Source organism: Arachis hypogaea, chromosome 17 (genome assembly GCF_003086295.3).
Source record: "Arachis hypogaea cultivar Tifrunner chromosome 17, arahy.Tifrunner.gnm2.J5K5, whole genome shotgun sequence".
NCBI classification, from domain to species: domain Eukaryota; kingdom Viridiplantae; phylum Streptophyta; class Magnoliopsida; order Fabales; family Fabaceae; genus Arachis; species Arachis hypogaea.
Window position 1 is genome coordinate 120,831,350 of NC_092052.1, and position 72,089 is coordinate 120,903,438.

At 36.5% G+C, this 72,089-nt stretch overlaps 3 protein-coding genes and 1 pseudogene across 6 annotated transcripts; all 4 read left to right on the forward strand.

Moving 5' to 3' along the window:
* Positions 1–15,753: 15,753 nt before the first annotated feature.
* Positions 15,754–20,542, forward strand: LOC112764111 (CLP protease regulatory subunit CLPX1, mitochondrial). 2 transcript variants are annotated; one of them, XM_025809641.3, is made up of 15 exons: positions 15,754–16,614; positions 16,709–16,770; positions 16,905–17,008; positions 17,346–17,425; positions 17,530–17,580; positions 18,028–18,102; positions 18,196–18,273; positions 18,426–18,482; positions 18,592–18,662; positions 18,756–18,855; positions 18,956–19,060; positions 19,397–19,459; positions 19,630–19,752; positions 20,039–20,191; positions 20,275–20,542. In XM_025809641.3, exons 1-15 carry the CDS (start codon positions 16,096–16,098, stop codon positions 20,341–20,343), a joined length of 1,710 nt encoding a protein of 569 aa, XP_025665426.1. In that variant the 5' UTR covers positions 15,754–16,095; the 3' UTR covers positions 20,344–20,542. The 2 variants fall into 2 exon arrangements, with proteins under 2 accessions (XP_025665426.1, XP_025665427.1); XM_025809642.3 differs by having other exon boundaries at positions 16,913–17,008.
* Positions 20,543–24,185: 3,643 nt separating this feature from the next.
* On the forward strand, positions 24,186–30,006 carry LOC112764112 (CLP protease regulatory subunit CLPX1, mitochondrial). The gene is made up of 7 exons (XM_025809643.3): positions 24,186–24,821; positions 26,891–26,968; positions 27,944–28,125; positions 28,740–28,802; positions 28,970–29,092; positions 29,381–29,533; positions 29,617–30,006. The coding sequence occupies exons 4-7, from the start codon at positions 28,785–28,787 to the stop codon at positions 29,683–29,685; spliced, it is 363 nt and encodes a 120-aa protein (XP_025665428.1). The 5' UTR covers positions 24,186–24,821; positions 26,891–26,968; positions 27,944–28,125; positions 28,740–28,784; the 3' UTR covers positions 29,686–30,006.
* A 94-nt stretch (positions 30,007–30,100) lies between these two features.
* LOC112764533 (pentatricopeptide repeat-containing protein At4g17616) lies at positions 30,101–37,813 on the forward strand. Of its 3 annotated transcripts, none has more exons than XM_025810193.3 (6): positions 30,652–31,007; positions 33,384–33,499; positions 33,584–33,674; positions 34,939–35,246; positions 35,453–35,759; positions 35,847–37,813. In XM_025810193.3, exons 5-6 carry the CDS (start codon positions 35,493–35,495, stop codon positions 37,542–37,544), a joined length of 1,965 nt encoding a protein of 654 aa, XP_025665978.1. In that variant the 5' UTR covers positions 30,652–31,007; positions 33,384–33,499; positions 33,584–33,674; positions 34,939–35,246; positions 35,453–35,492; the 3' UTR covers positions 37,545–37,813. The 3 variants fall into 3 exon arrangements, with proteins under 3 accessions (XP_025665974.1, XP_025665978.1, XP_025665975.1); XM_025810190.3 differs by adding an exon at positions 32,281–32,424 and having other exon boundaries at positions 30,691–31,007; positions 35,453–37,813; XM_025810189.3 differs by having other exon boundaries at positions 30,101–31,007; positions 35,453–37,813.
* Positions 37,814–39,144: 1,331 nt separating this feature from the next.
* On the forward strand, positions 39,145–41,372 carry LOC112766195 (uncharacterized; annotated as a pseudogene).
* Positions 41,373–72,089: the final 30,717 nt, after the last annotated feature.

The following is a 72,089-nucleotide window of genomic DNA, read 5'->3' on the forward strand; positions in this document are numbered from 1 at the left end:
GAAGCACAAAGGATCTTATGGCATTGCCATGGGTCACAATATGGAGGTCATTTCGGAGGTGAGCGAACAACCACCAAGGTCCTCCAATGTGGCTTCTACTGGCCTACACTCTACAGAGATTTCCGAGAGTTCGTACGTAACTGTGACAGTTGCCAGAGAGCTGGTAATTTGCCTCACAGTTACGCCATGCCTCAACAAGGAATCTTGGAGATTGAGTTGTTTGATGTATGGGGTATTGATTTCATGTGGCCCTTCCCACCATCATACTCAAACACTTATATTCTGGTAGCAGTTGACTATGTATCAAAATGGGTTGAGGCCATTGCCACACCCACCAATGATACTAAAACAGTGCTGAAATTTCTCCAGAAACATATATTCAGTAGGTTTGGTGTCCCCAGGGTACTAATCAGTGATGGGGGCACTCACTTCTGCAACAAATAGCTTTACTCTGCCATGGTCCGGTATGAGATTCACCACAAGGTGGCGACTCCATATCATCCACAGACAAATGGGCAAGCTGAAGTCTCTAACAGAGAACTAAAAAGAATCCTGGAACGGACTGTAAGTACTCGTAGAAAGGATTGGGCACGAAGCTTGGATGATGCTCTGTGGGCTTACAGAACAGCATTCAAGACTCCTATAGGGACCTCTCCATACCAACTTGTGTATGGTAAGGCATGCCACCTGCCCGTGGAACTGGAACATAAAGCCTACTGGGCAACCAGATTCCTAAACTTTGATGCCAAATTAGCTGGAGAAAAAAGATTGCTCCAGCTAAATGAGCTAGAGGAATTCAGATTCACTGCTTTCGAAAATGTCAAGCTTTATAAAGAAAAATAAAAAAAGTGGCATGACAGAAAGCTGTCATCTAGAATCTTTGAACCAGGACAAAAGGTTCTGTTGTTTAACTCTAGGCTCAGACTATTCCCCGGGAAACTGAAGTCCCGGTGGAGGGGACCATATGTGATTACAAGTGTATCACCATATGGTTATGTGGAGCTTCAAGATATTGATTCTGACAAGAAGTTCATTGTTAATGGACAGAGAATCAAGCACTATCTTGAAGGCAATGTTGAGCAAGAGTGCTCAAGGCTGAAGCTAGATTAAAAGCTCAGCAAGGTCCAGCTAAAGACAATAAAGAAGCGCTTGCTGGGAGGCAACCCAGCCATGGGGCATCACTTCCTCTAAGCATTTTGCCCTATTCTTGATTTTATTTGTTTATATAAAGTTCACTAATACTAAGGTAAAGAGTCAATTGTATAAGTTCATAGGGTTACAGAAGGATTCTGCACACAAAACAGAGAAAAAGAGCTCACTGGCAAGAAAACGCCAGTAAAAGTCTGTTTTGGGCATTCAACGCCCAAAAGAAGCATCCATTGGGCGTTAAACGCCAGTAAGGATAGCCATCTGGGCGTTAAACGCCAGAAAGAAGCTCCTTCTGGGCGTTTAATGCCAAATTTACAGCGTCCTGGGCGTTCAGAAAAACGCCCAGTGACAAAGGAGTTCCTGGCGTTCAACACCAGAAAGAAGCAACAGCTGGGCGTTGAACGCCCAGGAGAAGCAGCAGTTGGGCGTTGAACGCCCAAAACATGCAGCGTTTGGGCGTTCAAACGCCAGGATGGTGGGGAGGAGGTAAATTCGTTTTTTTCTTCATATTTTTCTTTTTAATCTTAATTTTCATGCTTCAATTCATGATTTCTTGCATAAACATGTTACAAACCCTGATTTCCAAAATCCCTAATTTCTAAAAACCCTTCTTTAAAAATATTAAATGTATCTTAATACATAAGCACAAATCCTTTTTTTCCAATCCAATTCAACTCTTTTTCAAAATTTTCAAAACAAATCTATCTCTTTTTATTCAAAAATCTTTTCAACTAATCAATATCTTTTTCAAATCTCCATATTATCTTTTTCAAAAAAAAAATCCAATTTTATCTTTTTCAAATATCTTTCATATCTTTTCAATTTTAAATAATATCTTTTCTTATCATACTTATTTTATTTTAAATCATATCTTCTATCTTATCTTTCTCCCTATTTTCGAAAACCCCCCTCCCTTTTAAAAACCCATTCGGCCTCATTCCTCTCATCCACCATCCTACACTAGCTCTCCTTTTATCCCTCTCCTTTCTTTTCTTTTGCTTGAGGACAAGCAAACCTCTAAGTTTGGTATGTTTATTCGTGATCACTAAACCATACCCACTAAGATCATGGCTCCTAAAGAAAAACAACCTACTCCAAGAGGCAAGAAAGAGAGTATTCCAAAACCACTTTGGAATCAAGGGAAGTTCTTAACTAAAGAACATTCAGACCATTATTACAAAATAATGGGTCTAAGATCAGTGATCCCGGAAGTTAGATTCGATCTGAAAGAAGACGAATATTCGGAGATCCAAGAGCAAATTCAAATCAGGAACTGGGAGATCCTAGCTAATCCTGAAACGAAAGTGGGAAGGAATATGGTCCAGGAGTTCTATGCTAATATGTGGCAAACAGACAAGCAAAGACTATCTGGATCTGCTCTCTATGACTATCGGACCTTGGTCAGAGGAAAGATTGTTCATACCCACCCTGACAAGATCAGGGAGATCTTAAAGCTACCTCAGCTGAAAGATGATACAGACTCCTTCAATAGGAGAATGATGAGAACAGACAAGGGCCTGGATAAGATTCTAGAGGATATATGTATCCTTGGAGCCAGGTGGACCACCAGCACGAAGGGTGTCCCAAATCAACTCAAAAGAGAAGATCTCAAACCAGTCGCCAGAGGATGACTGGACTTCATTGGGCATTCTCTGTTGCCCACTAGCAACCGTTCTGAAGTCACTATTAGAAGAGCAGTGATGATCCATTGCGTCATTATGGGAAAAGAAGTGGAAGTTCATCAACTGATTTCAACTGAATTTTACAAAATTACAAACAAAAATTCCAAAGATGCCAAGTTGGCTTATCCAAGCTTGATTTCTATGCTCTGCAAGGACGCTGGAGTAAGGATGGGAATAACTGAGTATATCTCAGTTGAGCGGCCAATCACCAAAGCATCAATGGAAAAACAACAAGCACAGGATGACCCCATCAAGAAGAGAACACAGGAAATTCTCCCAGAAATCCCTCAATCTGAATACTGGGAGTATCTTGAAACATCTATTACCAAGATGCAAGAAGCTATGGAACAAATAAAGAAAGAACAGAAGGAACAAAGTAGCATTCTTTGCTATTTGCTTAAAGAACACGAGGAGCAAGGGCGTGATTTAAGGGAATTGAAGCGCTAGAAATTATCTCTTGAAGGACCAAGCACCCCGCAGATTCGAGGAACATCCACTTCCCAGAACACAGGTTGTTAAATTTCAATCTTTGCTTTAACTCTGTGATAACTGTTCCTATTTTAGTTTTACCTTAGGAGTCATATAGTAGTAATTAGTATCTATATTTTTGATTTTATCTCCAATTAAGCTATAATTTAATTTTATCATCATCATTAAACATGAATAAAATAGAAGAATTTCTTTAGAATAAGAGGCAATATTTTTCGAGCTTTTAATAAGATAAATTCTAATTATTTACATGTGGTGGCAATGCTTTCTGTCTTCTGAATGAATGCTTGAACAGTGCATATGTCTTTTGAATTTGATGTTTAAGACTGTTAAATATGTTGGCTCTTGAAAGAATGATGAACATGAGACATGTTATTGATAATCTGAAAAATCATAAAAATGATTCTTGAAGCAAGAAAAAGTAGTGAATACAAAAGCTTGCAGAAAAAAAATAGAGAAAGAAAAAGAAAAAGCAAGCAGAAAAAGCTAATAGCCCTTAAAACCAAAAGGCAAGGGTAATAAAAAGGACCCCAAGGCTTTGAGCATCAGTGGATAGGAGGGCCTAAAGGAATAAAATCCTGGCCTAAGCGACTAAACCAAGCTGTCCCTAACCATGTGCTTGTGGCGTGAAGGTGTCAAGTGAAAACTTGAGACTGAGCGGTTAAAGTCAAGGTCCAAAGCAAAAAGAAGAGTGTGCTTAAGAACCCTGGACACCTCTAATTGGGGACTTTAGCAAAGCTGAGTCACAATCTGAAAAGGTTCACCCAATTATGTGTCTGTGGCATTTATGTATCCGGTGGTAATATTGGAAAATAAAGTGCTTAGGGCCACGGCCAAGACTCATAAAGTAGCTGTGTTCAAGAATCAACATACTGAACTAGGAGAATCAATATCACTATCTGAATTCTGAGTTCCTATAGATGCCAATCACTCTGAGTTTCAATGGATAAAGTGAGATGCCAAAACTGTTCAGAAGCAAAAAGCTACTAGTCCCGCTCATCTAATTAGAATCTGAGCTTCACTCAAAAACTCTGAGATATTATTGCTTCTTAAATTATTTGTATTTTATTTTATTTATCTAGTTGCTTGAGGACAAGCAACAATTTAAGTTTGGTGTTGTGATGAGCGGATATTTTATACGCTTTTTGGGGTTAATTTCATATAGTTTTTAGTGTGTTTTAGTTAGTTTTTAGTTTATTTTTAGTAGTTTCTAGGCAAAATTCATATTTTTGGACTTTACTATGAGTTTGTGTGTTTTTCTGTAATTTCAGATATTTTTTGGCTGAAATTGAGGGAGCTAAGCAGAAATCTGATTCAGGCTAAAAAAGGACTGCTGATGTTGTTGGATTCTGACCTCCCTGCACTCGGAATGGATTTTCTGGAGCTACATAACTCCAAATGGCGCACTTCCAATTGCGTTGGAAAGTAGACATCCAGGGCTTTCCAGCAATATATAATAGTCCATACTTTTCTCAAGGATAGATGACGTAAACTGGCGTTCAATGCCAGTTCCATGTTGCAGTCTGGCGTCCAGCGCCAGAAACAAGTTACAAGTTGGAGTTCAACGCCAGAAAAGGATCCAAAGCTGGCATTGAACGCCCAAAACAGCCCTATGCACGTGATTAGCTTAAGTCTCAGCCCCAGCACACACCAAGTGGGCCCCAGAAGTGGATTTCTGCACCATCCATCTTAGTTTACTCATTTTCTGTAAACCTAGTTTACTAGTCTAGTATTTAAACAACTTTTAGAGACTTGTCTTGTATCTCTGATGACATTTTTAGATCTGAACTTTGTACCTTTTGACGGCATGAGTCTCTAAACTCCATTGTTGGGGGTGAGGAGCTCTGCTGTGTCTCAATGAATTAATGCAAGTATTTCTGTTTTTCATTCAAACATGCGTGTTCCTATCTAAGATATCCATTCGCACTTCAATATGAATGTGATGAACGTGACAATCATCATCATTCCTCCACGAACGCGTGCCTGACAACCACTTACGTTCCACCGTAGAATAAATGAATATCTCTTAGATCTCTTAATCAGAATCTTCGTGGTATAAGCTAGATTGATGGCAGCATTCAAGAGAATCCGGAAAGTCTAAACCTTGTCTGTGGTATTCCGAGTAGGATTCAGGGATTGAATGACTGTGACGAGCTTCAAACTCGCGAGTGCTGGGCGTAGTGACAGACGCAAAAGGATAGTAAATCCTATTCCGGTATGATTGAGAACCTACAGATGATTAGCCGTGCGGTGACAGCGCATCTGGACCCTTTTCACTGGAAGGATGGATGGTAGCCATTGACAACGGTGATCCACCAACACACAGCTTGCCATAGGAGGACGTGCGTGCGTGAATCAGAAAACAGAAGAAAGCAGAATTTCAGAAGACAAAGCATCTCCAAAACTCTAACATATTCTCCATCATTGCATACAAGTATAATTTGTGTTCTGCCCTTTTATTCCTTGCAATCAAATTTGATAAGTGAATTATTTTATTATTTACCTGACTAAGAGTTACAAGATAACCATAGATTGCTTCAAGCCAACAATCTCTGTGGGATCGACCCTTACTCACGTAAGGTATTACTTGGACGACCCAGTGCACTTGCTGGTTAGTGGTACGAGTTGTAAAAAGTGTGATTTACAATTCGTGCACCAGACATGTTTTGCAACAAATTTAGATATGCAAAGTTTATCAAATGAGAAGGAGGATCGTCAGTAGTTATAATCAGTAGATTATTTGAAATTTCAACTTCTAACTCATACCAATAGAAGAACCAATATTTTTATTTTCAATATCAAGTATTCAATTAGTAAATCTCTTTATTTCACCATCATGTTAACCCCAAGAAGACATTAGAAGCCTCATGTTCGTATGTAGCTTAAAAACTTTACAGAACAACTACAAATAGGATGAGTTAATTGTAACACCCTACCACACAGAGCTTTACACCTAGGATGTAAAGCAGAGATGGTGAGGCGCTATGACTTCTAAAAATAAAAACTTATATATATATATATATATATATATATATATATATATATATATATATATATATATATAGTTGAAGAAGATTTATTCTAGGAGTCTTTGAAGAAAATTTAAAATCGAAAACGGTAAAACGAAAAGTGCAATACCCATGACACATAAACGATAAACGGAAAGAGATAAGAGAAGCTAACATTGATATAACCGAAAGAGAGTTCCAAGGTACAAATATCAAAGCTCAAGTCTCGGCTCGCAAAGATAAACCGGCCTATATATATATATATATATATATAAGAAAACCCAAAATAAGCCCAAAATACAGAGTTACAGAACCTATTTCTCCAAAATAACCTCTAAGAGGAAGTTAATACATCAAATACATAAGAAATGGAGATAAAAGTATCTACATATATACATATATCCAAAATAAATTTCTAAAGACAAAGATCTCCACTATTAGAAGCTTCCAGCATGCCTCAGCGAGGTGCCTCACGTCCTGCATCTAAAAACCACAAAATATGTGTGGGATAAGAATCGGAGGTTCTCAGCATGGTAACGGTGCCCACATAACTAACATATAAGGTCCCGAAAAAGCCGAAGGCGATCCTAGAACTTCTGACAATATATTCAAACTTAAAACTAACATTTTAAACCATAAACAAGGTGAGGTATCTAAAGCTTCTTGGTTCTATCTCAATTCCAAACTTAACCCGTAAGCTCATCACCTTTTCTCAAGGTTTTGAAAATTAGACCGGACCGACTGGTTCGACCGGGTTAATAAAAAACCGGTCAATAAGCCGGTCTGGTTAACGTCTAAAATCGACCTACAAAAAACCAGCGAAAAAATCGGCCAAACCGGTGGTTAACCGGTAAACCTGCTGAATTGGTCGGGTTTTTTGAAGGCCATTTTGGTTAAAAAAAAAAAGAGAAACGCGTAGAAGACCCCAATCCCCTCTCCCTCCTATCTCACTCTCAGTATTCACCAAAATGGCGAAATTTCTATCCCTATCAGAGCAAACAGCTGCCGCTACTCTGTGCTCACCGTGAAGCCAGCCTCTGTCCACGCCGTCGTCGGCCGCCTCTTTCTCATCATCGAAATGCCTCTGTCTCCGAGCCATCTCTCTCTCTCTGTGTGTGTGTGTGTGTGTGCGCACCACTCTCAATGCGTAGTGCGAACATACCCGTGCCGCCGTGGACTCTTTGCTGTCGCCGTGAGTACTTCAATCTTTACTATTCTTCAACATCTTCTTCGTGCTCTTTTTTATTTTCACTGATTTCCTCCCTTTTCACTTTAGTTTTTATTTGTTTCCTCTGTTGTGGGTGAAACAAGTTATTGATTTTTCATTTTTTGTTAATTTTATTTATTCTGATTTCCTCCCTTTTTCACTACATTGTTTATGTTGAAGATGGCCAATCTGTCACTCACTTAAAAATCCCAGATCTTATCGCCGTCACTTCCTTTCTCCCTCGATGTAGGTACGTCAATTTATTTTTGCTTGTTTTCAATTATTTTTAATAATACTGTTTCAGGGATTCTGAGTTGTTGGGTTTACTATTTTGAATTACTGAGTTAGTATAATATTGATTTTGTGATTCTGGGTGCGTGAGATTAATATTCTAAATTGCTGCTGCTTGTTTGAGTTAATTTTGTTGATGGTTAATTTTGTTAGTTTCTGGTTTTCTAATTTGGAAGATGCAATCACAAAATGATTTTTCGAGTTAAATTCGTTTCATACAATAAAAATATATGTTAATGTTATTTTTTGTTGTAGAACATTATGTTATTTTTATGTATTTTGATTTTGTTTATTGATAAATGTTGTTAATATATGTTTGTTATTTTCTGAGACTAATTGATTATGGAGGTTGATTTGTTTGAATTTGTGTAAATTGTGTTGTTTTGTTTTGTTTTGTTTGGATGGTGTAGGATGAAATTGAAGGAGCATATGCAATACTGCATTGATCACCCTGACGAGATAAGTAAGCTTGCCAAGGTTCAGAAAAAGGTCTCTGAAACTAAGGGTGTCATGATCAAGAATATTGAAAAGGCTGTAGAAACGTGAAAACTTTGTTTCAGTTAGATATGCAGTTTTATTTTTCCCATAGTATCTGTTGATTTGGTTTTGAAACTTTAATCAAAATAAAACAGGAAACTTTAGTTTTGCATGTAGCTTAGCCAACTAATTTAGTAAAAAGGAAGCCTTTGGAGGAATAGGGCTAGGTGGAGCAAGGAAAATTTGGTATATTTAAAATTATATATTGAATTTTATATAATTTTAGTGTATATTTAATTAAACCGGCTTGACCACGGTTCGACTCCGGTTGAACTATTAAACCATTGAACCAGTTGCTTGACCGGTTCAATAATCGGTCCGGTTTTTACAACCTTGCCTTTTCTCCAATCCTCCGAAATACCGATGTACAGACAAACAAAGCAGACAAGGCAAACACAAGTGGATATTTTAATATAGCAAATATAGCAAATAAGCATAGATATTTAAGTAAGCAAACCCAAGTAATGCAAAACCAAACAAGTCATATAAATGCATATGATGCATGTCTTTCCTACTGGCCGTGAGCTCACGCATCGGTTACTTTGCCAGAACCCGACACATCCGATAGCTAACTTGGATATCGCCCTCTTGAAAACCGGTGGGAGGTACACCACCATGAACCCCACCTGGCGGGCGGTACACCACCACGAACCCCACCATTGCGAGTGGTACACCACCCCAAACCTCGCAAGATCTTCAATTGGAAAATAACACACACATGTGGTCGTTAAACCACCACGAACCCCACATAACATTTTCTTTAAAAACATGTGGGCGGTACACCACCACGAATCTCACAAAGCATTCTCATTTAAAAACATGTGGGCAGTGCACTACCACGAACCCCACATACGTCTCGACACTGGGCAAGCGGTAAACCACCACGAACCTTGCCAGGTCAAGCTTAAAACAATTTCATTTTCAAATTCATTTTAAATCATTCATTCATATCCATTCATAATCATTCACTAAGGCCAGATTCATCATATACATAACACATTTACACATTTCTCATTCATAATTTACCATCGCTCAAATTTTTTTCATCTCCAAGTTACTACTCCTCCCTACCTTCTTCTCACTACTCAACATACAACTAAGGTTTAAGGGCTAAAAGAATGAAAATAGAGGTTTAGAGGTTCAAAATTACATTTTAAAACACAAAACATACTTTGCTAATTTCAGGGGTCACGCGTACGCGTGGGAGTGCAATTTATCAATCACGCGTATGCATTATCTCGTCCGTGTACACATGCATGCCAAACAGAAAATGCCCATCCGCATATGGAGGGGTTTGCGTACACATGCATTGCAGATTAGTAAAAAATGGTTAAGTCTGCAGAATTTCAATTTTACACACCAAACTTCCAACGCGCATAACTTTCTCGTTTTAAATCATTTTTCATCTGTTCTTCAAACGGCGTAAACTTCACGGTCCCAATTTTAATATGGAACAAGTTTAAAAAAGATTGGGAGTCCGAAAGCCGAGTTATGGTTTGCCAAAATTCGGCCAAAAATCTGATTTTCACAAAGTTTATCAAACCTCTATTCTCACCAATCTCATATCTCAATACCAAAACTCTAAGCCTTTTTTGCCAACATCTAAACACACTAATTCACATATCAATGCTCAATTCATTTCATAATACCCCAATACACAACTCAAATAAACTTACCATCTCCAACACACAATTAACCAACTCAACTTCATAGTTCATACAAGATTCACAATCATACATTCACTATCATCATCATGGTTCATCATTATTAACAATTCACAAATTTTCAACACTATCAACCCATTCTCAACTATTCCACATTCAATTCAACACAATAATTACAACAATAGAGATAATCATCATTCAATTATATCTATAAAAAACAATACCAACACCACAACTAGGGATGGCAACGGGGCGGGTTTTTGCTCTACCCGACCCCGTCCCGCCCTACAAAAAACCCGCATGAAACCCGCCCCGCCCTACCCGCGGGTAGTAAAATGTTAAACCCTAACCTGCCCTGCCCCTACCCGCCCCTATAATTATTAAATCCAACAATAAAATAAAATTTTAAAAATTATATAACCACCATTTACATACATAACATAAATTAAAGTAAAAATTTATATATGATATAATATTATTAATTATTTTACTAATTATTTTATATATGTTATATATATTATATATTAAAAATATATATATTTATATATATATTATATATACCGGGGCGGGTAGGGGCGGGGTGGGTACCCGCAGGTTCGGGTAGTGTTGCCACCCCTAACCACAACCAATATGGCACCACCAACAACCTCAAACTCACAAATCCTTATGCATATCAATCCATCACAATCACAGCAACAACAACATTTCAATCATATCTTACGATTAACTAGCCTAAGTTTTCACGACACATTATATTTTAGTTACGAGAAACTAAAACCATACCTTGGTTGATTCCCCGATAAACCCGGAACACCACGATTAGCACCGTTCCGTAAAGGCCCAAGCTTTTAAAGTCACACCAGACGGATCATCAGCTCCCCAAAGTCCAACATCAAGTCTCCAACACCACCAATGACCACTAACATGCCCCAAAACAACTCACAACTAACTCTAATACAAATAATCATCACTAAATCAATATAGATTCCACTTAATCACATATTTTACAAGGGTTTGGAGGTCCTTATCTTTTTCAATGGAGCAAAACCCAATTTTCTCGAGTTAGTTCAAGCATATAACATCAAAGAATAAAAAATCTCAACACCCACACATTGAATTTTTGAAATTGGAGGGAGAAAATTCAAAATTAAAAATGAAATATTCTTACCAAATTGATTATTAAGCTTAGTAGAGCTCGTCACTGTGGATGCGTGGCCGCAAACGGCTCATCAATCGGAGTTCCGAATCGAAAGTTACGATGAATTGAAAATTGAAAAGGAGTTAAGTTTTGGTGACTTCTTCAATCTCTCTTCTCATTGCTGGAAAGGGAACAATGAATGAAAAATTTGGTGGAAGTGAAGTTATATATATTGGGTCTTAGGCCTGATTTGGGTCTGGTCCAACCAATTTTTCTCGTTCGGTCTAATTTTAGGCCAAATTCTTTAAAATTAGTGTTAAAATTCTTATTTTAATTAACTCTATCTCATTAAACTGTAAACTTTTATTTTCTAATTTCTTCCATTAATAATTAATTTATTGACTAATTATTCACTAATTTTGCGAGTTTTACATTAATAGCTGATGACAATATATCGTGTCTACTCTTTTTTGGAATCACCAGAAGTATCTGTCTGAAATCACCTCCTAGAACCACAACCTTACCACCAAATAGTTGATGTGTCTTATGTTGATCAGTAATTAACATAAGATCTCTGAGCGTCCGATCAAGTGCTTCAAAGCACATTTTATTGAGCATTGGAACTTCATCCTAAATTATTAAACTACTTTGGATGAGCAGCTCAGCCTTCAAACTATCATGCTTGGTATTGCAAGTAGATTCATCAGTAATTGTAATGGGTATTGAAAATTTAGAATGAGCCATTCTGCCACCAAGTAAGAATAAAACAATCTTTTCTCTAGACCGAATAGCAGAAGAAAATTCATTCTAAATAAATGTCTTACCACACTCACCATGCTTATAAACGAAGTAAAAAACCACCAAAGTATGCAATAACAACATTAAGTATCTCATCAAATACTAATATTTTTTTACTCATGAGTCATCTTTTGTTTCGTATATAAGTTTGTGTGAATCAACTCATTTGTGTCATTTGCTAACTCTTTCTCTATCAGCTTATTCTAAAAAAATCAAACATCAGACATCTTAAGATATAATATTGATTGATAGTCTCTTAAAAATCATGTATTGCTATTGAGTATCTTCTCAATCTCAATAAGGCAGAAATTTTTTTCATTCGTCATCAGTCATGTCCTAATAAAAGCACATGATGGTTTTGTGATATTTAATAAGTAATTTCAAAATAAAATTTATTAATATTATTAATAAAAATAAAAGTAATAACAAAATACAATCTTGATATAAAAAAAGACATAGTGAAATATCTTGATTTTTTAATGCTTTTCTCTTCTCATATAGTATCCTGTCAACTAATAATGTCCAAATTGCATTCTAAATATGATCTAATTTGCTAACGCTATTAGATATCAGTAGCATCACAAATAGTTTTTTTAATTGATGACCAAATGCAGGTTTAGCTACCTCATTAATAGCTGCAATAAATTTTCTATCATCACACAGTAGTTCCATAGAATAGTAAACATCTTGAAAGTTAGAATATGTAATCTCATTAATTGTCATAATAGACTCATATGTTGTGCAACCTCTCTGAACAGTTAACAAAATTCTCATATAGTAGATATCACATGTACTATTAACTGTCCTAATACACGATATATCCGATCAGTCTTCAACCTTTAAGTTTATTGGATTGTTAATTCTGCCAATCTCTTGCCAACTCGAGTTACATGTTATTGTGATGAAGAGGTCTGGATATCCATATTTCTTACAAATTGTCATAGCATATTGACAATTATTAAACATGTATCTCATGCCACCAGTGAAAGACTCGGATAGCATCTTAAATTCCCTTGTATATATCACTCTTCACCTTATCTTGGTTATTTTGATAATAGTTCAGCCTTTGTGCTTCATTCATGGAAAAGCAATCAACCAAAAACTGCTGAAATAGTCTTCCACCATTGACAATAATTGCATACTCGACCCTTCTTTCTTGTATTCTTTGGTCTGCTCCAGATATTAAATTTTGTAAGAGTTGAGGTGGACGTTGCAAAAACGGCAGTTGTACCTTTCCTCACATACAACATATTAAGAACTCAATATTGGATTCAGTTTTGGACTTCTCTGATCTCTCTTTATACCATATCATAGCATTACAATGTTGATAAAAAAATTCTAGGTCACTAATGTCTATTACATTTAATAATCAGCAAGATAGTAAATTTTGTTTCAGTGTAACAAATACTTTATATAAAAATATACCTTTTTTCATCATGTGAAGTATAAAAATAATATCTACACAAAATTATCGATAATTACAATTTATGGATTAAAACATGAGATCATATAATATGGTTTTATTGTACCAAGATCAAAGTTTAAGTTTTATATACATAATAATCAAATAATGATAGTTACAATAGATCAATGTTCAAATACAAAAAATATAATATATAACCATATCTTTGTCAAAATTTTAAAAATTTGTACACCAATCGATAATTTTTTTGTTTACAAAAACTATAACAATAGTAAATAATAAAGTGTTGATATTGATACTTCTTATCTGTATTCTCAGCAACATCGAATATGACTAGATATTCAATTTGCACAAAATTATTTACTACACTCGTATTTTTCAGTAATATTCTCAACTTCTTAAAAAATTCTTGCAAGATTTATAGGCAATTCTTTTAACAATGATTTTTTTTTTTGTCTTAGGTGTCTTCTCTTTTCAGCTATGTATACTGTTTCTAATTCTTTGGTTAATAAATTCGAATTAGATGTAGTTATAATAAAAAAATTAATGTATCCTTAAATTCAAGAAGAAACTACGTTATATTACCACTGTTATTGTCTATGTTGGTAATGTTGATACATATCATCATCATGTCTGTAAGATGCCTTTGAGTATGGTAATAGGAAATTTTCACAACTCGATAGTGTCCGTAACCTTATCACTCGTATATGTACACACAAATTATCATTTGTAAGATTGATCTCAACAATTTTGTGAATACGAACCGCCATGATTAAAAGATAGAAAAATTTTAAAAGGAGTAATTAATTGTACTAAGTAAGAAAAGTGTGTTGCTATACATCTCTAATTCCTACTTTTATAATTGACTCATAGTTAAGATTTTTTAAACCTAATTGACTTTGATTTGAATTTAAAATAAAAATCCTAACAACTAAAAGATGATATAATGTAAACAAAATTATTATATTAGACAAAAAACTAATTGAATAATTATTAATAATGATCATTATTAGCTTATTTGAATTAATTCGAGTTGACTCATACAATAATTACGTGAACTTATTAGTTTAAGAATAAATTTGAATTAAAATAAATTTAAATTAATTTTTTCAAAAATTTTAATTTATGAACAAATAACTTAAAATTTAAAAAATAACCACCTAAGTAAAACAACTTTAAATTTAAAAAACAACCATCTAAGCAGATAACTTAAATTTAAAAAGTAACCATTGAAGCAAATAATAATTTATACTTTATAAATAAAATTTTAAAAATTCAAAAGAGTAGTATGCAAATAACTTAAGATTTAAAAGATAACAACCTAAACAAATAATTTAAAATTTTAAAAATAATAATCTATGCAAATAATAATTTATAATTTATAAATAAAATTTTAAAAATTTTTAATAACGACACCTAACTAAATAAATTTACAAACTCAATATATAAGTGTCATATTATCATAAGAGCTCTCCATTTATATTACTGTAAAGATTACTGTAAAGATAAAGATAAAGATAAGAGCTCCCTATTTGTATTACTAAAAAAATTTATATTATTATAAAGATAAAAATAAAGATTACTATAAAAATAAAGATAAAAATAAAAATAAAAATAAAAATAAAAATATATATTTTATATTTTAATATATATTTTAAATTAATAATTAATTTGATGACTAATTTTTCATCTATTTCTGATATGATTTTTTATTTTTAGAGACACTAACATAGTTTTTTGTGAGAATTGATTTCTTAGTATTACTTTAAAAAGAAAGGATGAGAATAAAAAATTTACAAAACAAAATAAAAGAGAGCGATTTTTTAAAGTAAGAAAAATATTAAAATAAAAAATAAAGATTTATTTTCAACTATTAGGAATTTAATAATAATTTATTTTTTATTATTTTATGAATTGAAAAAATTGAATCTAGAATAAGTGTTTATTTGGATATTATTATTTTAATAAAAAAGATTTTTTTTTAATGAAAAAATTTTTTTTTTATTTTTTAGCGTGTTTGGCAAATTTTGAGTAGTAAAAGTAAAAAATACTAAAAAAAATCAGAAAAAAATATATTTTTTTAGAAGTTATAATTTATTTTTTTTAAAAGATATTTTTTTCTTAAAAAAAGATATTTTTCATGTAATAAATAAACAAAAAGTACTTTTATATTATTATATCTAAACATAATTAATAAATAAAAAGATCTTTTTAAATAAAATACCTAAACATAAAATTATTTTTACTTTTTCATAAAATCTTTTAAAAAAAGATAACTCGAAAAAGATATTTTATTTTTACTTTTTTTTATAAGATCTTTTAAAAAAGATAACTTAAAAATCTTTTCTTAAAAGCTCACGCAAACGAACCTAAAACCCAAAACAAAACCCTGGAGTGTAGAACTGCGCAAGTGGCATTTGTTCCTTATTTGGTAAACAAAAGTACTATAAACGAAGCAAAGTCTCTCTCTTTAATCCACTCACTGGTTAGATATTAAGATATTCTCTCTTCTTCGGTTCTTCTGCTTCTTCTTCTTCTTATTCTCAAAAAAATAATAATAAGAAGAAAAAAAATCAACGTCTTCTTCCACCAAAAAATATCTGACAACACCCCCATATGAGTTAGCACCACTGATTCACACCGCCATAACCAAAAATCTTAACTTTCCAATCCCACCTTTGACCACACCTAACTAATTTCCCTTCTTCCATGGCTGCCGCAGCAGCAGCAGCGTTTCGATCGAAGAATCCTCACATTTACAGGGAAGCCACAACCCACCTTAGGCAGCTCCTCCTCTTCAGCCACCACATGCACGGTGGCCGCACCACCCCAATCTCCCTCCCTCCGGCCACCACCAAGTGGGACCACCCTTTCTCCAACACTCCTTACCACTTCACCTCCTTCAAGCCCCTTTCTCTCCGCGGCAATTTCCCAAACCCTTCTCCAACCAGATACGAGGTTCTCGACTCTTATGGGGACCCTCCCGAGCTCTGGAATGGCGGCGGGATTGTAGTCAGGAGTTCTAATAACAGTTTTGATGCCGGTGGTGGCGGTGGCAGTGGCGGCGGAGGTGGCGCTGGTGGTGCGGCCGGTTCCGGCGATTCGGGGCCTTTTGATTCAAAGGATGGGTGCTGGGATGGAACCACTATTGGGAATAGTTTTCCAACGCCAAAGGAGATTTGCAAGGGGCTTGACAAGTTTGTGATTGGCCAAGAGAGGGCCAAGAAGGTTGAATTCTTCTTTTGAATTGTTTTTTGAATGATTGAGTGATGAAAGAGATTGAATGCTTATTGATTTTTTTTTTTGGCTTTTTTTTTTCCAGGTGCTTTCTGTGGCAGTTTATAACCACTATAAGAGGATATTTCATGAATCTTCACCCAAGTGGTTGGTATATTATACTTAATACTTCATTGTGAAGTAGTTTCTAGTTAGTTTGCCTTCTGTTTTTAACTATTTCGTTAGTTGTTGGTTGATGATGCTGCTGCTTTTTCTCTTGTTCTTACTATTGGGAATGCTAGGCCTGCAGGAGGTTACAGCAGCAATGGTGAAGCTGATGCATCTGATGATGATAGAGTTGAACTTGAGAAAAGCAATATCCTTCTCATGGGGCCAACAGGATCAGGTAAACCAGTTTACTTATTTTAACCTTTACCTTCTGTTCTAGTATTTGTATCTGCATAGAACTCGTAGTTTTGTGTTATTGTTTTTCATGGTATTTTGGCATAATTTATCATCCTTCAGCTGTTGGAATTACAAGAAGTTATTGTTTCGTTTTTAGTTGCACTGGTGCATTTATTTGTGCCAAATCCCTTGGTTAGAAATTTGACTGTGGAATCATTTATAATATAAATGAAAGTGGCAGCCAAGTATAGGACTCCCTTTTTCACTTCAACTTTATTTATCATGGATGACATGTTTCTAGTCTAACTTGTTATTTTTTGATGCCATTTCAAGGACAGGGAAGACATTACTAGCCAAAACTTTGGCACGGTTTGTAAATGTTCCCTTTGTTATTGCAGATGCTACTACACTAACTCAGGCAAGTTAATATGATTTTCTTACCGCTAAGAAATTTGAGTGTTATATACCAGATGCATTTCTGCTTGTCCAATTTGAAAATGCCCCAGTACCAACTTTGTGCAGGCTGGTTATGTTGGAGAAGATGTGGAGTCCATATTATACAAGCTACTCACCGTAAGCACCTGTCATTTTCATACACCATAGCAATTTGAGATTTGTCATTAAGCCCAAACAAAACTAGTTTTTGCAGGAATATAGACCAGGTTTAAACGGTGTGATTCAATATTGGGAATAAAATAGGTTTTTTTGTCTAGCTTTTGTAGCATAGAGTGTTGGAGGAAGATTACAGTGTCTTGAATATTTAAAATGGCTACATGTATATTGACACAAATATACGACAATAACTTAAAAAATCATACCACTGCTAAACAAACTTTATTACTGGCTTGAATATTTAAAATGGCTACATGTATATTGAAATAAACGGACGGAAATAACATAATAACCCATACTTAAGTCTTACTTCTGAGTTTATGTAGCCATGGACTAGCTGCAGTTTAATGAAATACTCAAGTCAACAATCATAGCATCTGAATCAACATTTCATACATATATTTCCAGGTTGCAGATTATAATCTGGAAGCTGCACAGCGAGGCATTGTTTACATTGACGAAGTTGACAAGATCACCAAGAAGGTTCCCCTTTTCTTACGTCCCCCCTTCTTTTCTTTCTTCAAAATCCCAAAACTTTTTTCCCACTGTCTTCTAAGTCTGATCTTCGTATTTCAGGCTGAGAGCCTTAACATCAGCAGAGATGTCTCTGGTGAAGGCGTTCAGCAGGCATTATTGAAGATGCTTGAGGGAACGGTTAGTTCTTCTCGTGAATCTTTTAGCTATTTGATACTGCTGCAAACATGATGTTGAAACAGTAAAAAGTCAAAGCTAGTTATATTACTTTTTGTTTCGGTATCTTTATCAATTCATTGTAATATTGATCTGTTGCATTCTTTCCATTCAAGGTTGTCAATCTTCCTGAGAAGGGAGCTCGAAAGCATCCAAGAGGTGACAGTATTCAGGTATGCTATACTACAAGTTGACGTACTTGTGTATACTTAAAGAGACCAGCAGCCTATGGTGAATGAGCCTATTATTTACAACTGCTGTGCCATCTATTTCTCTTAACAGATTGACACAAAGAACATACTTTTCATTTGTGGAGGAGCCTTTGTTGACTTAGAGAAAACTATCTCAGAAAGGTTGGACAAATGCTGTAAATTGAATACCAATGATATCAATAATGTTGGGTGTGCAACACTTTGTGACTAGTAATTCCCTTGATTCCATTTCAGGCGTCACGATTCTTCAATTGGATTCGGGGCACCTGTACGTTCAAACATGAGAACAGGTGGTGTAACAGATGCTGCTGTTACATCAACTTTATTAGGAACTGTAAGTCACATGTTATGTCACTTTTAAGTACACCAGCTTCTATGAATCTACTAGTTTCAGGTTGGACATTTGTATCACTGAAAATAATTATATTTGGCAGGTTGAAAGTAGTGATCTTATTGCATATGGTTTAATACCTGAATTCGTTGGGCGGTTTCCTATCCTTGTCAGTTTGTCAGCTTTAACTGAAAAGCAACTCATTCAGGTAGGCTATATTCGAGTAACCATTCAACTTGGTCATTGAATCCTTGTGTGAAATTGTGAATGCTTCTCCCATTTAGCTGAGTTCTCAAATGAATGAGGTAGTAAATCAAGTACCTGTTGTCTGTTGATGACTACAAAATTGAACAACAGATAGTTAGAAAGAATGTGATTGACCAATGTGATTGACCCTGGCAGCCTGGCTTGTGTGGTGGCAGAAATTTTCTCTTAAGACATGCTCTGTTCTTTTTTTTTTTTTTTTTTTTTTTTGTCAACTTTAATAGTCATTTTGGGTGCCACCGATGCCTCTAACTTCACTATTTTTCAATATGTTCTATAGGTCCTCACAGAGCCTAAGAATGCTCTAGGGAAGCAGTACAAGAAGATGTTCCACATGAATGGAGTAAGCTTTTATGAACCTTCTCATCTTTATCTAGGGAAACAGATAATATGTCATGGTAGTTATAAGGGAAAAAGGGATTTGGTTTCTCATGTAGATTTTGATACTTTCTCATAGGCTTTTTGGCTGGAAATTGTTTGTTTCGACAACCATTAACATTATTTTGTTTTCAGGTAAAGCTGCATTTTACAGAAGGTGCTCTGAGATCAATTGCTAGAAAAGCAATATCTAAAAACACCGGTGCTCGGGGCTTACGATCAATATTGGAGAGCGTGCTGGTAGATGCCATGTATGAGGTATGCTAGTTTTCTTTGAATGAATAATTTGTATGTAATGTATGACATCGAGTGCGTGTGTTGACTGTTAATATCACTCATGTATTTTGATCTCTCTATTTTTATTTAGAAAAGCATAGTCAGAATAGATGGCTTTTGTAAACTAGTAACTTCCTGACGAAAAAGTTTTAGATGGGGTGTGCATTGGTCTACAAACCTATGCTCTTCACTAGGAATTTAGCAAATTGGAATGTGTTTTTCATGAACTGTATTATTGTATTGCTTAGTTTGTTAAATGTTTGTGCAGATCCCCGATACAAGAACAGGAGATGATATTATAGAGGCTGTTGTTGTTGATGAAGGGGCTGTTGGTGGTGAGGAGCGTGGGAAAGGGGCCAAGATCCTTTATGGCAAAGGTGCATTGGAGCGTTATCTTCTAGCTCAAAAGAATGTTTCAGAGGTATGCATAATTTGAAATGGCATCAAAGTTTCCTTGATGGTTCTTTTTAATTAAATCCCTAATCATGCTTATTCTGCATGTAGGCCACAGAGGCACCGGCCGGAGAGCACGAAGCAGAGGCGGAACTTCCTTCCATTGTTGCAAGCATGTAATCATTGCTGATGTTTCCTGTATTTATCTTTGTACATAAGTTGATACATTTCTTGAATAATATAGAAGGGTCCAAGTCACATAATGTAATATTTTATAGTAACTTTCTAGCTTCTCTGGTCATTCCAACAAATTACAGCAAGGTAAACTAATTGTTCCATACCACTTTTTTAGTGTACAATACCTGATTCATTTACACAAGTTTTGTGCAGAATTGATGGAGCAAAGTGAATCACTTAGATTTTGCCCCACCAATGCCTTTTACATAATTTATTGAATACTGAAACAAGGGGTGAGTTGTTTCTTGTTTGGGGAATTTTATTTAGAGTGTGCTCTAGAAAAGTTCATAATTCCTTCACAAGGGTACATCATCTGCTGCATAATGAATTAGTGGGCAAAAATTATAAGTGAAGTTTGGTGGCTATGTTTTAATGATTCATTGAACAATACTTAAGCCGTCGGGTTCAATGTACTTTTTTAATCCTTGATGTTAAATTTTATACAATGTTGATAGTGAAATAATAAAATCAACTCATAATTAATGAACAAACAATTCATACGTTTAAAATTTGAAAGTTGATTTTAATATTTACCTAGATGTATCCAAAAAAATATTATCCAATTTTTTAGAAATAGAAAGAGATTTCGTTAGATCACTATGATGGAGATATCTTCATGATTCTTCGTTCTTATTTATTATGAGGATCCAAAAATACTATTCATAAACCAAAATCAGTCACTAATGTATTTGTATATAAATATATGTGTAGTTTAATTTATTTTTAATGTATATTTGTATTCTAATATGTATTTTGTGCTGGTGGCTGACTTTGACGATTGATTTTGTTGAATACTTAACATAGTCGTATTAGGAATAGTCGTATTAGGAATTGGTGTTATTGCAATATCAATTAACAAATATGGTACCTAAGCAAGGCCAATCCACGCGTACATAGTACATACCTAAAAGAGAAGCGGTGAAAAAAGTGAAAATGGAATCAAAACAACATAGGTCTTTGTCTGTGATGATGTTAGTAAGTAATATTTAAATTTAATACGACATTGCTAATAGGTTTTAAAAGAAGCAATAATAAAAGAAGAGGGCTCATTTTCTTTGGGTCAGTTTCTATATGGTGGATTGAGTTGGAGTTTCCATCTATGTGATAAAGATATTTTTTAACATGAATTGGACGGTTTGTTACTTTTCAAAATCAATTAATAAATATCAACAAAATAAAATCATTATTGACACTTGTTCTATTATTAATTATGATTTAGCACAGTATCACTTTATTTAGATGTAAGTTAACGATACACGGCACATGAATATCGATGCCTAGATGAATAACTTGCTGTTGGTTTTCAGATTATGATCATCAAGCGGCCAATGAGAAGAATTAGGAGGCTTGAGCAAAACAATTAGCTCTATAAGCACCCCTCTCTTGTGATGATGCCATTACCTCTTCTTCTCTGATTAATGACCAATTTTATGGATCCAGCATCTCTTATTAGTAATACATAAACTCACACACATGAAATGCATTATAATGCAGGTTTCAAACTCAAATCTTAACGAAATAGTAACAACAATTTTCTTTAGATTATTAATCAAATATGAAGTCAACCAGTAAGTGACGAATGAAACGGTCAACGGAACAAAGATACAGAATGATCTAGTTTGATATGATGACAGCAAAGCGAGAATTCAACAAAAAGAAGAATTAAGTTTCAATAAATAATAGCTATCAATTTATACTCACATTATGTAGTAAGGAGAAACAAAGGAAATAATATATAGGCAATGCAGGAGTAATAAGAGAAACTTTTTGGTGGCTACTACAATAGAACAATTTGTTGTATCTTGCTAAAATAATCATTTAACTAAATTCTTTTGTTATTGAAAATTATCATAGTGGAATTTGTTGTTAAAAATTACTAATGAAATGAATTTGCTGCGGTAAGAATATATTTGAATTTTATTTTTAATTTGTTAATCATTAATTTATTAATTTATTTTTTATTCATTTAAATTGAAAAAATATTTTATACTAATAACTAATTTATTATCTATTTTTGTCATTTTTTAATTTTTGATATTGGAATAATAGTGGTGTTTTTTTGAAATGTAGATTATTGGAGTATTATTCTAAAATGTGGAACCGTTTAATTAGAGAAGTAGAAATCGGATTGTCTGATTTGTATAAGTACATAAATCGGACCGTCTGATTTGTGTTAAAAAAAAATTAAAAAATTTGAAGTACACAAATCGGACTCGGTCCGATTTGTGTACCCCAAATTTTTTTAATTTTTTAAACACAAATCGGACAGTCCAATTTGTGTACCTCTCACAGTTTTAAAAAACACCAAAAATTACCATGTTAAGGTATATCACTCTTACTATTTCTGTATCTAAATTTTTTAGCCTATTTTTGTATCATTAGTTATGTGTTAGAATTGATATTTGATTATTATTAGATGAAAATTTATGTGCGCTTAATTTCATGTGAAGTTGATAATTGACAATTGTTCAGGTTTAACTAAATTGTCATTTAATGACTCTCAACTATCAAATTTTTTCTATCTTGTTATTAATATATTTGTGAAGATATATATTTTAATTTTTTTTATAATTTTATATTTTTATTTAATTATGAACAGATAAAAATTCATTAACCTATCCATTAAATCATTGATTGAATTGTATGACCAAATCCATTATCCATTCAATTTTGATAGCTATGTTTTTCTCACAAAAGAGTGAAAGACCATGCTTTTCAAGGGTAATCTAATTTTGGAAAAATAATCATTTGTACGTATAAACTTTATGAACGCTGACAAAAGTATCAATTAAACAAGGAAACTAACGTTGTATCCATCAAAGATGGATTCCCTACGACAAAAATGCCCAAATCCTAAATTTATGTTGACTTTTTAATAAAATTCCAAAATTACCCTATCATTTATCTTCAACCCCTCCCTCTTCTTTTCCAAATCTCAAACACCTCCATTGCCACTACCTTAACCACCTTCTATTCTCTACTACTCTACTAACCACCACTGCCCCTATCTTTTCACGCTGATGATGACAAAGACGACAACAAGGCAACCAGGCAATCCATCCATTCCCACGCAACGCTAGATGGAGAAGTTCCGGAAGTGAGACTGAACCGAGATCCAGCGCGCAAGGTCCTGTGGTGTGATTCAACTCCTCCTAGATCCACTTCAAGCTCATGGACTCCATGGAAAAATGTCCTATATTTACAACAGTACAAATTACAAATTTATTATATAATTAACGAAGTTGAATTTTCTCACTCTCCCAAATCACCACCAAAACGATCTTATCAAAGTTTCAATTTTTAGCATCCAAAGGTTTTTCTTTCGACATTGTATTGAAAGTGATGGAGGAAGGGTGGTGATGGTAATGGCGGTAATAAAGTGTTGATAGGATTTGAGATTGGAGAAGTGATGATGAGAAGTAAAATTAAAAGTTAGAGTAAAGTTGTTGCTGTTTATGGCTGTGACAGTGGAGAAGGAGGAAAATGAGGCTGACGGTTGGTGACGGTGGTGGTGATGATGGTGTTGGTGGAAGAGATGATAAAATTGATGAAAAAAATAAAGAAAGGGTTGAAATTTGCTGAAAGGAATATTGAGATTAGGGAAAAAATGGTAGTTTAGGATTTTTAGGTATTGAGATTAGGGTTTTTAGGCAACCAAGGTGTTTGAGATTTAGAAAAAAAGAGAAAAGAGGTTGAAAATAATGGTGGAATAATTCTAAAATTTTATTAAAAAGTCAACATAAATTTAATATTTAGACACTTTTATGGTATAAAATTTATCTTTTAATAGATACAATATTAATTTTCTTTTTTGATGGGTACAAATGGTTATTTTTCCTCTAATTTTTATGTTTTGGGTGCTTTTCTAATGAATTTGTTCTTCGTTTTCGCGGTAAACCGCCTTCTCCTTCGTTCACAAGGGTTTTCTTTCGTTTTCGCGCTAAACCGACTGGATGTTTTGAGGGTTACTGGTTCGGTAGTATACCCTCAAAACGGCGTAGTTCTCTCTTTCTCTCTCAACGCTGAAGAATGAAGATTGAAGAACCCTAGTCCCCGAACCTCCTTCGAAGTTCGAACGCAGCCTGCAGCCACCATCCATGTTCAAAGTCATCGCCGAACTCTTCTCCTCCGATAGAGGGTGCTGTCGACGCCGGCAGGGACAGACCATGGGTGCCGCGTCGCGTGTGGAAGCTCTGCTCGGCCCGCTTCTCATCGTTCCTCCTCTCCTCGTCGTCGCAGGAAGGTTTGCGTGAGCTCGTGGCGTCGCCGTCGCCAAGGGTTGGTCGGTCGTCGTCTCTTCGAGCTCTCTCTCTCCTGTCTTTGTCCGAGCTCAACGTCCCTCTTCGAGCTCTCTCTCGCTCTCTGTCCGAGCTCACTTCGGTTCCTCCTTAGCTGTCACTTCCCTTCCTCCCTCGCCGCTGGTAAGCACTGCTGCTTGAAATTATTTTTGCTTGTTGTGTACTTTTGTTAATAATACTGAGTTGCTGATTTTGTTAATACCTTTGTTAATAATACTGGGTTTACTGATGGTCTGATTCTGAGTTGCTGAGTTAATAATAGTTAATACTGATTTTGTTAATTTTTGCTTGTTGTGAGTTGCTGATTTTCTGAAATAATGGTTTGAATGATTCTGTTGAACTTTTCTTGATACTCGACTGATACACAACGATTGAGAATTTGAGATTGTTGTTTAACTTTGTTGAACTTGTGATTCACCGAGATGAAATTTTATTTGTATTCCTTTTTTTTTTCTGAAGCACAACAAATCTTTCATTTTAAGGCTCCATCATTTTGACTTTGTAAACAACTATCATGGAATATTAGGTGTTGGAAGTTAGCTTTTGCTCTTTCATATTAGTTGAGGCTAATATTAATATATTATCCTTCTAAATGTTTATTCCATTTCTGAATTGCCACAATGCATACATGATATATCTTTTGTTTATTAAATCTACAGGTCCTGTAGGCTGTAGCAGAAGATATGTTTTATTTAATTGAATGTGAATGTGCCTTGATGAAGATATTTATGCTAGTGATAGAATAGAAGTGTTTTCATTTCTGAACTCACTCTTTTGATTGGGTTGTTTAACACCTCAAACCTCAGATATAGTTGTTCAGTTCTAGACTCTAGCTTCCTTAAGCTTTTCTGTTACTGGAACAATGAAGAGAGTTTTTCAAAATGCATGCATTTGTATAATTGTATCACTATATGTAACTATTGGAAAAAAACCAGGGGTTGATTGTTGATTGTTGTTTTTGTTCTGCTCCAATTATTGTTGATTGTTCTTAACTTTCTTAGTTAATTTTGTACTATTGCTCTGATCCTGAGTTAATTTCTTAGTTGTTGGCTTGTTGATTCGAAACTAATTAGAAATTTTTTATTTTGAAGATGGAAACATTATGCATTTCGAAATTATATATTGAATTTTTAATAATTGTATTTTATATATAATTAAACCGGTTCAACTACGATTTGACTTTGGTTGGACCATTGAACCAGTCACCTGACCGGTTCATTGACCGGTTCGGTTCTCGCAACCTTGATTGTTTCTGATTTTAAGGTTATAGGTTCTGCCACACCATTAAAACCCTGCATTCTCCACCGCTGCATTTAGCACCACCAAAAATAGATTAGTCTCTAATTCTTTTTAACAATTTTAGTCTAGATTTTTATTATTTAAATCTTTTTGAGACAGATTGGTCGCATGAAACTAATTTGTCAAATATGCATGTTAAAATTCAGTGTTTATTCCAACTATTATTGTAGCAACGGTGAAAGTGATAGATTTTTCCATGCATTTTCCCTTGTTCTCGGACTGTAAAGAAAAGGAGGTTTAAGATTTCATAATGGTCTTTGACAAATTAAGCGTTGTGTATTAGTGTTTCATAATGAAGGAATTATATTGATTTATTGAACGAGCTAAGCTTTATCTAGCTGTGGTCTATAGAAATATGAGTTATATCAGTCATTGATTCACATACACAGACATGGCTGCTGGTTTCACCCTGCATGTTTTATGCTGTCTCATTTTTGTCTATTGTTATGCCATAATACAAGCTGCAAGGCTTTGCTTTCTGCTATATATTATTATAAAAGAAAAGAGATCAGAGAGAGATAGAGAGGGGGCAGATAAATCAGAATATACATAATAGTTCTCTATCTATTTACATGTCACTAGAAGAGAAACAATTGCTAAGCATAGAATATATATTATTCAATACCTGTCTCCTATGGATGGATGATTGACCATTCTTTTAGTTTATTAAATAAATTAAAACAGTATGTATACATAACTATTAATCAATGAGGATAAAATCCACTTAGAGTTTTCAAGTAAGAAATATTATGCCAAATGTGTCCTGTAACTTGGTTGGCTATATCTTTAATTGCTTGGATCAGATTTCTTTCTTGTTTTGTAACTTGAAAATCTATATAAATGATTGAAGCATTTAGCAAAAATCTAAATTTTGAATTGTATGGTTGTTTCAGTATCATAAAGTTCTCATGTTTATTTCAACTACCAAGAGTGAAGGTGCAGCAGTTTTGACCGGAGGGTCTCTTCTTGAGGTATGATATCATTAGTTCATTACCCTCTGATGCTTGCAATTAGGAATATCTTTAATGAATTTCCTTTATTTGAATTAATTGATGGCATTGGCAGCACTTAAAGAACATTTCAAAGTCACACTAAATGTTATGGTGTTATCTGGATTGAGGTTTGAGTTAAGCTTAAATTAAAGAGGTGTGTTTTAATGTTATTTTTTAAGGGGTCAATAATGAATCTTTGAGTAGTGTAGGTCTTGACTCTTGATTGATGCTGTATAACTTTGAGGGAAAACTTTATTGAATAGTTATGAATTTTTTAAATAAATAACCGTGTGAAAAAAGTAACAATATTTACTTAAATGTGAGACTTAATAAAGGAAAAAATGGAATGTTCTTACTGATGCTTCTAAATTGAAGAAGTAACTTGTACATGTATGTTGGAATTTCAAAACAGCACACAAATTGTTCACCAAAGTTGTACTAACCTGCCTAGTACTTTGTCACTCCTCTCTGTTTTTTTTTTTTTTTTTTTTTTTTTTTTTTTTTTTTTAAGGTGTTAAGTTTAGTTTTCTGAAATGCACTTAGTAGACTAAATGAATCATATAGCTTGAGGCAAAATCTATTTATAGTTTAAGATTGTTCATTTTTATTTTATTATAGCAATTAGAATGCGTTGTTTTGTCCGTTCATTACTATTTTTCCTTGTGGGAGTGTGGGACCATTCATTATTTTTTTGCCTTTAAATATTTCAGTTCAATGCTCCAAATAAGACATTTTCATTATCCATCTTTTAATGATTGATTCACTGTTAAATTGAATTTCGTAATATGAAACAAATTTCAATTACAAATGAGTGTCAAAAAGAAGCTAATAATTATATGATTGTTATTATAATTGCTTTCTTTCAAATTTTATTTTCTTTTTTTATGATAGCTAAATCAACTTACTAGATAGAATATTGGTGCATTTGGTCTAACCTCTTGGAAATTTACCCAGCAACAAACAGATTGTAGCTATTGCTGTCGCCTCCCACCTCGTCCACTGCTCTGTGCTCTACCTTGCCGTCGTGTCTCCCCACCGCGTCAGATCAAAAGAAGTCGCCGTCTGCCGTCGACAGCATCGCCGCCGCAGCCACCAGTTGCCCCTCCTCCTCCTCCTCAACTTTCACTTGACTTCAGGTTTGATACTCTCTTCCTCTCTGTAATCTGTTGCACTTAGCGTTTATCCTACATTTTTGTGCTTGTTTGCTCTGAATCTTGGTGATTTTGAGGTGATTATATCTGGGATAAGCAACATCCAAGATTAATACCGTTTGGTGTAGGTGTTATCCATAGATCCCTCATCATATCGGTTCTTAATGTGGAAAATAATGAAAAGTATCTGGCCACTGAGTTTAATCTTTTCATTTATCTTTTTGTGGTTAGATAAATATTTTATAATCATTGATGGTTGATAACAAAAAGCTAACTGTAAATAGTACTGTTTACAAAAATGTCTATAATCCAGTTCTATATATTGTGTTGGTACTTGGTACATCTTCCAACTGTGAATGCTTCTCCCATTTAGCTGAGTTCTCAAATGAATGAGGTAGTAAATCAAGTACCTGTTGTCTGTTGATGACTACAAAATTGAACAACAGATGGTGAGAAAGAATGTAATTGACCCTGGCAGCCTGGCTTGTGTGGTGGCAGAAATTTTCTCTTAAGACATGCTTTTTTTTTTGTCAACTTTAATAGTCGTTTTGGGTGCCACCGATGCCTCTAACTTCACTATTTTTCAATATGTTCTATAGGTCCTCACAGAGCCTAAGAATGCTTTAGGGAAGCAGTACAAGAAGATGTTCCACATGAATGGAGTAAGCTTTTATGAACCTTCTCATCTTTATCTAGGGAAACAGATAATATGTCATGATAGTTACAAGGGAAAAAGGGATTTGGTTTCTCATGTAGATTTTGATACTTTCTCATGGGCTTTTTGGCTGGAAATTGTTTGTTTCGACAACAATTAACATTTTGTTTTCAGGTAAAGCTGCATTTTACAGAAAGCGCTCTGAGATCAATTGCTAGAAAAGCAATATCTAAAAACACCGGTGCTCGGGGCTTACGATCAATATTGGAGAGTGTGCTGGTAGATGCCATGTACGAGGTATGCTAGTTTTCTTTGACTGAATAATTTGTATGTAATGTATGACATCGAGTACGTGTGTTGACTGTTAATATCACTCATGTATTTTGATCTCTCTCTATTTTATTTAGAAAAGCATAGTCAGAATAGATGGCTTTTGGTAAACTAGTAACTTCCTGACCAAAAAAATTTAGATGGGGTGTGCATTGGTCTACAAACCTATGCTCTTCACTAGGAATTTAGCAAATTGGAATGTGTTTTTCATGAACTGTATTATTGTATTGCTTAGTTTGTTAAATGTTTGTGCAGATCCCCGATACAAGAACAGGAGATGATATTATAGAGGCTGTTGTTGTTGATGAAGGGGCTGTTGGTGGTGAGGAGCGTGGGAAAGGGGCCAAGATCCTTTATGGCAAAGGTGCATTGGAGCGTTATCTTTTAGCTCAAAAGAATATTTCAGAGGTATGCATCAGTTGAAATGGCATCAAAGTTTCCACGTTGGTTCTTTTTAATTAAATCCCTAATCATGCTTATTGTGCATGTAGACCACAGAGGCACCAGCCGGAGAGCATGAAGCAGAGGCGGAACTTCCTTCCATTGTTGCAAGCATGTAATCCATTGCTGAAGTTTACTGTATTTATCTTTGTACATAGCAAGTTGATACATTTCTTGAATAATATAGAAGGGTCCAAGTCACATAATGTAATAATATCTTATAGTAACTTTCTAGCTTCTATGGTCATTCCAACAAATTACAGCAAGGTAAACTAATTGTCCCATACCACTTTTTTAGTGTACAATACCTGATTCATGTACACAAGTTCTGTGCAGAATTGATGGAGCAATGTGCATCACTTAGATTTTGCCCCACCAATGCCTTTTACATAATTTATTGAATACTGAAACAATGGGCGAGTTGTTTCTTGTTTGGGGAATTTTATTTAGTGTGTGCTTTAGAAAAGTTCATAATTCCTTTACACGGGTAACATCATCTGCTGCATAATGAATTAGTGGGCAAAAATTATAAGTGAAGTTTGGTGGCTATGTTTTGATGATTCATTGAACAATTCTTAAGCCGTCGGGTTCAATGCACCCTTTTAAACCTTGATGTTAAATTTTATACAATGTTTGATAGTGAAATAATAAAATCAATTCATAATTAATGAACAAACGATTCGTACATTTTAAAATTTGAAAGATGATTTTAATATTTACCTGGATGTAGCCCAAAAATAGTATCCAATATTTTAGAAAAAGAAAGAGATTTCGATAGAATACTATGATGGAGATATCTTCATGATTCTTCGTTTCTATATCAAAAATGCTATTTGCAAATTAAAATTAGCACTAATGTATTTGTGTGTAATTTAATTTATTTTTAATATGTATTTATATTTTAACATGTATTTTATAAAGATGTGTAAAAAAAAAAATCTAAATTTTAGATTTTAAACTAAATCCAAATCAAACTATTAAAAAAACCAGTTTTAAATAAAAAAATTCAAACCAAATTAAATTGATTTTATAATTTAATTTTTTAATCCAAATTATTTAAACAGCTTTAAATCCAGATGTAGATCCAGGTCCAAATTAATATCCGAATTAAAAAAAAACACTCTAAATCTGATTCGGTGAACTCCAGAACCAGTTCACAGTTCACACTTCACACGCACAAATCCAGTCCTCTTCTCCTTCGGTTCTTCTCCTTCAACCGTGCAGTCTCCTCCGCAGCCGGCACCGGAGCAGGCATCTGGCACCGGCGCCGTGTTGTCTCCTTCAACGGCCTCACCTCTGTTTCTCTTCTTCTGCCTTTGGTCTTCTCCTTTCTAGTTTGCCGTCATCATCCTTTGGTTTCACCGTCTCTGACTCGTCGTCACAGGTGCGGGCTTCCGGTTCTTTTGCTTTCCTGCTCGTGCTTCTTGCCTTGAGTCACAAGGTTAGTACCATTTGCCTCTGCTCGTGCTTCTTTCGTATTTACCATTAGTTGATAATTGCTTTAAAATTAGTTGATATTACTTAATAAGTTGATTGGTGCTGGTAAATAATCTCATACATATTTGATTGATTGATTCTCACAGGAAAGAATCTGACGTAAAAGAAGCCATTTGGCGATAATTAATCTTTGATGATACGTAACTATCCAACAAATGAGCTTCAATTCACGCATTCACTGTTAATATGAACTTGATTTGTGAAACTAGAATGCACATTGATTTTTTCCTTTTGATGAATTCTATAAATCTAGAATGCAATGCACTTTGAAATTTTCCCTGTAACTCTGTGGTATTTGAGATTGAAATTACCCAAATGCAGCAAGGTTTTTGGAGATTTGTATTGGCTTTTGTTTCTGTTCTGCTGTTAATAGTATTGCTGTTTCTAGTTTTTTACTTTGAATGATTTCTGTTCTACTGTTCATAGCATTGGCTGCTGTTTCTAGTTTATTTCATAGCAATTAGCACAAAATTTTAGTATGTGAGATAGATAAGGCTGTTTTGGTAGGGTAGTTTATGATATTTTGTGGTAAAATGAGAGTATGGTGGGTTAAGATTTTAGGATTCGGTTAGAAAGGTGATGGTTCTATATAAGTGTCATTTACGGTTTGTAGGGGATCTTGGGTATGATATAGGTTAAATACATGTTTTTAAGGTTGTTGAGATTGTGTTTTGACAGTGAGGAGTACTAACGTTGTCACAATCTTCTCTTGGAGACCCATCTTTGACTTGCAACATCCCCTTCAAATGTAATCAATCATCAAGCAATCATATCTCACAATAAAGATCTCAACTTCTTTTCTTAATTACTTTATTTGGGCACCCACCTTTTTTGGCTTTTTCCTTTTTAATTTAATTTTTTTCACCCCAGAGCATTGCTGATACCCTTTTATGTCCTTGGGAGTGTTTCATAGTTCACAAATTTTTGGCTTTCCACATAGCAAATTGACAAAGATGTTGGGGTCATAGTCATGCATTAACTTTGTTTTATTAACTTTGTTTCTCCGAAATAAGTGATGCCTTGTTTGTGTTCCTTGGCTTTGGATCTTTGTTAGTTTGTTCATTTGACTGAATTCGGATTACATTTGAGTCTACCAAGTACTTGGAGTAATATGAAGCTGCAATTATTTTTTAGCATTACTTTTCTTGCATTTTTTCCCATCTTTTTTCGGTTATGTTTTTCATTTTTAATCTTGTTTTCTATTTTTTGTGATGCAGAGTGCCTCATATAGAAGACTATGTTTGAGTGATGTACCTTGCTTTATATGCAGATATATTTTCCTCAAAGCTTGTGGTTGTTTGATGATTTTGTTGGCATCTTTTGATATTTTGGGGTGGTTGTTTTTGGGAGATTTTTCAGTGGTATTCTTTTGATGTTTTAAGAATGATTAAATGTTTTATAGATTAGCTATTGTCATTAGATTTATAAAGAACCAAATCCTAGTTGTAATGAACCTATATAGTTTAAAAAGACTTTAGTATTAATTTTACTTTTAAAAAAATTATGGTTTGAAAATTAGATTTCTAAAAACTGGTTTTAAAACTTGATTTTTGGTTAAAAAGTCTGGTTTTTGGAAATTGGATTTCTATAAACTGGTTTTAAAACTGGATTTTCAAAAAGAAATGGATTTTAAATTTGGATATTAAAAAATTGAATTTAAAATCGGTTTATATATAAAACTGGATTTAAATATTAAAACCGGTTTGAAACCGGTTTTTATTTTTCCAAATCGGTTTAGAATCCATTTCTCTTTTTAATCCTGTTCTAGTTTGGTTTTATGAACCATAAAACTGGTCTTAAAGTCGATACAGTTTGGATTTTTGAAAATCCAAACTATGCCCACCCCTAGAAGTGACAATACAGTGTGTGAGTAAGCTTCATTAAATTCAGGGAGAGCTCTTTAATAGCCGTAGTTTGCTTGTGTATGATTAAACCTTGTTACTTTATGAAAAAATGAACCAATTATCATTTTGGACCGCTAATTTGCTTTTGTTTTGCTTGTGATTTGAATTTAATTAAAGACAAAAGGAAGGAGATAGGACTTAGTTTGCTTCTGTTTTGCTTGGCATTTAGGTTCACTAATCCATCCTCATCAAACACAATGTAGTAAGTGCCTTGCATATGATTGTTCAAAGTTAAATTGCAATGACTAACATCACCTACTGCTACTAGGAATTCAAACCAAGAAATGAATTAGAGTAATTCCAGGCCCATGAAAGCATGGATTAGGGAATTTGAAATTAATGCGAGTTGAATTTTCTGATAAAGAATAATGAGAGTTGAAATTGTTAACAGCATAGCTACTATCGATTAATTGCAGGCACATGAAAGCATGGATTAGGGAGCATGATTGAGTTCGATGTTCTAGATGAATTCAAACCATAAAGTCTGGAACTTATATTTTGCAAACCTCAACTTCCTATGGATGAGCTTGAGGTTTTTTTTCCTTTTTCATCACTGACATATACGATGGAGCTTATATCATGATGAACTTGATGACTTAACATTTGGTTTGTGCAGGAAAAATAAAGTTTGGTAACTGCATGAGAAAAGACTAGCCAAATGAAATAGTAAGGCGTGTTTAAAGTTGTCTCTGCAGACAGACCCTAAGGTAAATTATATAATTTCTAATAATATGTGTGCGCTCATTGAATTTGCTGTAGTTGGAACGGTAATAATTGGTTCATATGGAGCTCCCTTCTCTGTTATAGACACATTTTAGTTCCCTAAACTAATTCTTAGCATTGCTTTAAGCCTTTAGATAGTAATGCTATTGGCTTTGGATATTGTTATTACATTTTTTCTGAGTTATCCTTGTTGAAAATTTTGACACAATCTTTGAAGTTAGTGGTTCCTTTGACATTCATGGCTTTTTTCGAAAAATAAACAAATAACAAATAAATAAAGGAAAAGAAGGGAATGTGCTGCATTGTTGTTTTGGGTCGGCTTGTTCTGTTTTAGTCATGCTTGTCCAACCCAAGTAAGAAAAACATATATCAAAGGGTATGCATGCTCTTGGTTTTAGTTTAAGTCACATATATATCACCAACAACTTGGGGAGAGAGAGTTTGATAATGAAACAAATGAGGGCTTCTCACACAAAGAGGGAGAGCGAAGGGAGATGGAGAGAGGAGACTGGGGAGAGAGAGGAAAGGTGGCTCCATGAAGACTTGCCACCACCATGGTTCGTTCATTTAGATCTTTCGGCAACTCACCAATGATGGAAGACAGCAACCTCATGTCCGGTGGCGGCTCAGATGAAGTAGCCATTGGTGAAGCTGTGCCCCCTTCTCTTCCCTTCTCTTTGCTCCTATTCTCTTCCACTGTTTTTTCAGTTTTCTTCTTCTTTCTTTATTCTTGTTTTTAAGATGATGTGATATTGTGCAAGTCACACAGAATCGGTTTTCAATTCTCTCATATTGTATTTATTTTTTGTAATGTTTGTGAATTGAAATGTTGCAGAGACGACTTTGTGTATACCCAATATATGTTGTGACCGTGTGAATGACAATGGAGTGTTTGTGTGTGATAATTGTGATGGTTGGGTAAATGGAAGTGTGTAAATGACAATGAAGTGTTTGCATGTGATAATGGTGATGCTTGGGTACATGTAAAATATTCGATGTAGAAAAAAAATAGGTAACAGTAAAGGAGTGAATTGGATTCTTTTCCTCAAAAGAAAGTTTTGCTCTTTTGTTGAGTGATCACTGTTTTATATAGGTAAAGTTTGCATCAATGATGCATATGTAGGAGAGAAGATTTTCAACAATAGATTGTCCAAATTTCAAACACACTTCTGGATTCTTTGAATTTACATTTATTCTCTTTGAACTAACAAGTGTTTTAATTAACTTTTGAAATTTCCATGTCACCAGCATGTGGTAAGACTTTGGGGACTTCCACCTTTTATCACATTCGGTGACTTTCCAAAGCCAATATTTGAAGCACGTGCAGAGAAATGAGACCAATTCCTATAGCTATAGGAAAGCAAACAAAAGCATCAGGAAGGATATAGTGACATGTGGAGCTATATGTTGGATTTAAATGAAAAAAAATTGATAAAAAAAAGAAAAGAAAAGTGAAACTAGATGGCTCACCGGAGATCTCATCACAACTCCATCTCTCAGCCTTGAGCAATTGAGCCTTCAGGTCTTCACCATTGCTGTTGTCATTAGTTCTGCAGGTGGCATTCGTTCCTCAGCCATCACAGCCTCACTTTCTTTGTGTATATTTTATTTTATTTTGTTTTTGGCAGTATGAGGCTTAGTTGCCTAGTTCTAATTGTGTATAAGAATAATGGATTATGTAATTGTTGCATCTAAAATTGTTATTTATTTAATTGATAATATCTCTTTTATTTTGTAACTTCTTACTCTCTTGGGACTGCAGTTGTGTATGCGTCAAGCTCATTAGATACAGGCATCCTGGAATGGTTCTTCCTTTCACAAGATACATTCCATTGCACAACCGTTTGGTCAGAAAGGCTTCAACTTTGCAGAGATTTTTCCCTAGGCATTTCAATCCCATTTTGCAAAAAAATTCCACTTCTAGTAGTAGTGACGGTGAAAGATTACCATGGGAACGTTCTACCCAAGCAATTCTACTAGAGAAGCTCAAAACTGCTTTGAGAAACCATCAGATGCATGAAGGATGGGAATCCTTTCAGGATTTTAGGACACTGTATGGGTACCCTGAGGTTCAGTTGCTAAACCAGCTTATTGTTCAACTGTCTTATTCATCTAATTATTCTTGGACGAGAAAAGCTTTTGATTTGGTTTTGCAGGTGGTTAAAGAGGAGAATAATTCTAGTTTGGTTCATGTTGATACGTTAACCAAACTTGCACTTTCTTTGGCAAGGTTGCAAATGTCAACCTCTGCAGCGGTGATTCTTAGATTGATGCTGGATAAGGGGTGTGTGCCTCCTATGCATTTGTTGTGCTTGGTCTTCTTGCACCTTGTGAAAACAGAGATTGGAGCATATATTACATGTAATTATTTGTCTCAAGTTTGTGACTTTTACATTTGCTTGAAGGATAAAAAGACTCAATCTGCGGATGTGGTTAAGCCAGATGCATCGATCTTTTGCCTTGTTCTTGATGCTTGTGTGAGGTTTAATTTACCCTTGAAGGGCTTGTTGCTGATTGAATTAATGGCACTAACTGGGACAGTGGTTGATGCACACACAGTTGTAATAGTTTCACAGATTCTAGAGATGAATGGTTTAAGAGATGAAATAAGGGAACTAAAAGATCACATTGATAGTGTGTCAGCTGCTTTCATTCGCCTCTATCGACAATTCTATGATAGTTTGTTGAGCTTGCACTTCAAATTTAATGACATTGATGCTGCTGCTAAGCTTGTTTTTGATATGAATAGGTCACATAATCGTCATGGTAATAAAGAAAGTAGGAAAGATCTTCAAAAGCCTTGCTCTATTACAATTGGATCGCGTAACCTTAGGGCTGGGTTAAAGATACATATTGAGTATGAGCTGCTGCAGAACGATTCTGTCGTTAAACCTGAAGATAGACAAGACCTGATCTTTTATAGAGGTAAAAAACTTGTTCTCAGCAACAGAGCACTGGCAAAATTCATTACTGGTTACAAGAAAGATGGGAGGATTAGTGAACTTTCAAAGCTTTTACTTAGCGTTCAAGATGAACTATATTCAGTAGCTGGATCTAGTTTGTGTTCTGATGCAATTGGTGCTTGCATTCACTTTGGATGGCTTGAATCTGCTCATGACATTTTGGATGATGCAGAGGCTACTGGATCTCCAATGGACTGGGATACATATATGTTACTCTTGTCAGCATATTGTAGGCGTAGAATGCATAGAGTAGCAAATGCACTACTAAAACAAATGACAAGGATTCATTTGGATAATGAATTGGATGATGATACTATCGACAAACACTTTCACTGTGTGGAAACATCAGATTCACTTGGTAAATCGAATTTGGTCGTAACCTTGGTTCAAATATTGAAAGATGAAGATCAGATTTTTCCTTTGGTGTATGAGTTTAATTCTTCCATCCACTTCTTTTGCATGGCGAGAATGATGGAAGATGCACTAAAGGTATATAGAAGAATGGTTGAAATGAACATTCAGCCCACTATTCAGACTTTTGCTTATCTGCTACGTGGATATTCATCTCTTGGTATGTATCGCGAGATCACAATCTTGTGGGGAGAGATTAAGAGATTCATGAAGGGTTGTGGTTTTCTGGCAAATAGAGATCTATACGAGTTACTACTAATAAACTTTCTTCGCGGTGGATACTTTGAGCTAGTGATGGATGTCATTGGCCATATGAGAGATCAAAACATGTATGCTGATAAGTTGATGTACAAAGTTGAGTTCTTAAGGCTTCACAAAAATCTTTATAAGAGTTTAAAAGCGTCAGATGCAAGAACAGAAGCACAACTCAAAAGGCTTGAGCATGTTCAGGAGTTCAGGAAATGGGTGGGTATAGTTTGAGTTTTCCAATAACTATCCATTTGTCATGGTGTACTTTTTGTAGTATTATTCATAAATCCTATCAACATGAAATGGATCCATCATTCGATCTTTGCTCATTGATCATAGAATCATAGCTGCTGTTCGTTGCCCAGAAATGTAATTATGTTGCCAATTTCAACCTTTGTAGATGAAATTATTTTTATGGATGATGATGTTCGAACTATTATTGCACTACCATTGGGGATTTTCCTTGACAGTAAAGCTTATATCGAAGAGATTTATGAACACATGCATTAGAACTTTACTAATTTAATGCAAGTAAATTGATTTAATTATGTAACTACATCATGGGAGTAATGGAAATTTTTCAGTGGCCTTTATTTGCTAACCCGAATCCAAAGCTTCTTTTGTCACGGTGGATTAGACAGCACTCAACCTTAGGAATTACAATATCTAGGAATTACAATATCAGAACACTTGTCATAATGCCTATCACACCTATCACACAAATAACATTAAGTGCTTCCACCCATTGGCCTCAGCTATGTCTTAGATCAAGTGCACATATTGCAAGATAAGGAATTTCTGTTGAGAAATTCTGGAGGATCATCAATTTTTAGTATATTTAATTATTATTTGATAGTATAAATATTAAATTGTCTTTTACAAATAAATCTTATTAATTTATATGTATAAATTTTAAAAAATATAAGTGTAAACTGTATTAATGTATGTATGCAAAATTTTAGTAAATATAGATGCAAATTATATGCTTTTGTGTGCACAATCTCTAATAATGTGTGTGAAATTCCTAATAATATTTAAAAAGCCTTAGACTCATATAAAAGCATTAATATGTTAATAGACCAAGTTCAGATTCACTAATAGTAATTAGTTTTATTATCCTGTCATGTTTGTCTGAGCTTATTAACACATAATTACATATATAAATAATTTTTTATTATTAATAAAATTATAAAATATTTTAAATTTATTATATTTAATTACAAAGACTTTTGTATATTTTAAATACTTTAAAAGTCTAAAATTTTTTATAAATATTAAATATGATATATTACATGTGCGAATCCAAAGCTTATTTGCATAGATAACTTAAAAATAAGGAGTTTAACGTAAAGCTAGTTTTTAAGAGTCCAAAGTATCCTTTTTTGGGGTCATGAAGACCGAAGTATCTTCAATCCAACCTAGGTACATGAGGAAGTCCATTAACATAAAGATAAGAGTGTATAAGACCCAAAAAAGGAAAAGAAAGTGTATGTGAGAGGCCAAGTTAAGGTGGCCCATGAGCATGAGAAGATGGCAGATACAACAAACAGGCAGCTGAGCCCTAGCTCAACTGATTAATTCATATGCTTCTTAATACGCTGCATCCAAGTTTAAATTTTGGTGAGTCTATCAAGTGTTGAATATGAACCCTTAAGTGTTGTATGGGTGAGTGCCTAGTGTGAGTATATTGTGATACCTAGAATTGGGGATTGTACAATTCACTTGACAAACAAAAAAAAAAACAAACATCCAGTTCCATGGCCAAACAACGAGACAGAGAGAAGAGAAAGAGAGATGGAAAGAGAAGAAGCAGGTGATGAGTTCGGAAGCGATGGAGAAAATATCGGAGAGGCTATCGTGTTTGGAGAACCTGTACTTCCCACGCGCCCTCCAATCCACCGCCACTCTCCCTGCCCAGCGCAAGCAAATCTCTCCAGAGACGTTCCTCTCTTCTTAGGTATCTAATTCTAAACCCTTACTCTTCTCCATCAACGAAGTTCAGCATCAAAGGTGTTGTAATGTCTTGTTATTTATCTATTTTGATTGGACACTTTCTTGCAACTTTTGGTATATATCGAGAGTGAATATAGAAATTAATTCAAAGTTGATTATGCTTACTGTTGAGAAAACAATGGAGTTAAGTTAGGGTTTTGTTGTTAACTTATTACTGTATCCTTAATAAGGTTATAATCTGTGTTTGTACTAGAAAGATAGGGTTCTGAGCTTATTAGCGATGAGCTGGGAGAGTTTGATTCCATGAAAGACGACTATGAGGTTAATTGGCATCTAAAGGGGATTAGGAGCATAATGAGCCCAACTTCGGAGGAGTTGAGGATGCGGTCAGTGACCGTGAAGAACCGAAGGCAGGCTTACCTGGATAAATTGGTGTGTGATGGGCATTACTTCTCCGAAGACGCCATGAGGGAAAGGGAGCCTTATATGCACCATGAATATGTTGGGAAGTTTCAGGACCAGAGCAGCAGGGGCATGGCTAGGCCCGGGGAGCGCTGGTCTGAGACTTAATGAGACGATGTGAGGAAGCTAAGCTGGTTGCCAAGATTAGAGGGGAGCAGCAGAGGATGGGTGTTCCTGAAAGGGACTGGGTCGGTAATGAGGGGTTTCAAGAAGAGGAAGAGGAAGAGGAAGAGGAAGAGGAAGAGGAGGAGGAGCAGAATGAAGAAAGGGAAAAAGATGGAAGCAACACACAGTCTGCTGAGGTACTTTTCTTTAAACTTTCTTAATCTGTTTCAATGCAAGTTTGCTTTGTTTAATTCTATTTTTGGTGTTGTCTATCAGGATAATCTTGCAACACCTTGCTTATGATATAGTTAGGTTTTAATTTGTAAGCTTATTATATAGTCTTTATGCTCAGCTCGGTTAAGGAGTTATGTGTTGTATTTGATCTAGAAGCATGAGCATTCTGGTACTTTGGTTACAATGTTTCTTAATGTGTACTTTACTTGTATTTGGATATTCTGCTAAATAAATGTATTTGAATTGGGACATTGCATCATCTTTATTCATGGTCATGGGTTCAGGACAGTCTTTGTTTGGCTGTTCTCTCTAAATAAGAGGGATATGATATGTATTAATATGTATGCCTGTGGCAAGCAGCAATCACATATGCATTATATATTTGTATGCTGAGATTTAATTGATCAAGAACAAGAAAATTCTGTGGAGCAAAGAAATGGCAAATTAAATTTTAGGATACCATCTAGTTCAACTATGTTCTCCAGCTTCTTCAAGTTGCTTTTTGGTCATGTATGTTGATGAATTAGATTCTACAGATGAGTTTGAAGTGATTAGTTGCATAATCTTATCCAATTCTTATACGCAATCTCAACTGCACACCACCATTTATAATTGAGTCTATGAACTTTCTACTAAATTTGACTAACTTTGTCTTGCATAATCTACTCTTGTAGCTTACACATGCAAAATCACTGTGGGGGGTGAAATTTTGTTTGATTTGATTCATTTGAATTGTGTGTTGCGCTAATCTTTGTTTTTGGACTTAAAACAATTTTATTTGTTTTTGCTCTAGCAGAGACACTTAAATCAACCCGATATAAGTGATGATGGTGGTGCTTCCGATCCAGCCAGAGAGAGAGTCAGGAATCATCTCTATCCGCAGAAGAGCTGGAAGACCGCATGAACCAATTTACGTACATTATGCAGCAGAAGTTCTTATTAGGGGAAGATCATGAACATCTAGATTACACTAAGATAGATAATGATGAGACCCTTGATGATCACTGGATGAGGGAAGCCAATATTGATGCAGAGGAGAGATACTTTTCTGATGATTAAACACTAAGCATCTTAACTTTGTCTCAGGGAATCAGATGTGTAGATATTGCATAATCTTTGGTAGAGATTCTGTTTTATGGTAAGAACATCTCACCTTGGTGTCTATGTGTATATTTAACTAGATGTGTGTTTTCAATATTATAGCCGAGACAGTTCTACACATATCAAAGTTCCTTTGCTGTTTTAATGCAAGGATTTTGTAGTTTACTCGTGGAGTATGAAATCATCTGCAACATGTTTTGGCCATTGTGTTGAATCATCGTGGAGTTTTTAAATTATATTTGTTATTTGTCAATCATTAATCACAGTATAAGATATGGAGTTAACAGTGACATCTGTCACTTCATATCAACAATGAATTCTTCGAAAAACATTTTGAATATTGAACTACATTCTTAACAAACTATTGTGTCTATTCCAAAACATTATGGATAAGATATTGTGCTTGTTTGGACGTTATTAAATCAATAAAAAAATTTTTAAATGAAAAAGATTTTTTTTTTTATTTTTTAGTGTGTTTGGCAAATTTTTAATAGTAAAAATAAAAGTACTAGAAAAATAAAAAAGTATTTTTTTTTTGGAAAATTATAATTGACATTTTTTTAAAAGATTTTTTTCTTAGAAAAAGATGTTTTTTACATAATAAATGAATAAAAAAGTATTTTTATCTTAATTTATTCAAACATAATTAATAGATAAATTTTTTTTACATGAGATATCTAAATATAAAATTATTTTTATTTTTATAAAAATTTTTTAAAAAAATATCATTTAAAAAAAGATCTTTTTGAGAATGGTGCCCAAACAAGCCGTTATATATTTAACAAATTAATGTGATTTGTAGTTGTGAAAAATGATATTTTAATTTGGTTTAATTACTCAATTGGTCCTTATAGTTTTATTAAATTTTCAATTAGGTTTCTATTTTTTTTTTTCAATTGGATTCCTATACTACTTTATTTTGTAATTAAGTTCTTTTTATATCAAAAATGTTAAAATTAACAAAATTTTTCTCTTAAAATACATGCGGTCAAAAATCTAGTGAGGTTTTTAACTATGAATATTATCAATTTGCAAAGAAATATTCAGTTAATTTTAATATTTTTTACATTATGAAAGACTTAATTACAAAATTAAAAGCAATGTAGGGATCTAATTGACAACAACAACAATAACAATGAAGCCTTGTCCCACTAGGTGGAGTGGTCGACTACATGGATCAAACGATGTCATTGAGCTCTATCATGTATCATGTCTACAGAGAGACTGTTTACATGTAGATCTCGTTTAACCATCTCATGGATAGTTTTCCTATGTCTTCCCTGCCTTTCATCCCTTCTCCATCTTCCATTTCATCCACCTTTTTGACTGAGTGCTCTGTCGGTCTTCTTCTCACATGTCCGAACCACCTGAGACGCGATTCTACCATCTTTTCCACAATAGGTGCTACTCCAACTCTCTCTCTCTCTTATATCTTCGTTTCTTATCCTATCCAATCGCGTATGACCACTCATCTACCTCAACATCTTCATCTCTAACACACTTAACTTATGTTCGTGCTCCCTTTTGGCCGCCTAACACTCTGTACCTTAAAGCATAGCCGGTCTGATAGCAGTGTGATAGAATTTACCTTTAAGTTTTAAAGGCACTTTTTGTCACATATAAAACCAGACGCACTCTGCCATTTTGACCAACCTGCTTGGATCCTATGATTTACATTCTGATTAATCTCTCCATTATCCTGTATGATGCATCCAAGATACTTAAAACTTTTAGCTTTTCATAGGATGTTTTCTCCAATCTTCATCTCTGTAATAGAGTTTTTCCTTCGGCAACTAAACTTACATTCCATATATTCCGTCTTACTTTGGCTTATGCATAGACCAAACACTTCTAGAGCTTCTCTCCATAAATCCAACTTCTTATTTAGGTTTTTCCTTGACCCTCCTAAGGACAATATCATCGGAAAAAAGCATGCACCATGACACAAGCACTTGGATATGCTTTGTGAGTACTTCCAAGATTAATGTGAAAAGATACGGACTTAAAGATAATCCCTGGTGTAATCCTATACCAACAGAAAATTCCTCTGTCACACCACCTTGAGTCTTCACACTAGTTGTAACCCTATCATACATGTCTTTAATTGCACGAATATATGTGATTCTTACTCTTTCTTTCCAAAATCTTCCATAAGACCTCATTTGGCACCCTATCGTACGCTTTTTCTAAATCAATAAACAACATATGTAGATCTATTTTATTACTATGATACCTCTCCATCATCCTTCTTAACAGTTATGTAACTTCAGTGATGGATCTGCTTTGCATAAAACCAAATTGGTTTTCTGTTACTTTTGTCTCTTGTCTCAACCTCCGTTCTATCACCCTTTTTCATAACTTCATGGTATGACTCATGAGTTTGATCCCTCTATAGTTTTCACAACTCTGTGTATCTCTCTTATTCTTATAGCTAGGTACCAATGTGTTCTTTCTCAACTCATCTGACGTATTCTTTAACCTTAACATCTCATTAAAAATCTTGGTTAACCAACTAATACCTTTCTCTCCAAGGCCATTCCAAACTTCAATCTGAATATTATCGGATCCTACTGCCCTATCATTTTTCATCTGCTTTAGAGCCTCTTTTACCTCGAAGTCTCGAATTCTTCGATAGTAGTTGAAACTTTGATCTTCTTCCCTCATGCATAATCGACCAAGGCTCGAACGAGTCTTCTGTCCTTCATTAAATAACTCGTAGAAGTAGCTCTTACACCTTTCACTGATCTTCTCATCTTGAGCCAAAACTTCTCCGTCTTTATCCTTTATGCACTTAACTTGATCCAAGTTTATCGTTCTTCTTTCATAACTCTTTGCAATTCTATATATACCTTTTTCTCTTCCTTCATGCCTAAAGACTGGTAGAAACCCTCTTTAAGTAGAATGAAATATACTTATATATATTGATGTGAATTGGTAATGTGGTACAATAAGTATTCAAAATCCTCAGTCAATGTAACAGTAACATATAATTGAGAAGTAATTGGAGGAAGAAACAGAACAAGGAAAACATATTGACAGGAATTATAGAATTAAGGAAATAGTTGTGAAGTCAAGCCATTGAGTTGATTGGGAGTGCTGGATACCTGAAGGGAAAGAAAAGAAGGAATTAAGAAGAAGATAAGGCGTTGAGAGAGAGAAAAGCAATTTAGAAATATCAGGGGGAGAAGGAGTACCACATCATGCTGCCCTCTCGTAGCATTCCAAGCGAGTATTTGTAATTCTAATTCTCTCACTTGTTCTTGGTCCTTGATGCAGCGGTTCATTCTCCACGTGTCTTTTTTCCGTAACAAACTTTTTTCCAATTGAAATGCTTGCATTCACCATTCCATCATGCTTCTGTTTTACGTGGCCTACTATGGGTGCTGCTCCTTTATTCATACATGTAACATTACCCTTCCCATAAAGAACAACCTTGTCCTCAAGGTTGAATTGAGAAAAAACTCTGGCAAAAGTGTCAACATTCTCCCAAGTTGAAACACCCATCTTCCCTTCACCCCATTGGACCAAGATCTCAGAGTTCTCATGACCATCCTTGATTATTGTTTGCGCCTCAAGTATTGCATGTGGCTACAGTATGGGACCAACTTCATTGGACCGAAGCGGTAGTGGCAAGTATGAAGGGCTCGGCTCTCCACAAAACTTCTTTAATGCAGAGATGCGAAAAGCATCATGAATTTTTGCCGCCGGTAGCAAGTCTAACTTATATGCGACAGCACTTAGCTTCTTCTTGATCGGAAAAGGCCCAAAGTAGCACATTCCCAATTTCTGGTTCTTTCGTAAGGCCAACGAGTGTTGCTGATAAGGTTGCAACTTGACCAGCATCAAATCGCCTTCAACAAACTCTTCATGACGACGATGACAATTAGCGAATTGCTGCATAAAATGTTGTGCACGCGACAGGTGCATCTTGAGAGAATCTAAAAGCTTGTCCTGCTGTAATAACAACTCCTGTAGTGAAGGTTCATCATCGATAAAGAATTCATAGCGCACAAGAGATGGGGGGTCACGGCTAAACAAGGCTTTAAATGGAGTCATCTTTATGTTACTATGGAAGGATGTATTATACCAATATTAGGCCCAAGGAAGCATCTCTAGCCATCTTCGAGGCTAATCGGAACAGAGGCAATGCAAATACATATCAAGGGATTTGTTGAGAACTTTATTTTGGCCATCAGACTGAGGGTTGTAGGCTGAGCTCATTGCCAGTGTTGTCTCTTGGAGTTTGAATAGTTGCTGTCAAAAGTTACTCAAGAAAACCTCGTTCCTGTCTGATACAATTGACTTTGGAAGCACATGAATCTTCACTATATTCTTGATAAATGCTTCAGCCACTGTTCTGCTAGAGAAATCATGCTTAAGTTGAATAAAATGGGAGAATTTTGTCAAACAGTCAATGATTACCATGATAACCGAGTAGCCATTAGCCGGAGGCAGAGCCATAATAAAGTCCATGGCTATATCCTCCCAAACTTGTGACGGAATTGGTAGTGGTTGTAGCATCCCAACAGGCAACTTGGTATCCACCTTAGCTCGCTGACAAATGGAGCAGGAGAGAACATAACGGCGTATATCGCGCTGCATATTTGGCCAATAAAAGGAAGAACAAATACGCTCAACTGTCTTAGCTATCCCAGCATGATCTCCTAGTGCATCGTCATGCTATTCCTTGAGAATTACTTGAATTAAATTGCTGTTGGCAGGTACCACTACCCGGGCACGCCAAAGAAGTACCCCATTCTTCAAAGAATAATTATGATCACTCAAGGAATTAGTATGGCATTGTCACAGAATCTCTTATAGTGTGGCATCTACTTCAACCTCTTGCTTTAAAATCTTTAACCAATCAGACTTAGGTGTAGACTAAGCCCCAAAATAGCAACATGAAAGAGCGTCAGCAGGGATATTCTCTGGACCTGATTTATACTGAATTTCAAAATCAAAACCCAACAGCTTATGGAGCCACTTGTGTTGCTCAGGTGTATGCAGATCTTCTTCTAGCAAAGACTTGAGACTCTTCTGATAAGTTCAGATCACAAATTTCTTACCAAGCAAATAGTGGCAAAATTTTTCCACGGCTTCAGCAATTGCATAAAACTCCCTGACATATGCTGACTGCCTTTGCATCAACGAGGACAGCTTCTTAGAGAAAAAAACAACGAGGTGTTTACCTTGTGAGAGTACTGCACTTATTCCCATACCCGAAGCATCAGTTTCCAGTTCAAAGGGCAAGTCAAAGTTTTAATACCAAAACAGGTCTTGAAGAGATAGCCACTTTGGGTTTCTCAAAGGCTTGAGCTGCAAGAGAAGTCCATTCAAATGCATCTTTCTTTAATAAATCAGTTAAAGGGCTGCTAAAGAAGCATATCCTTGAATAAATCGGCGATAATATCCAGTCAACCCCAAAAATTCTCGAAGCTGTTTAGGATTAGAAGGTGTTGGCCACTTCGTACTGCATGAACCTTATCCAGGTCCATGTGAACTCCATTCCCTGAGATTGTGTGACCCAAGTAATGCACCGTAGACACCCCAAAAAGACACTTTGAAAATTTTGCAAACAAGCATTCTTGCTGAAGAAGCTACAACACCAGCTTCAAATGATGCAAATGAGCCTCCCATGTTGAGCTATATATTAAAATATCATAAAAAAAACTAGCATGGATTTTCTCAAGTAAGGACGAAAAACATCATTTATAAGGCTTTGAAATGTAGCCGGAGTGTTTGTTAGACCGAAGGGCATGACCAACCATTCGTAGAGGCCTTGGTGGGTCTGGAAAGCCGTCTTAAAGCGATCTTCTGGTTTAACCCAAATTTGATGATATCCAGAACACAAATCCAGCTTTGAAAACACAGTAGCTCCAAACAATTTGTCAAGTAATTCATCTATTGTTGGGATAGGGAAGCTGTCCCTGATTATGATGTTGTTCAAAGCGCGATGATCGGTACAAAAGCGCCATGATCCATCTTTCTTTTTCACCAATAGAATAGAAGATGAAAATGGAGTCTTGCTAGGATGTATAATGCCTTCCTTCAACATATCCTGCACCATAAGTTCAATTTGTGCCTTGTGATTGTGGGGATATCTATAGGTTCTTGCCTTGACAGGTTCAGCACCCTTAACCAACGGAATGACATGATCATGGGTCTTGGAGGAGGTAGGCCCAAAGGTGTATCAAATACAGCAGCATGTGAACATAGTAAGGCTGCCAAGTCAGGTTGCATGCCACTAGGCAATTTCAAGCCACCCTTATCCTCTTGATTAGCATGTTGGACCTGTAATGTAAAGCATTCTGCTATAGCATCAGTATTCACGAATCGTCTAATGTGATGATATTGTGCTTGTATAAGTGTGGGATTTTTGTCACCATAAACTGTGAGAAACTTCCCTTCATGCAATTTGCTATTCGAGGTTGAATAAAGCTATCAGATCTTTCCCTATCTAAAAGAACTTGAATTGGCATTCCATTAATTGAAGTTGTCATTCTAATAGTAGCAGGCCCAGTAGTGTTGTGCATAGCATTATAGGAAAGATGATGCTCCAATACTTGTTCCAATTGTGCCATTGTATCGTCGGAATTTGGAACCTTTACAAGCACGTTCGCAGTTGGAGGATCCTCATCCTGCTCAAATTTCAAAATCATGAGTTGACGATTTGAGCAATGATGAGAAGCCAAAAACCTTTCATCGCACCAGTAACATAACCCTTTGTCATGCCTACTCTGCATTTCTGTGGGATTTAGACGACGAATAAGGGATTTGGTAGGTGGTTGTATTGGATGCTGTGGCGGAGATGGTAACAGGGGTGGCAAGGCACTACACACTGGATCTCGAGGCAGAGCCAGATTTGGAGTTGTAATAGGTGCGCGATAGTCGGTAGGTCTCGTATTGGCTCTCGACACTTAGCAAACTTATCCTCGTAGAGGCGGGCTAAGGTGAGTGCGCACATCAGTGATGGGGGGAACTGAGCCTTAACCTCACGGCGAATCTCTATCGTAATCCACTAATGAAACAATTGCACAAGGCCTCAAGTGGCTCCGTACTAGTATGATTGGCCAGAGACACAAATTCGGCATAATACTCACCTACCGTGGCCGTTTGTTGTAATTTGAATAAGAGTTCCTTGGGTGATTCAAAGAGAGAAGGCCCAAATTCCAGCTCCAGAGCTCTCTTCAATTGGTTCCATAAACGAAACTGAGCTGTGCGCTGAGACATTTGGAACCAAGGGATTGCTGGTCTCGCCATGTGAATTGCAACAATGCCAATTTGCTCTTCCTTTGGTATCCTGAAAAATTGAAGTACTAATCCATAGAAAAGATCCACCCCAATGCATCTGAGCCATCGAATTTGGGAAGATCAAAATTCACCCTCTGATTCAACCCCACATGAGGTTGTTAGTCATCCCCCGAGTTAGAACCATGGGTGTGCTCTTGTGAAGGGGAACGACTGCGAGCCCAATCTTGTAAAAGCTGAGTCAATGATAACTGGCTCTCATCAAATTTGATTTTTGCCGCCTTATTAGCGCGAGCATATTCGACTCTTTTCTCATCGCGTATCGCTTCGATCATATGAAACAAATTCTTGACCTCAACCTCCAAACTTTTCATGGAGTGTTATCGGCGACAGCCATGGCAGAATGAAAGCACCAATTGTAAGGAGGATGAAATATGCGTATATATATATTGATGTGAATTGGTAAGGTGGTACACTGAGTATTCAAAATTCTCAATCAATGTAACAGTAACATATAATTGAGAAGTAATTGGAGGAAGAAATAGAACAAGAAAAATATATTGACAGAAATTATAGAATTAAGGGAATAGTTGTGAAGTCAAGCCATAGAGTCAATTGGGAGTTCTGGATACCTGAAGGGAATGAAAAGAAAGAATTAAGAAGAAAATAAGGAGTTGAGAGAGAGGAAAGCAATTCAGAAATATCGGGGGGGGGGGAGGAGTACCAAGGAGTACCACATCACGCTGCCCTCTCGTAGCCTTCCAAGCGAGTATTTGTAATTCTAATTCTCTCACTTCTTCTTGTTCCTTGATGCAACAGTTCATTCTCTACGTGTCTTTTTGCCGTAACTAACTTTTTCCCAATTAAAATTCTTACATTCACCATTCCATCATTCTACATGTAACACCCTCATATGCTCTTGTTTTTGCTTCACTTACAGCCACTTTTGTCTCTTTCTTAGCCGCCTTATATTTTTTTCAATTATCTACATTGCAGCACAAAGACCACTCTTACTCTCTTTTTGCCTTTATCTTTTCTTATACACCCGCATTCCATCACCAGGACTCCTTGTCTCTTAGTACTATCCCTCTAGATTTACCAAAACTTTCTTTTGTTGTTCTTCTAATAACTTCTGCCATCTCGCTCCGCATCTCCTCTGCGCTTCCATCCCCTTCCCACTTTTCCTCTTATCTTACCCGTCTTAGGAAGCTTCTTTGTTCCTCACCTTTCATCCGCTACCACCTCGTCCTTGGGTTCTCCGTATGATGTCTTTTCCTTAACTTTTACTCAATGCAAAAATCCATGATGAGCATTCTATATTGTGTTGTTAAACTCTCTCCTGAAATAATTTTACAATTAATGCAAAATTTTTGGTCGACTCTCCTCAACAAGAAAAAGTCGATTTGAGAGCTTGTCAGGCCACTCCTATACGTTATAAGACGTTCTTCCCTCTTTTTAAAACATGTATCTGAGATGAAAAAGTCAAAGGTTGAGAAAAAGTCCGAAATAGTTTTATCCTCAGTATTAACCACCCCGAAACCATGGCCTTCGTGAATTCTTCCATACCCAGTCACTTCTCTTCCAACTTGGCCATTTAAATCTCCTCCTAAAAATCTTTTCTCTTAAAGGTATACCTTGGAACAAACTCTCTAAATCCTTCCCAAAGCTTATCTTGTGTTGCTTGTCCGAACCCACATGTGGTGTATAAGCACTAATTACATAAAAAGTACCTCCTTCCACCACAAGTTTAATAGAGATGATCCGATCACCCACCCTCTTGACATCCACTACGTCCTTCTTCTACTGCTTATCCACGATAACACCTACCCCATTCTTATTCTTTACCCTTCCTGTATACCAAAGTTTGAAGCCGGAGGTATCCAACTCCATAGCCTTCGTGCCGACCCATTTTGTTTCTTGTAAGCACATGATGTTAATCTTCTTCCTAGTCATGGTATCCACCACCTTCATGGATTTTTCTGTTAGAGTGCCTATGTTCCATATCCAAATCTCAACGTTTTGTTACTCTGACATTTACCTTTACCTTTTTTCTTTGTGAACTAGCTTATTTACCATCGTCCGTTCACAAAGATGCGGTAACCCTTACTCATTTAACACTACACCCGGACACTGATGCAGCGACTCATGCTCATTTAACACTGTACGCGAGCCATACAACGCATTGCTTCCGATTACCTAACCTTAGCACAATAACGTCTTTGATCCATGTCATGAAGATTCGACTAAGTTTTTATGTTGGCTGTCGAAGGCTTAACACAACTCTCCTCCTTTATCTGGGCTCAGAACCGGCTATGTACCGCAGGTGTAGCATAGTTAGGGTTGGATCTAATTGAAAGAAAAAAAATATAGAAACTTAATTGAAAACTTAGTAAAATTATAAAGACCAAGAAAGCAATTAATCCTTTTAATTTCAATATAATCTCTCGTGTAAGATATGGAGAATAAGGCTAGTTTATACTATAAAAATGAGACTACTGTAATAAGTTTAAATAATGTATATATAATTTGAAAAAAAAAACTTTTTTGGCATTACATACTCATAAACCTTAATTTCTTTCCAATTCATTATGTTTATCTTAGGTTAATAATTTTAGAGAATTATATACTTACATTTTTGTTCACCTTTTTGGGTAACGTTAAACCAAGAAAGGAATACTAAAATCATTTTCTGTATCTGAATTCTTGAACAAGGAAAAAAAATTTTCGATTTACTCTCTACACTTGGCCATTACATTTCTCCTAAAGATCATATTAAGGCAATCTGTGAGAACTTTTTCGAATGAGTTTTCTTCTGTTACTACAACAGTTCGAGCAAAACTAGAAATTTACATAGTTGGAGAAGTTGAAGCTCTTCTCTTACTATACCACATGAGGATATTCTTGAAAAGTTTAAAAACACCTTGCTTGGTGTAGCTCAAATACATTATGTCCCGTAGAATTCGATGCAATCTTCTTTTTCAAATCGTGGATTCAATGGTAGAAGAGATCGTGGAGCAAGATTTGGCCGTGGAGGTAGAAGTTCATGGCAACTGAATTCAAGATAACAGTGGCAGTTGTATAACTGCCTTGAGCATAGATAAAAACTTTCAAGGTTCTTCCTATATTGCTTTTTCTCAAACATACAATTCTGCCTCAGCCCAAAATCCGCCCACCACCATTTTCATTTTTTCATCTATCCAAAGTGATTGTAATCAATTAATAGTCGTCACCACCATTATCATCTACAATTCATAGAATTATGATAATTATTATAAAGTTAAATATTAGAAAAATTGTAGCTGGCTAAATAAATATAAATAATGAAACATGAATATATTTAAGATAATGAACTTGAACCTAGCACCATGATAACTAGATAATATTGGTTCAAATGACACACTACAATTTCTTAAAAGTTTGGTATTATAAGAAACAGAAAGAAATAAGGTCTAAATAATCAGAAATTATTTATTATATTGATTTATTATTAGTGATGAACATATAGTACAGTTAAGGGTGTTCATGGATCGGATCTGATCTGCATATCCGCGGTGTTTATCCAAATTCGATCCGAAAATTACGGATATGGATCCGATCCGCAAGGCTATCGGATCGGATCGGATCTGGTCCGCATACTAATAGGATCGGATTGCGGATTTTGGGTAGGTATTCGCATATCCGCGTATTCGCAAAAATAAAGAAATAAATAAATATTCTTTTTATGTTTTATTTCAACTAATAATTATCATATATGTTGTATTATTTTAATTTATTGTTTAAGAAAAGTATGTTTAATATTATTTTAAGAGTAAACATATTTATAAGAATGAAAAAGATCAATTTTATTGATATTTTTTAAATAAAAATAAGCTTTTAAAAATATTTGTGTTTTGCGGATATATCCGATATCCAATTTGATCCGCAAATGTTCAGATCGGATCGGATCCAAGCTTAAAAACTGCGGATATTGGATCCGATATGATAATTTTAGTGCGGATCGGATCGAAAATTTGGCCATATCTGATCCGATCCGATCCGATCCGCATTCACCCCTAAGTACAATGGAGAGTTGAACATGGGTATGGTAAGCTGTACTTTTCACAGCTGGTCGTAGGGGTGGGCATGGTTTGGATTTTCAAAAAATGAAACTGTAACCACTTTAGAACCAGTTTTGTGGTTCATAAAACCAAACTGGAACCAGATTAAAAAGAGAAAACGGTTTTAAACCGGTTTGAAAAAAAATCAGTTTCAAACCGATTTTAATATTTAACTCCAGTTTTATATATAAACCGGTTTTAAATTCAGTTTTTTAATATCCAAATTTAAAGTTCGGTTGTTTTTTAGAAAATTCAGTTTTAAAACCAGTTTTTAGAAATCTAATTTCCAAAAAACATAATTTTTTAAAAGTAAAATTAATACTAAAGTCTTTTTAAACTATATAGGTTCATTACAACAAAGATTTGGTTCTTTATAAATCTACTAATAATAGCTAATCTATATAACATTTAATCATTCTTAAAACATCAAAAGAATACCATTGAAAAATCTCCCTAAAACAACCACCCCAAAATATCAAAAGATACCAACAAAATCATCAAACAACCACAACCTTTGAAAAAAATATATCTGCATATAAAGCAAGGTACATCACTCAAACATAATCTTCTATATGAGGTACTCCGCATCACAAAAAATAGAAAACAAGATTAAAAATGAAAAACATAACCGAAAAAAGAAGGGAAAAAATGCAAGAAAAGTAATGCTTAAAGATAATTGCAGCTTAATATTACTCCAAGTACTTGGTAGACTCAAATGTAATCCGAATTCAGTCAAATGAACAAACTAATAAAGATCCAAAGCCAGGGAACACAAACAAGGCATCACTTATTTCGGAGAAACAAAGTTAATAAAACAAAGTTAATGTATGACTATGACCCAACACCTTTGTCATTTTGTTAAGTGCAAAGCCAAAAATTTGTGAACTATAAAACACTCCCAAGGATATAAAAGGGTCTCAGCAATGCAAATAAATCTGGGGTTGAGAAAAAAATAAATTAAAAAGGAAAAAGCCAAAAAAGGCGGGTGCCCAAATAAAGTAATTAAGAAAAGAAGTTGAGATCTTTATTGTGAGATATGATTGCTTGATGATTGATTACATTTGAAGGGGATATTGCAAGTCAAAGATGGGTCTCCAAGAGAAGATTGTGACAACGTTAGTACTCTTTACTGTCAAAACACAACCTCAACAACCTTAAAAATATGTATTTAACCTATATCATACCCAAGATCCCCTACAAACCGTAAATGACACTTATATAGAACCATCACCTTTCTAACCGAATCCTAAAATCTTAACCCACTATACTCTCATTTTACCACAAAATATCATAAACTACCCTACCAAAACAGCCTTATCTATCTCACATACTAAAATTTTGTGCTAATTGCTATGAAATAAACTAGAAACAGCAGCCAATGCTATTAACAGTAGAACAAAAATAATTCAAAGTAAAATACTAGAAACAGCAATGCTACTAATAGCAGAACAGAAACAAAAGCCAATACAAATCTCCAAAAACCTTGCTGCATTTGGGTAATTTCAATCTCAAATACCACAGAGTTACAAGGAAAATTTCAAAGTGCATTGCATTCTAGTTTTACAAATCAAGTTCATATTAATAGTGAATGCGTGAATTGAAGCTCATTTGTTTGATAGTTACGTATCATCAAAGATTAATTATTGCCAAATGGCTTCTTTTACATCAGATTCTTTCCTGTGAGAATCAATCAATCAAATATGTATGAGGTTATTTGCCAGCACCAAACAACTTATTACGTAATTATCAACTGATTAAAAAAATTAAATACGAAAGAAGCAAGAGCAGAGGCCAATGGAAAGTAAAAGAACCAGAAGCCCACACTTGTAACGACGAGTCAGCGACGGTGAAACCAAAGGATGACGACGGCAAACGAGAAAGAAGAAGACCAAAGGCAGAAGAAGAGAAACAGAGGTGAGGCTGTTGAACGGTTGAAGGAGACAACACGGCGCCGGTGCCAGATGCCTGCTCTAGTGCCGGCTGTGGCGGAGACTACATGGTTGAGGGAGAAGAACCGAAGGAGAAGATGACTGGATTTGTGTGTGTGAAGTGTAAACTGTGAACTAGTTTTGTGGTTCACCGAATCGATTTAGAGGTCGAGTTCGACACATTTTATTTTTAATATTGGGTTAAAAATGGTGATTTTCTAAATTGTGATCTACTGTGGTATTTTTCTAAAATGTGGGATGATTTAATTTACGGAGTACAAATCGGACCGTCTGATTTTTAAGAGATACAGAAATCGGACCGTTCGATTTTTAGGTACAAAAATCAGACCGTCCGATTTGTGTACTCCAAATTTTTTAATTTTTTAAACACAAATCGGTGGGTCCGATTTGTGTACCCCAAATTTTTAAAATTTTTAAACACAAATCGGAGGGTCCGATTTGTGTACCTCCTATAGTTTAAAAAAACACCAAAAATGATCACGTTATGATATAACACTCATCCTACTTCCATATCCAAATTTTTTAGCCCGAGTTCGAGTCTCACTCTTAACTTTGGTAAAAAAAAATACTTTGTATAAAAGTGTGATTTATTTATTTGGCCACACTCTAAATAAAAATAGTATTTTTATGATTTATAAAAATCTAACTATATAATTCATCATCCACGGATTAAAAAAATAATTTTCACATGAAGACAATTATAAAATCTTCATTTGGAGAACCATCTATAAAATAATTACTAATGAAATTTTTATCATACAAATATTTCTAGTGCACAAGAGCCGAACAATCGTTTCTGGAATCGGACTACTATAACAAAATCTATATTTCTTTGGTCCTAGTTCTAACTAGCAAGCCGGCCCAAACCTTAAATAAGGTGGATTGGTTCCTGTATCCGTGTCGCCGTTGTTGCTCATGGCCCTAATATACTCCAACAGTCCAATCCCAGTCTCACTATCAAATACATTTCTTTCTCCAGCATCACTCCTATCTCTTCATTGCAACTGCTATTATGTCTTCTTTCAATCGCCGCCTTTGTCAGTTCTCTCCACCTATTTGCTCTCTCCATATCATGCTTTCTTATTCAATACTGATGACTTGATCTCTTAAGAATATGCATTAGTTCAAGTTTTTATATTTTTATTTTATTAGATTGATTATGGTTTTTCCTCTTTATGAGGTGACAATACAGTGTGTGAGTAAGCTTCATTAAATTTAGGGAGAGCTCTTTAATAGTCGTAATTTGCTTGTGTATAATTAAATCTTGTTATTTTTTGAAAAAATGAACCAATTAACATTCTGGACCGCTAATTTGCTTTTGTTTTGCTTGTGATTTGAATTTAATTAAAGACAAATGGAAGGAGATAGGACTTAGTTTACTTCTGTTTTACTTGCCATTTAGGTTCACTAATCCATCCTCATCAAACACAATGTAGTAAGTGCCATGCACATGATTGTTCAAAGTTAAATTGCAATGACTAACACCACCTACTGCTACTAGAAATCCAAACCAAGAAAGGAATTCGAGTAATTCCAGGCCCATGAAAGCATGGATTAGGAAACTTGGAATTAATGTGAGTCAAATTTTATGATAAAGGATAATGAGAGTTGAAATTGTTAACAGTAGAGCTACGGTAGATTAATTGCAAGCACATGAAAGCATGGATTAGGGAGTATGGTTGAATTCAATGTTCTAGATGAATTCAAACCATAAAGTATGGAACTTATTTTTTGCAAACATCAACTTCCTATGGATGAGCTTGAGGTTTTCATGCTTTTTTCATCATTGACATATATGATGGAAGATAGCAACCTCATGTCCGGTGGCGGCTCAGATGAAGTAGCCATTGGTGAAGCTCTGCCCCCTTTTCTTCCCTTCTCTTTGCTCCTAGTCTCTTATTCCACTGTTTTTCAATTTTCTTCTTCCGTCTTTATTCTTGTTTTTAAGCTGATGTGATATTGTGCAAGTCACACAGAATCGGTTTTCGATTCTCTCATATTGTATTCATTTTCTGTAATGTTTGTGAATTGAAACGTTGCAGAGATGACTTTGTGTATACCCAATATATGTTGTGATTGTGTGAATGGCAATGGAGTGTTTGTGTGTGATAATTGTGATGGTTGAGTAAATAGAAGTGTGTAAATGACAATGAAGTGTTTGCTTGTGATAATGTTGATGCTTGGGTACATGTAAAATGTTCGATGTAGAAAAAATAGGTAACAATAAAGAAGGAGTGAATTGGATTCTTTTCCTCAAAAGAAAGTTTTCCTCTTCTGTTGAGTGATTACTATTTTTTGTAGGTAAAGTTTGAATCAATGATACATATGTAGCAGCGAAGATTTTCAACAATAGATTGTCCAAATTTCAAACACACTTCTTGATTCTTTGAATTTACATTTATTCTCTTTGAATTAACAGGTGCTTTAATTAACTTTTGAAATTACCATATGTCATCAGCACATGGTAAGTAACGCCTATATTTGAAGCACATGCAAACAAGTGAGACCAATTCCTATAGCTACAGGAAAGCAAACAAAAGCATCAGAAAGAAGGATATTGTGACACGTGGAGCAATATGCTGGATTTAAAGGAAAATAAAAATGATAAAAAAGAAAAGAGAAACTAGATGGCCTTTATGTAAGAACCGAGCTTAATTACTCATTTAATTAAGTAAATAATATTGCCCAAATTAGGCCCCGAAAAGTTAGAGTGAGAATTTGAGGATTTAAATGTGATTTTTGGACTCAGTAAGTCTTTCTGAGTCAGAAAATGTATTTTCTGCGAAAAACCGTAAAAAATTATGAACCGGCAGTTAAACCGGTTGAATCGGTTCAAGTCTGCCCGGTACTGCGCGAGAAAAAGTGAGAACAGTCAAGAACCTTAGAAAAATATTAGAAGTCAAAAACCGGGCGTTAGTTTTAAAGGTTTGGCTCAAAGTTGGGCCAAACGGGATAAAAACGCTAACGGGTTGGACCGGGTCCAAGTTGGCCCAAGCCTAACATATAAATAGGTTCATAAGTGAACCCATTTCAGCATAACACACAAACAAACACACTCACACAGCTGAAAAAGGGGAAGAGGAGAAACCCCCATAGTTACTATTCATTGTTAACTTCACAAGCTCATATCTTGAGCTACGGAGCTCCGATCGCCGCACCGTTTGCGGCTACGCGTTTCTTGTGAAGAGCTCTACAAGACCCATACAATAAAATGGTAAGGAAAGCTCGAATCCCTCGTAGTTATTCTCTTCAAAATTTCGAGTTTAGGGCTTTTGATTAAGTAAGATTTTGTGATTTTTGGGTGTTTAAGTTCACTCTAATCCTTGCTTAGCATTGGGTTTTGGCTACCAAAACTATTGGACAAGGTAAGATGCAGTGAACCATTGTGAGATTATGTTTATTTTGAGCCCTAGGTTGATTTTTGTGGTGGTTTATGCATATATAGCTTGATTATTATGAGTTTGGAGGCCTTTGGTGATTGTTGGTGGCTTTGATTGTGTTGGAAAGCTTGTTGGTGATCAATGTTGTGCTTATTTTGGGTGAAGGACATATAGAAAATCGGCCAATGTATGGTTTCGGATTTCTCTATGTAGTATATAATATTCATGGACACTTAGGCTAGTGACCTATAGAATAGGTTTGAATTTAAAATGGTTGATGAGTTGTTGAATGTTGATGTATGATGATTTATGTTGGGTTGATGGATTTTGAGTTCAATTATGATGATTTATCATGATATGATGATGATGAATAATTGTGTGGATTTGAAAAGTGGGTTGGTATGATAGATGTAATGTTGAGGTTGATGAAATGATAAATTTGAATGTGGATTGTTCGGGAGTGTTATATAATTGATGTTGAGATTGAGAATGATGAAATGTGAAGGGATATGTGGTAAGATTGGGGTAATATGACACAAAGAGTAGATTTTGATGAAAAATGGAGTTGGAATGGTTTGGTATGGTTTGGGTTGTGGTTTACAAGAAATTGTGAAAGTTGTGGATTTTGGTAAAAGTTAATTTTTGGTGAACTTTGTCTGATCATAATTTATGCCTCAGTTTTCAAAATCTGTTGAAACTGGTTTAGAATTAAAGTTTATTGAAAACTCTTCAATTCGATATAAAGTTTGTAAAATTTGAAATTTTGTGGAGGAAGTTATGATCATTCAAAGATTGGTGTAAAAATCTGAAATTCTACAAAGTTGCAGAATTTTGTGATTTCTGGTATGTGCGCACGCACACCCCTGTGAAAATTTAAATCTATGCACATGCACAGACCTGTGCGTACGCACACGCAGAGGGAGGCTTCCTGTTTGCAGCGCTAGCACAGCTTGTGCGTGCACATACCCAATAAGGAATTACAACCTGTGCGTACGCATAGCCCTATGCGCACGCACACGTTGGGAAGGTCAGCCTGTTGAAGGTGCTAGCACAGGTTGTGCGAGCGAACAGACAATGTGAATTTTGGCACCTGTGCATACGCACACATTTTAAAACTTCTTCAGAGCGTGCGTGCGCACACCCCTGTGCATACGCACACGCCCTGTTTCTCAAATTTTAACTTTGTTTTCAACTATTCCACCTTTCCAACAAAATTGTAAGCTTCTGTGACACCAATTTAAGACTATTGGGCCTAGTTTTGGGCATTTTTAAAAATGGGAAATAATTTAAGGGTTTTAATTGATATTCTTATGAGAAATTAGAAAACGGAGGATTAGGTTTCGGGTATACTGAGGATGGTTTGATGGCATGTGAAGAATGATTGATATATGAGATGAGAACTAATGAACTAATGTGTTCGGAACTGAAATGTTGATTTGACAGTGGTGACGAGTCGAGGACTCAAATGTGCAATGATGAGTCGTCAATGAATTGAAAATGTTTTCTGAAAAACCATTGAACTATTGTTTTATATTGAGAATATGAGACGCTATGCGCCTGGCAGGGACGGCGGTTGGATCCCGCCTGTCGAGGTAGCGGCGGCGGCGTAAGGGTGGTAGTTCGTCTCGCTTGCGTTGAGATGTGAGGTCTGTGGCAAGAGTATCCCGCTCGCATCCGTTCGGATGAATAGAGCGTGCAGGCACAAAACCACGGGACAGTGATCCGAGCACTATATTTCGGGGGTTCCCAATGATGATTCTGAAGAGCGACATCTCCATGGAGATATGTCGGGTTGGCAGTTGAACCGACAATGTGATATCACATCCAATTGGACAGGCATTCATCATGTGCATTTTCTATCTGTTTGTCTGCTTTGTCGACTTGTAATTGTATGCCTAATTGAATAACATGCCTATTTGCTTACTTGAACTACTTGCCTTATATGCTTCTACTTGTGTTTTACTTGCATTGTATATAATTGTGATTTCTACTGGGATTGAGGAGGTTCAGAAAGCGGTGGCGATGGGATCGCATGGAGGATAGGTTGGTGAAGACTGTGGGACAGCGGTATTTGGGTAGAATAGAAATCCCCTAAGATAGATTACCCTGTTTATTTATGTTAAGATTTGTATATATGCTTTACTATTTTAGTATGCCTTAAGATGGAATCTTATAATGGATATGGAGTCTAGGATTGCCTTTGGCATCCCGGTGCCTTATATCCTATATCACTGGGTACTGTTACCAAACTAAGTACCTCCGGTCCTCATACCATATTTTTGTTGTGTTTTTCAGATGCAGGTCGTAACCCATCTCGGTGAGTTGCTTTGGATGGTGATAGAAGCAGAGGATCCTGTTACTCTTGGAGTCTTTTTGAGTTATTTTGTTTACACATCTCTCACTTTTGTATTTTGTTTTGCCAAGAGGTATGTATTGAGAGAGCAAAACTTGTATAAGTCTTTTTAAACTTCTGATTTGGTTTTATTTGTATATACAGCTAACTGGCTTAAACTCCGCAAGTCGTGGCTAGATTTTTATGATATTATACTATTATCTCTTGTTATATATATACCTTGTGCTTTAAGTTAGTAGCTTCGTTAGCACGTTTTGCGCTTTTTAAATCCTGTTTTTGAGCTATATCATTCATCAGGGTTCTAGGTTATATTAATTCTTTCTATATATTATATGTATGAGCTTAGAACTGTCGTAACCTTTGATTAACCTTTGCTTTATGACGCGAGGTAAAGCTTAAGCTAATTAGGGTGTTACACTTTATAGCGGGAACTTTTGGGCCCAGATACTATTAGTTTTCTAATCCAACTCTGCTTCCACTTGTTTTCTGTCTCACCCCACCATAGATCTCATCACAACTCCATCTCTCAACCTTGAGCAATTGAGCCTTCAAGCCTTCACCATTGCTGTTGTCGTTAGTTCTGCAGGTGGCATTTGTCCCTCAGCCATCACAACCTCACTTCCTTCCTGTATATTTTATTTTATTTTATTTTTTGATAGTATGAGGCTTAATTTCCTAATTCTAATTGTGTATAATGAGAATAATAGATTATGTAATTGTTGCTTCTAAAATTGTTATTTATTTATTTGATAATATCTCTTTTATTTTGTAACTTCTTACTCTCTTGGGACTACAGTCGTGTATGCGTCAAGCTCATTAGGTATAGACATCCTGGAATGGTTCTTCCTTTCACAAGATACATTCCATTGCACAACCGTTTGGTCAGAAAGGCTTTAACTTTGTCGAGATTTTTTCCTGGGCATTTCAATCCCATTTTGCAAAAAAATTCCACTTCTAGTAGTAGTGACTGTGAAAGATTACCATGGAAATGTTCTACCCAAGCAATTCTACTAGGGAAGCTCAAAACTACTTTGAGAGAGCATCAGATGCTTGAAGGATGGGAATCTTCAAGATTTTAGGACACTGTATGGGTACCCTGAGGTTTGGTTTCTAAACCAACTCATTGTTCAGTTGTCTTATTCCTCTAATTATTCTTGGACGAGAAAAGCTTTTGATTTGGTTTTGCAGGTCGTTAAAGAGGAGAATAATTCTGGTTTGGTTCATGTTGATACGTTAACCAAACTTGCACTTTTTTTGGCAAGGTTGCAAATTTCAACCTCTCAGCGGTAGTTCTTAGATTGATGTTGGATAAGGGGTGTGTGCCCCCTATACATTTGTTGTGCTCGGTCTTCTTGCACCTTGTGAAGAAAAAGATTGGAGCATATATTGTATGGAATTATTTGTCTCAGGTTTGTGACTTTTACATTTGTTCTTGATGCTTGTGTGAGGTTTAATTTACACTTGAAGGGCTTGTTGCTCATTGAATTAATGGCACTAACTGGGACAGTAGTTGATGCACACATCGTTGTAATAGTTTCACAGATTCTAGAGATGAATGGTTTAAAAGATAAAATGAGGGAACTAAAAGATCATATTGACAGTGTACCAGCTGCTTTCATTCACCTCTATCGACAATTCTGTGATAGTTTATTGAGCTTGCACTTCAAATTTAATGACATTGATGATGTTGCTAAGCTTGTTTTTTATATGAATAGTTTATAGAATTGTCATGATAATAAAGAAAAATAGGTAAGATCTTCAAAAGCCTTGCTCTACTGCAATTGGATCACGTAACCTTAGGGATGGATTAAAGATACATATTGAGCCTGAGCTGCTGTAGAATGATTCTGTTGTTAAACCTGAAGGTAGACAAGACCTGATCTTTTATACCGGTCAAAAACTTGGTCTCAGCAACAGAGCACTGGCGAAATTCATTACCGGTTACAAGAAAGATGGGAGGATTAGTGAACTTTCAAAGCTCTTACTTGGCGTTCAATTGGAACTATATTCAGTAGTAGGATCTAGTTTGTGTTCTGATGTAATTGGTGCTTGCATTCACTTTAGATGGCTTTAATCTGCTCATGATATTTTGGATGATGCAGAGGCTACTGGATATGGACTGGGATACATATATGTTACTCTTGTCAGCATATTGTAGGCCCAAAATGCAAAAAATTGCAAATGCATTGCTAAAACAAATGACAAGGGTTCATTTGGATAATGAATTGGCTGATGATACTATCGACAAACACTTTCACTATGTGGAAACATCAGATTCACTTGGTAAATCAAATTTGGTCGTCACTTTGGTTCAAATATTGAAAGATAAAGATCGGATTTATCCTTTGGTGTATGAGTTTAATTCTTCCATCCACTTCTTTTGCATGGCGAGAATGATGGAAGATGCACTAAAGGTGTATAGAAGAATGGTTGAAATGAACATTCAGCCCACTATTCAGACTTTTGCTTATCTGCTACGTGGATATTCATCTCTTGGTATGTATTGCGAAATCACAATCTTGTGGGGAGAGATTAAGAGATTCACAAAGGGTTGTGGTTTTTCGGCAAATAGAGATGTATACTAGTTACTACTAATAAACTTTCTTCGCGGTGGATACTTTGAGCAATTGATTGAAGTCATTGGCCATATGAGAGACCAAAACATGTATGCTGATAAGTTGATGTACAAAGTTCAGTTCTTAAGACTTCACAAAAATCTTTATAAAGATTTTAAAAGCATCAGATGCAAGAACAGAAGCACAACTCAAAAGGCTTGAGCATGTTCAATAGTTCAAAAAATGGGTGTGTTCCGAGGGTTACCTGAAACTGGAGGTCGATCTCGGATGAGATCCTTGGTACTGGTTGGGGATGACGTGTCCGGCTGGCTGGTGGCGGCCGGGGCTGTTGTGTCCGACTTGTTGGACTTGCTGCACTGCTGATCCTTGGCCACCGGAGGGTGGGGGGTACCTGCAAGAGACTCCGATGCTTAAATTAGCACGGGTATTAAGTAGGTTTTTTGTAGAATCAGAGTATGAGTTATACCTGGGTGCTCTAGTGTATTTATAGTAGTGTGGGCTGACCTTTTTGATAAGATAAGTTAGTTATCTTATCTTATCTTATCCTGTTTTGGATGAAGTCAGCTTATCTTCAAGGGAACCGCCTTTATCTCCATAGGCTGGGATTGCCTTTGGATTTGGGTCGTGTTCCTCTATTTGGGCCCTTTATTGGGCTTTCCTGTCGATATGGCCGAGCTCTTTTAGAAGAGGTCGGGTAGTCTGACCTGAAGAGGTCGGTCGCTGTGTCGCCGATCATCCCGGGTCAGATAGCTCGACCCAGGGTATGAACAGTGCCCCTGCTTGAGCTCGGTCTTCTTTTGAGGTTGAGTTCTTTGACTTCAGTCTAGTGAGGCCGAACTCAAGCATTTTGTCGATTCCTTTGAAACAGCTTTTGAATGTAGAACGTTTCCTCTAAAAGCGCGCGCTTTTATATCGGCGCTTTGGGAACGTGCAAGGGTTTAATGCTTTCATTAATTTTGTCATTAATTTCCCCGTTTCCCTTTGGCTCTTTCATTTTGATTTTGAAAACCCCTAAAACGGTTTCTCTCCTTCGCCCTTTTCGTAACTTTTTTCTCTGCTCTTTTCGCTCTCTGTTTTTCATTTTGTTCTTCTGCTTCCTTGCGTTGCGGCGTTGCTTGGTGATTTTCTTGGGCAGCTTTTATTTTTGTACTTCCGTCTTTCTCCTCGAAGCTTCTCATCGTCTCCAGGTTAGTCCCGTTTCATATATTCTCCTTGTTTTGCTTTGATTTTGACCCTTTCTTTAGAGAAAGTTTGGATCTTTTGTTTTGTTATGCCCTATTATTCTGGGAGTTTCTTCATTTTCTGCATGGTCCTTTTTTGCCTTTGCTTAATGCTTTTAGGGTTTTGCATGTTCTTTGTTGTTTCCGTTCTGGTGCCGTTTATCCAGAAAAAACTCGTATCTATTTCTTGCTTTATTTGATGGTTGCCTTGCCTGATTCTGAAAAAGTTCGCACCTTTGATGGTTTCTTCTTGGCGTACTTGATTTTGGGAATGCTTTTGCTGATAGATTGTGATGACTTTTTCTTTTGACACTACTTGCTGTTTAAAGTTCTTTTCTTTTTTGAAAAATGCTGGGGTGGGAGCTGTAGATTTTCCTAGAATCCTTGCTTTATTACTGCCTCCAAAGGATGCCCCAAGATTTTGGTTTGAGTCTTGGGGTTTTCCTTTTCTGTGTGTTTGCCTGTATCGTATTGAGTTGTTTTCTCCCTTGTCCGAGATGTTTTTAGTAATCCCATCTTCTTTTCTTACTTGTAGGATTAGTTGGCCTCATGTCTTCTCGCAATAACATTATAGAGATGTCTTCCAGAGTTCCCGAGGGGATGTCCGATTGGCTGGACTCCCTTGTTTTGTTGTGTGTTTCTATTGTGGATGCTGAATTTTGCACAGAGCTGAGGAAGCGCCATAGGATTTGTGGTAACAGTGCCCGCGAGGGTGATTATGAGCTTGTTGCTCCTGATTCCGATGAGAGAGTTTGTTTTTCGACTTCTGTCGAGGGGAGCGTCCCTCCTTCTATGCTTATGAATACTTCTTCAGCCAGTTAAACGTTACTTTCCCTTTTACTGCTTTTGAAACTGACTTGTTGTGGTCCTGTAACATTGCTCTGTCCCAGCTTCATCCGAACTCCTGGGGTTTTATCAAAATATTTCAACTTCTTTGCCAGGAGTTGGACATAACACCTTCTGAAACTCTTTTCCTTTATCTTTTTGTCTTCGGCCAAACCTGGAGGTTCCTCCAGAAAGAAAGCTTCCTGGGTTTCTTTCAGGTCGGCCCAGGGGCATAAAGTTTTTGCCATGTATGACGAGTCGTTTAAAGATTTTAAGAACTATTTCTTCCGAGTCCGTGCCATTGAGGGGGTTCGCCCCTTTTTTCTTGATGAAAATGATGAGCCTGCTTTTCCTCTGGAGTGGCAAAAGAATGTAAGAGTGCCACGTTACACATGGAAAATGCTTAGTGAGGTTAAGCGGGCCTTTGTAGTTGTTCTCGAAGATTTGTGGGGGAAGCCTCCCCATCTGGACACGAAGAGATTTTTGAGTGATCCCTCTTTGGTTCGGGCTGCTTTGGGTACTGTCTGATTTGTTTTTATACTTGCTCCCGAGATTTGTTTCTCCTGTGTTGTAACTTGTCTTTGTTTTTTGTGTTTTTCAGAGATGTCGAAGAATAATGATTCTATGAGAGCCTATAAGAAGGCGAAGAAGGCGACCGCTGCTTTAAACATCTCGGCCAAGGCGGCCAGAGAGGGATCTTCTCAGCCTCTAGTTAAACCTCCTATACCGAGTTCTCCCGGGCCAAGGAGAGCAATTCCTACTCCCCGGGTCTGTTTGGTCGATCCTCCACAATCTTCTGTTGCAGCTTCCGGTGCCCCTCCTAGTAAAAAGCAAAGAATAACTGAGCCTTTCAACCTTGATGCTCCTGACTTTGATACGGTTGAGTTTGTAGATCAACAAGTCGGCCCTTATGGTGTTCTTCCTATGGACGACGTGTCGCTTCTTCATCATTTTGATTATATCACCTGGAGTGGTATTAAGTTGGCACACATGGGGGCGGCCCTATATCGAACTGCTCAAAGTCTTCCTCTCCATGCTACTAAAGCTTTTATGGAGGAGGCCAAACAGGAATTTGATCGGATGAAGGACTTGAAGGAGGAGCTTGAAGTAAGGGTGGCCAAGTTGGAGAAAGACTTGGAGAATTAAAAGGCTAGTTCTACTTCTCTGGCTGGTTCTCTGAGACTGGCCGAGGACACGGCTATGCGGCATAAGGACAGTTATTTGACGTCTTACCGGGAGGTGTTGCGTCTGAAAGAGGAGTTGGAGAATGCCCGGGCTAATTATTCCGAACTCCAAGGTCATCTTGTTGGCAGTGTAACTGCTGCCTATGAGAACTTGAGGGAACAAGTTCGGGTTATTGCTCCCGAGGCCGACCTAACCCTCTTTAGCTTGGAGAACGTTGTCAGGGATGGCAAGGGTGTCCCTGATGACGAGGATGAGGATGACGTCGATGCTCCCCCTGTAGCCTCTACCAAGGTGTCGACTTCTGCTGTCCCTGCCGAGGTTGGTCCTCCCGCTTCTGACCCCGACTGCCAGATCTTGAACCGAGATGACGGTACTGTAGATGCCGTTCCTCTCCAGACTCGGCCCCCGTCTCCTCGGCCTGATGCTGCTAAAAAATCTTCTGACCCTTAGTTTTAGCTTTATTTTGGATATGTAGTTGGCCCGGCTTGTGGGCTTTTTTAAACTCTTTATGTTTTGTTAATTGCTGACACTTTCCCGTTGCTTGCCTAGCAACTTTTGTTTTTTATGAAAAATAAATGGTAGCATGCTTTAGCTTTTTTGAGATAGGTTTTGGTGGCCTCCGAGGCTTTTATAACCTTGTGGATGATATCGCGCTTTTTGTGCTTGACTTGGTATCTCTTTTTGGATTGCTTTGTACTTTGTATCTTGAATCCTTTGTGGTTGTGACTAGGTAGGTCTAACTTGATTTTTGGTTCGTTCTCGCTCCGGCTTGTATTTCTGACGATTTGTAACCGATTTCTTCAAGTTAGTCCTCCGAGTTGTTTAAACCAGTCCTTTTCTAAGTTATTTTTGTAATCCCTTTCCTGGATCTTTGTCGGATATCTTCCCGGGATTACTTTCATAACTTTCCAGTTGTAGGAGTCCGACCTGGTTATATCGGTCTCCTTTAAGTTATTTGTAGTCCTCTTTCTTGGATCTTTGTCAGATCTCTTTTAGGGACTATTTTGATAACTTTTAAGTAGTAGGAGTCCGCTTGGTTATATCGGTCCCCTTTAAGTTATTTTTAGTCCTCTTTCTTGGATCTTTGTCAGATCTCTTTCAGGGACTACTTTGATAACTTTTAAGTAGTAGGAGTCCGACTTGGTTATATCGGTCTCCTTTAAGTTATTTGTAGTCCCCTTTCTTGGATCTTTGTCAGATCTCTTTCAGGGACTACTTTGATAACTTTTAAGTAGTAGGAGTCCGACTTGGTTATATCGGTCTCCTTTAAGTTATTTGTAGTCCTCTTTCTTGGATCTTTGTCAGATCTCTTTCAGGGACTACTTTGATAACTTTTAAGTAGTAGGAGTCCGACTTGGTTATATCGGTCTCCTTTAAATTATTTGTAGTCCTCTTTCTTGGATCTTTGTCAGATCTCTTTCAGGGACTACTTTGATAACTTTTAAGTAGTAGGAGTCCGACTTGGTTATATCGGTCTCCTTTAAGTTATTTGTAGTCCTCTTTCTTGGATCTTTGTCAGATCTCTTTCAGGGACTACTTTGATAACTTTTAAGTAGTAGGAGTCCGACTTGGTTATATCGGTCTCCTTTAAGTTATTTGTAGTCATCTTTCTTGGATCTTTGTCAGATCTCTTTCAGGGACTACTTTGATAACTTCTCATTTTGGGCTGACTTTGTCATGTCGAGCCCTTCTAAGTTAAAGTAATCCTCTTTAATAGGGTTGGCCAGACCTCTTTCCAGGGTTTACTTATAACTTGGGTTGACTTGGTCCAACTTCTCAACGTCGGCCAGTCTTTAAGTTATTATTTTAGCAATCCGTAAGACCTCGTCAGGTTCTTTTTTGGATCACTTTCGATAACTTCTTACATTATTCTGTGTTCATCTTTGCCGATTTGTAGAAAGTGGTTGTCATCTCTAGATCGTCCTTTGGGTGAATCGCGTTTTCACCTTTATCGGACGGTTGTCTTTATCGTGATCGTGCAGTGAAATTGTTTTTCACTTTCTGCCGATCTGTTGCTTTATAATCGGACGATGAATGCTTCAGATTAATGTGTCTTGAAATCTTTGTAGAATATCTAAAATATATTTTATTTAAAGGAAAAGTGCAAATATATACATATGGGGTTGTCTGAGTCTCAACTTGGTGCCTCATTAAAAAACCTTTTCAGGAAAAAGAGTGCATCCAATGATGAGATCTTTTATCTTTTCTAACTGTAGTACCTTCTGAGGTTGCAGGCATGCCATGACCTGGGAAGCTCTCGTCCATCGAGTTCAGACAGCCTGTAGTAGCCCTTTCCAAGTACTTCTACAATTCGGTAGGGTCCTTTCCAGTTTGCTGCCAGCTTTCCCTCTCCTGGTCGAGTTGTTCCGATATTATTTCGGATTAGGATGATATCATTTTCTGTGAAATTTTTCGGCACTACCCTTTGATTATATCTGGAAGCCATTTGGTGTTTTAGAGCTTCTTCCCTTATCCGAGCTCTTTCTTGGATTTCGGGTAACAAGTCGAGCTCTTCTCTCTGAAGTTGGAAGTTTGCTTCCTCATTGTAGTGAACTACTCTAGGCGACCCTTCCTCAATCTCTATTGGAATCATCGCCTCTGTTTCGTATGCTAATCGGAAGGGGGATTCCTTCGTGGTGGAATGTGGCGTTGTTTGATATGCCCACAGGACCTGTGGGAGCTCTTCTGCCCAGGCTCCCTTTGCATCTTGTAATCTTCGTTTTAATCCAGCCAATATGACTTTGTTAGCAGCTTCGGCCTGCCCATTGGCTTGTGGATGTTCGACGGAGGTGTACTGGTGCTTTATATTCAAGTCGGCTACTAGTTTTCTGAAGCCTGCATCTGTGAATTGGGTGCCATTGTCTGTGGTTATTGAATATGGAACCCCAAACCTTGTGACAATGTTTCGATATAAGAATTTCCGGCTTCTTTGAGCGGTGGCATTGGCTAGGGGCTCTGCCTCGATCCACTTTGTAAAGTAATCTACTCCCACTATGAGAAATTTAACTTGTCCTGATCCCTGTGGGAAAGGGCCGAGAAGATCGAGTCCCCATTTTGCAAACGGCCAAGGCGAAGTCACGCTGATGAGCTCCTCTGGCGGGGCGATGTGAAAGTTGGCATGTTTTTGACATGGTGGACATGTCTTTACAAATTATGTGGCTTCTTTCTGTAAAGTTGGCCAATAAAATCCTGCCCGGAGTACTTTTTTGGCGAGAGCTCGTGCTCCGAGATGATTGCCACAAATGCCGCCGTGTATTTCTTCTAGCACTTCCTTTGTGTTAGAGGTCGGCACGCATTTTAGTAAAGGTATTGTGATTCCTCTTTTGTACAGAATGTTGTTTATGATGGTGTAGTACTGTGCCTCCCTTTTTAACTTCTTTGCCTCCTTTTCTTCTGCGGGGAGTGTTCCTTCTTTGAGGTAGTTAATTATGGGGGTCATCCATTCTTGGTCCTGACTTGTTATGGCCAGGACTTTTTCCTCTTCCGAGATTGACGGGTTTTGCAACATTTCCTGGATGAGGCTTCTATTGTTGCCCCCTGGTTTGGTGCTGGCTAGTTTTGAGAGTGCATCAGCTCGGGCATTTTGTTCGCGGGGTATGTGGCAGATCTTATATTCCCCAATTTGTCCGAGTAGTTCCTTGGTTTTATCCAAATATTTTTTCATGGTGGGGTCTTTAGCTTGGTAGCTCCCTGTTATTTGTGATGTGACCACTTGTGAATCGCTGTAAATGTTGAGTTTTTGAGCTCCGACCTCTTTAGCCAGCTTCAAACCAGCTAATAATACTTCATATTCCGCTTGGTTATTGGAGGCCGGGAACCCAAACTTGAGGGAGAGCTCAACTTGGGTTCCTTGGTTGCTTTCTATTATCACGCCTACGCTGCTTCCAGTTTTATTTGAGGAACCGTCCATGTAGAGATTCCATTCTGTGGGAGTTTCCAGGGTATCTGTGAATTCTGCGATGAAGTCGGCCAGATACTGTGATTTGATGGCCGTCCGAGCTTCATATTGGAGGTCGAATTCTGACAACTCGACTGCCCATCGTAGAATTCTGCCTGTTAAATCTGTTTTTTGCAATATTCCTTTTATGGGCTGGTTAGTTCTAACCTTAATGGTGTGAGCCTGGAAGTACGGGCGGAGTCGTCGAGATGTTAGGATGAGAGTATAGGCAAATTTTTCTATTTTCTGGTAGTTCAGCTCGGATCCCTGTAGTGCTTTGCTAATGAAGTAGACGGGTTGTTGCCCATTTTCGTCTTCTCTGACTAGTGCTGAGGCTATCGCTCGGCTTCCTACTGCGAGATATAATATGAGTGGTTCTCCTTTTCGTGGTCGAGATAGGATAGGTGGCCGTCCTAAGAACTCCTTGAAGTCTCGGAAAGCTTGCTCACATTCTGTCGTCCATTCGAACTGTTTTCCCTTTCTTAAAGTAGCATAGAAGGGGAGGGATCTTATCGCAGCTACTGCTAAGAATCGGGATAGGGCGGCCAGTCTCCCGTTGAGTTGTTGTACTTCTTTGACACAGGTTGGGCTCTTCATGTTGAGTATAGCTTGACATTTGTCTGGGTTTGCTTCAATTCCCCTTTGTGTGAGCATGAAGCCCAAGAATTTGCCTGCTTCAACTGCGAAGGTGCATTTTGCGGGGTTGAGTCGCATGTTATGCTTCCTTATAGTGTCAAACACTTGAGCCAGGTCGGACAATAATGTATCTTCGCTTTGTGTTTTTATCAACATGTCGTCCACATAGACTTCCATGGTTTTTCCGATGTGATCTGAGAAGACTTTATTCATTAGCCTTTGATAAGTAGCTCCCGCGTTCTTGAGACCGAAAGGCATCACGATGTAGCAGTAGTTCGCCTTTGGTGTTAAGAATGAGGTCTTTTCTTGATCTGGTGGATACATGGGGATTTGGTTGTATCCCGAATAGGCGTCCATAAACGAGAGGTATCTATATCCGGAGGAAGCATCTACCAGAGCGTCAATACTTGGGAGTGGGTATGGATCTTTTGGGCAGGCTTTGTTGAGATCGGTGTAATCGGTACACATGCGCCACTTCCCGTTTGATTTTTTCACCAAGACGACGTTGGCTAGCCATAGTGGGTACTTGACTTCTCTTATGAATCCTGCCTCCAGTAACGTTTTTACTTGTTCTTCCACAGCCTGGGATCATTCTGGTCCGAGTTTTCTTCGCTTCTGCTGCACCGGCCGCGATCCTGGATAGACCGCCAACTTGTGGCACATTAGCTTAGGGTCTATGCCTGGCATGTCTGTGGCTTTCCATGCGAAGAGGTCGACATTATCTCGTAAGAATTGTATCAGTAATTCTTTTGAGTCTCCTCTTAGGACCGTGCCAATAGTAGTCGTTTTGTCCGAGGTGTCTCCAATCTGAACCTTCTCTACCTCACCTTCTGGGTGCGGACGGAGTTCTTCTCGACGCTGAGCTCCGCCAAGCTCAATGGTATGAAACTCTTCTCCTCTGCCTTTGAGGTTTAAGCTCTCGTTATAACAGCGACGTGCCATCTTTTGATCTGCTTTTATCGTGGCTATCCCCTCTGTAGTTGGGAATTTCATGCATAGATGCGGAGTTGAGACTATTGCGCTGAGTTGATTGAGTGTTGTCCGACCTATGAGAGCATTGTAGGCCGAACTTACGTCGACCACAATGTAGTCTATTTTGAGGGTCCTAGATTGGTTCCCTTTTCTAAAAGTAGTGTGTAGCGATACATATCCCAGCGGTTGTATCGGAGTGTCTCCTAGTCCAAACAGATTGTTCGGGTATGCTCTAAGTTCCTTTTCGTCTAAGCCGAGCTTGTCGAAGGCTGTTTTGAATAAGATGTCGGCAGAACTTCCTTGGTCTACTAGTGTGCGGTGTAAATTGGCATTTGCCAGTATAATAGTGATGACCATGGGATCGTCGTGTCCCGAGATGATGCCGGATGCGTCCTCTTTAGTAAATGTTATCGCCGGGATGTCGGGTGCTTCCTCCTTTCCCTCAACATAATATACTTCTTTGAGATATCTCTTTCGGGACGATTTGGAGATCCCACCTCCTGCGAATCCGCCGTGTATCATGTGGGCGTGCCTTTCTGGTGT

Bases quoted from the DNA above. Each gene is read 5' to 3' on its own strand.
- LOC112764533 (XM_025810189.3), top strand. From the start codon at position 35,493: ATGGTTCTTCCTTTCACAAGATACATTCCATTGCACAACCGTTTGGTC.
- LOC112764112 (XM_025809643.3), top strand. The intron at 29,093-29,380 runs GTATGCTAGTTT...ATGTTTGTGCAG, and splicing joins TGGTAGATGCCATGTACGAG to ATCCCCGATACAAGAACAGG. The intron at 29,534-29,616 runs GTATGCATCAGT...TTGTGCATGTAG, and splicing joins CTCAAAAGAATATTTCAGAG to ACCACAGAGGCACCAGCCGG.
- LOC112764111 (XM_025809641.3), top strand. From the start codon at position 16,096: ATGGCTGCCGCAGCAGCAGCAGCGTTTCGATCGAAGAATCCTCACATT. The intron at 18,483-18,591 runs GTATGCTATACT...TTCTCTTAACAG, and splicing joins CAAGAGGTGACAGTATTCAG to ATTGACACAAAGAACATACT. The intron at 18,856-18,955 runs GTAAGTCACATG...TATATTTGGCAG, and splicing joins CATCAACTTTATTAGGAACT to GTTGAAAGTAGTGATCTTAT.